This window comes from Rhinoderma darwinii, chromosome 10 (assembly GCF_050947455.1).
Source record: "Rhinoderma darwinii isolate aRhiDar2 chromosome 10, aRhiDar2.hap1, whole genome shotgun sequence".
Lineage (NCBI taxonomy): Eukaryota > Metazoa > Chordata > Amphibia > Anura > Rhinodermatidae > Rhinoderma > Rhinoderma darwinii.
The window spans coordinates 27,896,616-27,957,563 of NC_134696.1; the positions used below are offsets into that span (position 1 = coordinate 27,896,616).

Below are 60,948 nucleotides of genomic sequence, written 5' to 3' on the forward strand. Positions count from 1 at the left end.
ATTCTTCAATGCGTGATATAGATGTCAGCATCTATGACAAGCCGAGTGTTTCTACAGTTTTAGACTTTTTATTTAGGATATTTGACTCAGACATTTAATCAATTATAGTTGCCAGATCTCGAGAAGACCGTGGCCGTATTTATGAAGGTTTTTAAAAAGTTGCAATATTGTGTTAGGTAGGTACTTAACATCTTTAAAGTAAAAGCCAAGGAAAAAAATGAAAAAAAAACGGCTTTTGCGCAGTTTAGGAGCCCTGATCTGACTCCCCCACCAGCTATACCTACCTAGCCGCACTAGCCCCAAAACAATTTAGAGAATACGAGAATACATAGCAATGGCTTTCGTGGCAAAGTGATCAATTGTAGTTTATAGTAATGTGTCAGTCGGAAAGTTTAATTTTTAAAATTATTCACTTCTAGTCTTATGTACACAATTATAGTGTTTAGGAGATTCCTATACATGCAGGACTAACATTTTTATTCTATTATTTGGTCAAATCCTTGTATATTTGGCCCCCTTTTGGGTATTTGTCAGAGATGAACCAGAGAAGTCAATAGAGTCTAAAAACGAATACGTATATCAGGCTCTATCGGCTTCTCTGCGAATATATTTCCAATTGAGACAGCAACAGATTTGATACGTTGTTAGGGGGCACGTATTCACATGGGATGGTCTCCACTCACAAAAAAATATCCAAAGTAGTAGTTGAGAAAACAGCATCGTTTTTCAATTAATTTCTATTATTGTGCTTATCATCATTGTACAAAAAAAATGGAAGCTACATTTCCACTCATTACAGTGGTTGGGTCTTTTTCAATCTTGAAAAAGACCCAACCTCTATTGATTTCTCTGGTACAATATGGATCCATATTTTAGATACGTATTAGTATTCTCTCTATAAACATCAAAGTCTAAAACATGGGTCCGGATTTTTCGACTACATTGATTTCTATGGGTCTTCAGTAGGGATCTATATTCTCGGCATAGAAGTCAATTGGGTTGTATTAAGGATCCATATTTGTAGACCCCATTCAATTCCATTAGAAGATTATAGGACAGTTGGTGAGTTGTTTATTTCCTTTGAAGCATCGGCAAAGTGCATTTTCAATGATTTGCTCATTTCTAGTATTTGTTTAATGTAAAATTCTATTTAAGGACGGACATACCTCGTGTTCGCCCAGTGCATGTGCAGTAGGACCCTGAGAGCAAGGGTGAGCAATGCCATCTTCCTGTTTATTGAGAATCAAGTTTTAGTTTTGCCCATGAAATGATCCTCATGGGAGGGGGCGCACATTCCGATACCCTTCCTCATATAGTCTCACTACCATGACAAGTGGTCATATGTAAATACTTACCAGTAATTGCTTAAAGGGTAACTAAACTTTCAGAAAACTTCTGACATGTCATAGTGACCTGTCAGAAGTTTTGATCGGTGGGGGTCCAAGCACTGAGACACCCACCGTCCGCTAAAACGAAGCGGCAAAAGCGCTCGTGTGAGCGCTGAGCCGCTTAGTTTTTGATCGTCTTTTCTCAGAGGGCCGATGTAACGGTGTACGGGCCCATATACTTTATATTGCTCTTCTGCCGCTTCGTTTTAGCGATCGGTGGGGGTCTCAGTGCTCGGACTCCCCGAGACATGTCAGAAGTTTTCTAAAAGTTTAGTTACCCTTTAACATATCATAAAATGTAAATTAACATCTTTGAACATTTCTGTCCCCCCTTATACTCTACTCTTTGTGCTGAACTTTTATTTTCATCTCCTAGCAATGTTTTTCTATTTTCTAGATCTAAACAAAACCCACAAATGCATTTCTTGTGTTTAAATATCTGTCATTAGTCTCTTCGTTGCCTCATGACCCCATCCTTCAGCCCCCTGATTTATAGACTTTCCTATTTATAAAAGAACCTTAACAGAGGACAGAAGAAGTTCATAGTGTGCCAAGACGTAGCCAAAGCAACGAGTGTGAGTTGTCTAAGACAAATACCTACACAGTCTGTCTGCATGGGCGTGACTGTCACTTACTGAAATCTAGGGTTAAAAAAGCCAAGTGCTACATTGTGCCAACTGTTAGGGTGGTCCTTTGTGAAGATACCAGCTTTAAGAAGGCCAAGTACAGTAGTTATAATTCCACAAATTATACAGAACATTTAGGGTCTCTACGCAAATTGCCCACAAAATTCCAGGAAAGAAATTGTACGGTCAATGAGTTAAACATCAATCAATTCAGTCTCTAGGAAGAAACACCAATTCAGTTTACAACTAATAGAAATGACCAGCATAACAGTAAGACTTGGATAGGTTTGGGTCTGACTAAAGGGTTCCAAAAGTTATTTACTGTGTAACCATTAAGAAATTAGCGTCAGGTAGTCGATTTAAGAGACTTTTATATTGGAAACAGGTGTAACTAGTAATACAAAGATTGCAATGACATTTCACTGTAGTCTTCCAGATCAAAGTGAACGCAGTTAATATCATGAAGCCTTAATGTTGTCTCAATAAATCTTGAGGCAGGCTGAATAATGAAATCTCTATGTAATCTCCATGTAATCCCTCCATCTTGGTGTTTTGTCAGTAGACTGGTTAAGATGAAATATAAGGGCAGTCATGGTGACATGTCTATGATGTCTCAATGTAGTCTCTCAGAAGTTTTATTACAAATTTTTTTTCTGTTGAAACCTCAGCACATTCTCTATTACAACAATTTAGTAAGCGCTCAGTAATAAGTTCAATCAGCTTTGCTAATAATTTTTTATTTTGTTTGCTAAGTCTAAAATATTTATGTCAAGTCAACCTAGGCTCTCTTCCAGCATTATATAGGTGATGGGGCAGAAGGGCAGCAGCATGGCAATGATATTGAATAGTTGGCGACAGAATGCATCTACTTCCCGCCAAGCATGCCATATTATATTGCACAAATAATTCTGTATACCGGTATTCCCCTGCAGTGGCTTGTGACTATCAAGTCCTTTTCATGTGGCTCTGTAGCTGCTGAGCACCAGGGATGTCATGGCATTACTAATGCACAGAATTATGGAAACTTGGCACCATCCTGGATGGCATTTGGCTCAGAATCAAATAATAGACACTTCGATGAGCAGTGGATCTAAATGGTTAATAATGTAACATCTATTTGATTTTCCCTTTAATACTTAAAGGGGTTATCCGGCGGCCCAAGAAAATAAAAAATAATCCACAAAACACTTCTTAAAACCTCTAGCTATTGTTATGTATCATTTCCAGGCATTAAATGTTCTCGGGCTACTTACCATACCGCGATATCGCCGCACACATGGTTGTCTTCTTATGCTTCTTGGGTGGGATTTCATTTTTCAGAGTGTGCTGAAAAACTACAAATCCCAGGATCCCCCGGAAAGTCTTGAGCATGCGCATTGAGAGGAGGTGAGCCAGCGCATGCGCTCTGAGGCTGCCTGGCCGAGAGCGACAGGAATAGGAAGAGGGCTGCCTTAGAAATGGAGCAGAAGGGGTCACGTGATTGATGACACACCGACACCAAACGGAAGGGGGAGCAAGCCCTCTGTCACATGGGGCCGTGTCGGAGCGCCATCACTTGACAGAAAACTACAGGGATTCCGGTACCACGTGACGGGGTCCTCAATTCATGATTCAGAATGGAATTCAAAATTACACTATATTAGTAAGTGAGATGTATTTTCCTGATAATATTAATGGTTAACAATTTATATTCCCAGGATAACCTTTTTAATGTAGTTTCAAAAAAATTGGGCATATTTAAAGGTGGGTCACAAGTTTAAACAATGTGGGGATCTCTGCAGGAACCATTAAAAATAATTTTCTTAAAGTTAATTTGCCACAGTATCTGTGCAGCAATCAGGGAGCAAATGAGCAGGCTGAAAAGTTAAAGGGGTTGTATAGTATTAGAAAAACATGGATGCTTTCTTCCAGAAATAACCATTCGTGTCCATGGGCTGCGTCTGGTATTACAACACAGACCCATTTAAGTGAATGGGCCTGATCCGCAATACCACACACAACCCATGGACAAGAGTGGTGCTGTTTCTGGAAGACAACAGACTTTATTTTTTAATCTTATGTAACTCCTTTAAGAAACAGATTGGCCATGTTACTCGGGTGTAAATTATTACTGGAGCTTTTAGAGTACTGTCTACTCCCAGCATTTGGCTGCCCACCCTACCTCCAAATTTTAACTTACATCACTACTGCCAATTCAGAGATCCCACTTTGGCTTCTTTCAGGGCATTCCTGCAGTCTAATACATGTTAATACATACATACCCTTAAAGTTACAGTGACACTTAAAGAGGCTCTGTCACCAGATTATCAAATCCCTATCTCCTATTGCATGTGATCGGCGCTGTAATGTAGAGAACAGTAACGTTTTTTTTTGTTTTTTTTAAAACTATCATTTTTGGCCAAGTTATGAGCAATTTTATATTTATGCAAATGAGCCTTTCTAATGGACAACTGGGCGTGTTTTCTCTTATTTCCAACTGGGTGTGTTTTCTCTTATTTCCAACTGGGTGTGTTTTCTCTTATTTCCAACTGGGCGTGTTTTCTCTTATTTCCAACTGGGCGTGTTTTCTCTTATTTCCAACTGGGCGTGTTTTCTCTTATTTCCAACTGGGCGTGTATTGTGTTTGTAACATCTGGGCGTGTTTACTTGTTTTACTAGCTGAGCGTTGTGAATAGAAGTGTTTGTCAGCCTCATATGTCAGCATCATACACTTCTATTCACAACGCCCAGCTAGTAAAACAAGTAAACACGCCCAGATGTAACGAACACAAGACACGCCCAGTTGGAAAAAAGAGAAAACACGCCCAGTTGTCCATTAGAAAGGCTCATTTGCATAAATATAAAATAGCTCATAACTTGGCCAAAAATGATCGTTTTAAAACAAAACAAAACACGTTACTGTTCTCTACATTGCAGCGCCGATCACATGCAATAGGAGATAGGGATTTGATAATCTGGTGACAGAGCCTCTTTAACCTCCCCTTTCCTTCTTATCTGTCCATGTTCTGAAGTGCAAAAACTGTTCGAGGTTACTAAAAGTTTATACTTGTTCTTTGTAAATAAAAAAATACCAGTTTCGATTGCTGCTGATAATCACTGTAAAAATAAAGCCATAAGGTGTTAGATGCTGTTGTGCCGGAGTAATTCAGGTACCAATTAAGAATTATAGTCTCTGTTCTAAGTTTTGATCGGTGGGGGTCTGAGAACTGAGACCCCCGCCGATTGCTAAAACAAAGTGGCAGAAGCACTCGTGTGAGCGCTGAACCGCTCAGTTTCTGATCGACTTTTCCCGGAAAGCCGAGCAATCGGTGTACGGGCTCAATATAAAATCTATGAGCCCGTACACCAATTGCTCGGCTGTCCGAGGAAAGCCGATCAGAAACGAAGCGGCTGAGCCCTCACCCGAACACTTCTGACGCTTTGTTCTAGCAATCAGTGGAGGTCTTTGTGCTCAGACCCCCACCGATCAAAACTTCTGACATGTCACTATGGACTTGTGTTTATAGACAGCCTAAAAAAGCATAACTGCAGTGTAAAGCAATGGGGGCGGGGGACGACAACAAAGCAGCAGCCAAAGCCTCTGATGAGACTGGAGTTGTATTTCAGACTACCTTAGCAGAACAGTATACCCTAAATGGAGCAAAGCAAAAAAGCAGCTTGGCAGTCAAGACTGGTGACAATGTATAGCTGGTAAGCGTTACACAGAGGGAGTAACTTGTCATGTTTTTCCGCTAACTAGGACTAGGGGCAAACTTATCTTGCGGGTGTATATAAAAGAGCTGTTAATGTCACCTACACAGCAAATGGATATTTTAGATTTTAAGTTCTTGTCCCTTTCAAAACACGACAAAACACATGTGAGCACATAGACTCCTGTCTATTTTGCAAATGACTTAGTTACTGTTAGAAATATTTTAATATTCGGCCAGTGGATAGTGTTGTTGATTTATTATCAGAATTGGTAATGATATCACCATATAAGATATAAATGTCAGAATCTATGGCTCCCTCTTATAAGATGCAGGAGTGAGACTTATCTATATTTTGGCAAAGACAGGTTGGCACCAATCCATAGGCTCAAAAATTCCTCTGCACTTATAAAGTAACCGCAGTCTAAAGATGTCGGAAAAAAAAAGATCATGTTGATTTATAACCCGCTACTCTCAATGTCAAACAAATTTGGGAAGATATTCAAGCTGAAAATAAAATTAAAAGCCAAGCTACTTCAGCCTGTCTGTCAAAGGCTCTTACCGAAGCACCTTGAAAAATCTAGTAACGTTGGATATTGGACTTTGGAAACTCATCTTATTTGTACAGGTCACCTATTCTTGTTCTGACCCACTATAATAAGTAAGTTCAGAACCAGGCTGTGTATGGGGAGATGCTGAGCACTTCAATAGATCAGAAACACTATGTGCACCCTAAATTTTGCTGTTCTGAGTATGAGACTAGGGGTGTAGCTGGGGGCTGCGGGGAGATGTGCCCTGGGTGCCAGGGAGGACCACCAACAAGTAACTCTGCCTTGGTCAGAGTATTTCGATACAGGGCTAGGGCAGTGGCCTGAATCTTTGCCCAGGGTTTTGTAAAGTCTGTCTATAACTCTGGACTTTTTGCATACAATAAATTACACACTTTAAACCCCCATAAAACTGGGGAAGACCCATTTTATGAAATCCCTTAAATTGTTGAGAAGGATCCGGATATACTTGTAGATCTTAGACTTTATATATTTATATATTTTGATGGCCTATGTGGGACCCCCACTGACCAACACAATGAAGCGGTAGGGCGAACCTGCGAGCATTACAGACCCCTTAATTGTTCATACAGGCACAGCAGCTCATGCTTTGGGGCAGCTGTGCCTGGTACTGCTGCTCAGTTTCATTGAAGGGAATGGGACTGAGATGCAATACTAGGCACAGCCGTATGTACGGGACTGTTCCTGTGTAAATAATGAAGGTGAGACATTGCTCGCGGGAGCGCTGCTGCCCCTTTATTATGCTCACTGGTGGGTGGGTTTTCAAAGGTCGGATCCCCAACCAATAAAATATTGATGGACTACCCTAAGGATAGATCATCAATAATAAAGTCCTGGAAAACCTGTTTAATAACAGCATACAATGTCAATCAGCTGCTTCTAAGGCCAATTCAGTCTTGGGCACTGGTTCATAGAAAGAAAGCCCTGGAATTGAAAAGGGTACAAAAAAGGACCACAAAACTGATAACGGGCATCGAGGAACTTAGATATGGGCAAAGTTTTAAATAGTTACATTTATTCTACAGGGGGAAAATTATGAATTTGTAAAAAGTATATTTGTGGCCCGTCCAAAAAATATGGTGAAAAACTGTTCCATGTTAAATCCCCTCGAAAAACAAGGGGGCACTTCCTCCATCTGCAAAAAAAAGTTGACAAGTCTTGTTTTCTGTAAATCTGTGGAATAGACACCTCAGGAGCCGGTCACAGCAGAAACTGTTAATGGATTAGATTATTTCTTAGAACAGAACATCAATACTTATATAAATATATAGAATTTCTGTTTTAATGTTGATCCAGTCTGATCATCACTTGGGATCAGGAGGGAAATTTTTCTCTTTTAGATCAAATTGGCTCATGCCTTCTAGGTTGTTTCTTTTCCTTCCTCTGGATCAATAGGGGAAAACAAAGTTTTAAGACTTAACCCTCCTCATCTCCTCTCCCTTGGTTGAACGTGATGGACATCTGTCTTTTTTTTTTTTTTATCCCTACTAACCTCCAGAATACCAGTATTACACTGGCATTAATACAAATACCCAACACTGTGATTAGAGGATGTCATAGTAAAGGTCAGTCTCTAATGGCGAGTATAAGACAAACCAAGAAAAGCTATTCATTTCATGAAATGTCTTTGAAGTTGTTTTACAAAACATTCCAGAATTTTTGAAATTATAGTATGATATTTTAGCGAAATACAAAAATGCTTATATAACACTTTTCACTGCCAGGATCCAAAAATCATTTGCATAATTGAAAATGTTTACTTAGCCACAAGTAACATTAGAGGATTCTTGCCTGGAAAGTTGTTTGTAACTGGAGATGGAGGCTCTTCTCCAGCACCCGCACGTGTTCTTATCCAGAGAAGAACTTTCAAAAAGTATCTGGATAGGACTATGGAAAATTGGTAAAATTGCCCTTTCGACATACACTGCAGAAAATTTAGAACAAGATATGGTTCTACATTACTCAGCTTGTTCTAGTAAATTCTCACTTTATTAGGTTTTACAGTAATTAACTTTTATGATGTGTCATACAAAAGTATGTTTGGTGGGAATCCGTCCACTAAGGTAACCACTAATCCCAAGAGTTGTCCATTCAAGGTTCTTGGCAGAGAAGTGCTCGTATATGTGTGGACACTCTTGACTGAAACAAATAGAATAATTGTTTTTCAATGTTTAGAGTATTGGCCTACATCACATATCTATAAGTATAGAGTCAAAAACTCCCCGATTAAACCAAATCACTGGCTGAACCATAATATTGCCCTGACCCTGACGACTAGGTGCCCTTTCCGACACGAAGGCATATAGGCACAGGCCTCTTTTGCCTAATGGAAAATCCAGCCCTGGTTATGAAAACGATTGAATTTAACAGAAAACAAACATGGATGCACAGCCTACTCTTTGCCAATAGGAGAATGAGATCCCCTCATTCTTGGGATCAGAGGAGTAGGGTATCTAAGAGGCCAAAATTCACAGATCCCACCACATGCCTGACTGACATATCATAAAACCAGGATTTAAACTGAGATCTGAAGTACTTAGAATTAACCTTTGTTCACATTTGTGTGTTTTTGGGGTAAATTTTTTGTTCAATGCATGTTTTTCAACACCATTCACAATCTTACATGCAGATAAAAATAATCTCCATAAAAAGTTGAACAGCTTTGTGAATACACGGCATTACTTATCTAATACTGATCCAGAGTTAAGTGCTATATTAAAGACTGGAATTGCATTCACAATTCTGCAGGCTCCTGAGCTCACATTTTCCAGCATTCCCTGCTGGTTCCATGTTTGTACATGGTGGAAAGTGTAGTCTGTATACAAAGTACTGTACATTAGTTTCATGTACTAAAAACTAACTCTCAGAAAAAGCAGTTAGGCATTTAGGGGTGTGTCTGTCAACATGTAGTCGACTGATTCCAGCAGCAACCAGCAGATATATGAATGAAGCTCTGGTCTATAATACAACAGGGAACACAGAATAAGTACAAGTGAAGTAAAGCATTTAGTTGTACAAAATTATTCAGCCTTTTATGCAGATTATATGTATGGAGTAGAATTTATATTTTAACTTTTCCCATTTGAGTGCAGCACTGAGCAATACTTTAGCTGATCCTTTTGCTGTACATAATACAGTACAAGTAATAAGAATTTAATCATTATTTCTATAGCAATGGATTTTAAAGTTTTAATGTTAAAAGAGTGTTCTACATTAAAAACACATTTTCAGCAGGAAAGCTTATTTTACTTTTTTTTATGACTGAGACTTCAGACAAAACTTTCATGCAATAGAGAAGGATTGTGTTATAGACATGAGGAACTTGTAAGATGTGATACATTTTTTTTGTATAGTATTTTTTGGAGATGTGGGCTGCAGAAGAGATCTAAAAATACCCTTTACCAATTTTTGATTAATTTAGCTTTGTTTCTGGGGTTCTGTAATGCAGAAGGATGGCTTTGCTTGACCTGCTCCAGTCCTGATAGTCCTTGGGAGTCATGAATGAATGTTGTTGGAGACATTGTTTGATAGAAAGGAAACAAATAATATATATAAATGTATCTCTAATAACTCTTAATTGTGATCATGGAGGTGTATTTTTACATCTTATTTCTCATACCATACACAGTAGTATATGATCACTGACCTACAGTGTGGAAGATGTGGGAAAAGGTGGTGCTGGTGGCACCCAGTCCTTTAACACGACCTAATATGTGCTGTGGAAATGCACGCCGATCGATGAGACAGCTCGTTGATTGGCGCTCGTTTGGTCTTTTCACAAGGAGCAATGATCAGTTATGTATGGGGACAAGCGATTGTAACTACAATTGTTCATCCCCATGCATTTCCATCATGTCGGCAGCACATATCCCTGTTTACACTGGAAGATGTGCTGCAGAATTGCAACAATTTTATTAGCCGATCAGACAATTTACACGTTCATTGGCTGATCGTTGCCCGGTTTACACATGCCACTGATCCGGAACGAGCGCTTTCACGAACACTCGTTTGCCCGATCATTGGCTTGTGTAAAGCGGCTTTTACAGAAAAAAACTGTTTTGATTAATAACTGACAGTTGTGTGAATGATTTTTAATTGCCCCATTTGCCCCTCCATAATACGGTCCCGTGTATTGGTCCTAAGACCTGGTTTAGTATATCTAATACTAGCATTAAAAAAATATACACATTTGATATATCTTATTCCCACGTTATGTTTACAACCCATTGATGCTTCCATGTGATTGGTTTCAAAAGATTCATGCAATATATCTAAATCCACTTTAATGTTATATTCTAGTTCTATTCGATTTACCTGTGCATTAAATTTGAGGAATGTAATACCTATTCTGTCAAGAATGTTCTTGTATCTATAGACAAGTCAACAAGTGGGTATCTCAAAAACATAAGGGTTGTATCAAAACTACTGACAAATAGAAACCACTAAATGACAAGACCACCGGCAGACTGACAGAGAAGATGCACAGACCCCCAACCACGAATAACTGTCCTTTATACTTACCAATCAATTCATGATTTACCAAATATTTTGTTGTCACACAAATAAAAACGAACAAAAGAAACCCACAAAAAATAATTTTATAATATTATTACAGAATAATGTGACTGTTTTGTTTATTAAATTACAGACATTTAAGCAATACTTTATAATATAGAAATCAATACAAGTGTCATTGCTTATAATTGGAGACAAGTCTTTATCCATTCAGGTCAGTTGACACAAAGAAAGCCGTCAGTCCTGCAACGCGGCAAATCACCAGCGTTCTGCTGTAGATCCCTTTTAAATCTGTGAATATCTTTGCATAGATGTCGGTTTATCAACTAGATGAATTGTGTCCATTATATACAGATCTCCTGTTTATTTCTTCACGACCCCGTCTTCTCATAACGAATGCCGAACAACAAAAAGGACAAGTTCTCCTAAATATTACTATTTCCCTTCCCTTACCCTGCCAGGGGCCTACAATGTGTTGCATTACAGACCTATTTAAAGCAATTGCTGGCCTCTATGCCGATGTAAGGCTCAGAAGAAGTTGTAACAAGCAGTGGGGGTCAGTCAATAAGTTTCTTCCTTGCGTTACAGTTATCAAGCAGTAACACAAGAGATGGTCCCCGGTAACATATTGTGAAAGCTTCTTCCATTGCAGGTGAGTGAATGTGTACGTCTGAGGGTTAATGATAATCTGGAGTTGATGCCTCTACTGAGGTTTTTTCTACAGTCCCATAAAAATGCCCATGAAATCAGAGCCATTTTGGACGGTGATTGGTGCCCCTGCACCATTGTCGACAAATATAGATGTATATTGACCACTCTGTGAAAGCAAAAATAAATATCATAAAATTATTGGAAGAGTAAATTTCTATATACATATTATATTCCTGCTTATATTACATACTTATATTTTAGCTTTATCATTATATTTAAAAGGGTTTTCCAGGACTTTTTCATTGATAGCCTAACCTTAGGATAGTTCATCAATATAAGATTGTGGGGGTCGAATTCCCGGTACCCCCACCGTTCGTCGCCGCAACCTTTTCCCAGCGTACATACATAACGCAGTACCCTTCCGTAGCGGCTGTGCCTGGGATCGTAGTTCCGTTCCCATCCAAGTGAATAGGATTGAGCTGCAATCCCAGGCACAGCCGCTACGGAAGTGTACGGCGCTGTGCCTGGCAAACACTCAAGAGGCCGTTCAGTCAGCTGAGCGGCGGGGGTAACGGGAGTCGGACCCCCACGATCTTATATCGATGACCTATCCTAAGGTTAGGCCATCAATATAAAAGTCCTGGAAAACTACTTTAAGTCTTACCTTTTCACTAAGAGTAAAGGTGGATTCATTTGGTCATGTTTTGGTCAAATTCGGGTATCTTAGATCCAATAGACAAAATTATTCTGAAGCCCCCGAGAACAAATGTCGGCATAGTAAATTCAGGACATATTAGCAATAGGGACTAATCGGTTATATGTGGTTGGACCATGTAAGAACAAGGGTCCTCTAGAGGAACTTCGGGTTCTCTTCTGGACCAGTCGAAAACAGCATTCATATATTTCTTGCCAAAAATTGAAAAATGGGAGAGGATTGCATCACTAGCCTTTTCTTTTTGATTTTCCTACTTTCCTCCGTTTTTAGCAAGAAATATATGGATGTAATACGGATGGAAAATAGGGCCATGTAAACGAACACTAAGTATGAGCAAATTGCGGGAGATTTTCCAAAAGTTGTGCAAGGAAAAAGCGGAGAAGTCAGATTCCAGATTTATTTTTTAAGAGGCCCACTTTTGCTTCCAAGTTTAGTGCTTTATTCAGGGGTGTAGTTATAGGAGGTGCAGAAGAAGTAGTCATAACAGGGTCCTAGTGCCTAAGGGCACCAATGACCCCTCTGTCTCATAAGAAGATACCAGGTATTATAAATGGCACATGGTGGATGAGGGCCCTGTTACAGATTTTGCATTGGGGCCCAGGATCTTCATGTTTTGCCTCTGGCTTGTAACTTGTACGAGGTATTAACACTAATATCACTAATTTGCTCTGTAAATAATTGTGCAAGTGCTCAATCCCCACGGATATGGTCACCCCCCCCGTGACCATATTTTATTATACTGATAATATTTTTTATTTTCTTATAATCTTGGGTGTCAAAATTTGTGATTCTAGTAACGACTCTCCTGCAGATAAAGAGCTCGCTTCCTTGCAGTGTTTATTTAAGGTTCCCGGGCAAGTTTGTATGAGAATGAAGATGTCATATCATGAAATAAACATGTTCCTTGTGAGCGCATTTTCTATGCATTTTTCATTATATCCATCTAAATGTGTTTGGTAAAATCACTCATTGCCTCCACAGCTCCCCCCAGACTATTGACTGTAGGAGCTTGTACTGGTATTCGCATACGGCACATGTACACGGTTCATTGCTTTTATAAACTGTTGTTAAGAAAACAGTTCCCGGTCCAATTTCTTGGAACTAACGCAAAGTAGCAAGTCAAATTTTTAAAGATGCTCATCCATAAGAATAACAAATGCCACGATGAGTATCTAATGGCTCGCTGGGTGATGTCTAGGCCGTCCAAAAACAATAACTGTAAGTTTTAGCTGTCTCATGGAGACAACTACTAATGTTCCAGAAAAGTAACTGAAGAAAGGATGGCTCTACAGAATTTTATGATTCCAAGGTTTTCAATGAAACGAAAAGATTCAAATAAACACAGGCTGAAGGAATCCTCTTTATAGATCAGACTTGTGGGGCACTTGAAATAACAAAATACCAAAGTGAACGGCATCTTGGGAAAAGTAGTATAATTCCACAAAGTGCCTTAGACTTAAAGTGAAAACTGAGAAAGTTATATATTGCTACCCTCAAGCACATATTATTGAATGGACAGTTGGCGATAATAAAAGGGGTTATTCATCAACTTTTATGGCCTCGTTTACTGTCTGTTATGGCTGTGCTTCAGTCCTAAAGTCAACGGGAGCTACGGCTGATTTAGCTATAATTCATTTTAATGTACCGAGGTTTGACCTTAGGTGGAGATCGTTCTATAGCAAGCAGTAGGGGACAAATAAAGATAACTAGTCCTAGAAAGGGATAATGTGCTGCCTCTCCCCTTAATGGGTCAGACTGGGGCTAAAACGTAAAACAAGTCACATGAGCCCAGATTCAATATATATGCAAAGTATCTCTTTTAAAAAAAATAAAAATGTTATAACAGGGTATATATATCAATCCATGTGCTCAGTAGCCATATTATATATCAGCAGTATAGTGTAAATATACATATATAATAAATAACTAAATACCAGTGCCATATTCAGCATAAATAACAGGCCAAAGAGTGCACAAATAGCAAGGTCATACAATGTGAAAATAACTAGGCCATAGAATGAATAAATAATGCGGCCATACAGTGTGTATATTGTGTTATACAGTGTACAAACTGAAATATGGCAGCCACACATTGCTATTATATAGTGCCCTCAAAATAAAGCCACACCGCAAAAGTAACAGAAGCACAAAGGGAACAAATAATAGTGCAAACTTAAGTTTGTTATACAGTATGTAAATAACAGGAACATCCCATGCACAGATAATGAAAGCAAATAATGGAATGATGTAAAATTCTAATAATAATGCCAAACAATGCGAAAATAACAGGATCAAATAATGCATATATCACAGGGCCAAACAATGTATTAAGGGGGTTATGTGGGGACCGAAACTTATTATCACTGTAGTCACTGCAGCATGTGAGTACACTTGCTAATATACATTCCGGTCCCCCGTAGCACCGATTATGAGATTTTAATAGATTATCCTAGCTCTGGCGGGGACCGCAAGTCTAGTTGCACAGTCTTTCTTCATGACGACACAATTCTTAGTCATGTGACCGGCCCCGCTATACTCTATGTACAAGCAGTAAAGCGGGGCCGGTCACGTGACGAAGAGTCGTGTCTCCATGAAGGAAGACTGTGCAACTAGACACCCGGTCCCCCGCCAGGGCTATAAAAATCTATTAAAATCTCATAATTAGCACGACGGGGGACCGGAATGTATATTAGCGAGTGTACTCACATACTGCAGGGACTGCACTGCTAATATTTCAGTCCCCACATAACACCTTTAATAACAGGGCCATACATGGCGGCACAAATAACAGAACTATACAGTGCTCAACTACATTGTCATTTAAGGCTCAAGTAATAGTAAGCAGTGAACAAATAAGAGTCTGGATTCCTACCTGTAATTGTAGCAATCCCTGGACATGTACAGTAAATATTCTGCTGTTACTTTCCAATCCAGCAATGACTTCTAGTGACCTAAAAAAATAAACGTAAACTACTATGTATAGGAGAATGCATTCTGTGTACACATCATGATGAATTGTTTTCAGAAATATATATTGTGCTACTTACATTCAGAGAGTACCAGCGCCTACTATATTTTATACCATGTGTGCGAGCCATATATTACTATGCCATATATATACTACACGTGCTCTATTAGGGTATGTGCACACACAAACTCAAAAACGTCTGAAAATACGGAGCGGGTTTCAAGGGAAAACAGTTCCTAATTTTCAGACTTTTTTAATCCACTCACGATTTTCGAGGCGTTTTTTTACGGACGTTTTTGGAGCTGTTTTTCTATAGAGTCAATGAAAAACGGCTCCAAAAACGTCCCAAGAAGTGACATGCACTAACATTTACGGCCCTAATAACGGCCGAAAATAAGCCGTGTGAACATACCCTTACTGTACTGATGTTTCAGGAGAAGCCCCTTAACACCAAATGAACATGATGCATATTATATGCAGACCTGCTGCGCGTATTTTTGTGCGGCAAATTTGCAGCTTAATACTGTACCCCTTGAGAAAGCCACAGGCGAAACGCGCGTCGGGGCGCTCTTCTATACCGCTGGGTCACATTCAATCTCCCATACATGGGTAAGTGCATATATCGGATTTAAATTTGGCTCTATGCCATTCTTTCAAGGCACCAATTACTTTTCATTTACTATAGGCCTTTTTGAGTTAGGCACATTGTTCTTCTTTACACAACTTACATTTTAAAATTACTCCTATTTTGATGCACCCCATGTTGGAGCTACATTGAGTTATAGTAACTGTGCATACCATCAGTGTATTAAAAATATATATATATACTCAATGTATACATCTGTGATCCGTACAAGGATTTATTTTAGATTCTCTGTCTTTGTCATTTAATGTATTTTATGTTATCAATAAAGATGTTTCGTTTTTTCATATGTTGATATGTATGGACTCTTTTTCTCTTGTCTATTATATATTGTTAGAGTCCTTATCTCTAATTATTCATATGGGTGGTTGAGTGTTGTCTCCCCCCTTTACACGTATTTGTCCTGTGAGACATCCTGTCTAATTAATACTGTACCAGCAAAGTAAATGAGATTTAAAAAAATCTCATCTACGCGTTTTTCAAATCCGCAGCATGTCAATTTATCTTGCGTTTCCACTTGCGAATTGTATCTGACTAGTTTTTTTTTTAAAAAATGCACCTAATTCCACATCAAAATGTAAAAACCACACAAAAAAAAACACATAAAAAACCACATTATTAGGTGCGGATTTAACTGTGGAACTGCATATACCTGCGGTTTGGATTCCGATTTTCTGCACCAAATTCTGCAGTGTGTGCATTTAGCCTTAGACCTGACCAATTTCCTAAAGCCCTGCACGCTATCATTAGAACACTCCCATGGCTAAAAGTATCAACTCCAATACTAACACTATTTTAGGCAATTGAGACAAAAAAAAAACTAAATATTTTTTTAGCCCTTTAAGGACGTAGCTAATTTAAGTCCTTCAGGACTGAAATCTCATTACCGTGGCATTTTTGATGTACATAAAAGCGGAGCATAGGCTGCCACTAACGGCAGCATTTTTTCTGTGTATAGCGCAACAAATACAGGCGGTTGTAGAACAGCTCAAATGAAATAAAGAGGCTCTGTCACCAGATTATAAGTGCCCTATCTCCTACATAATGTGATCGGCGCTGGAATGTAGATCACAGCAGTGGTTTTTATTTTGAAAAACGATCATTTTTGAGCAAGTTATGAACAATTTTAGATTTATTCTAATGAGTTTCTTAATAGACAACTGGGCGTTTTTTTACTTTTTACCAACTGGGCGTTATACAGTGGAGTGTATGAGGCTGACCAATCAGTGACCAATCAGTGTCATACACTTCTCATTGTTCCAGCCCAGCTTCTATCACTGCACAATCACGCTGTAACAATGGGCTGGAACAATGAGAAGTGTATGACGCTGATTGGTCACTGATTGGTCAGCGTCATACACTCCTCTGTACAACGCCCAGTTGTCTATTAAGAAACTAATTATCATAAGCCTAAAATTGCTCATAACTTGATCAAAAATGATCGTTTTTCAAAATAAAAACCACTGCTGTTATCTACATTACAGCGCCGATCAGATAATGTAGGAGACAGGGCACTTATAATCTGGTGACAGAGCATCTTTAAATACCCTATGGCTTCCCGGCTCTATTTTCTGAATTTCACTTGTGTAGTACCGTAACATAGAAGAGCAGGTACATGCAGAACTATTGTTTGTTACGCTCATTCGTTGTCAGGGTTGAAAGAGTTAAGTTGAACAATTTCCAATTTCTGCCTGTAAGTTCCCTGAGGCTGTGTAGGATGTGAATGACTGCAGTACACACATGAGACTGACATCGCCAGCATGCTAGCAGTGTGCAGTACTTGTGCCAGGCAAGAGCTAGCCCCAACTTGCTTCTTTCTGCCTGAGATTCCTCCAGGATGATGACACAGTGTCCACTCCCCTCCACCCAATATCAACTGTGAAATGTGCAGGGGCTCAGGATACGCCACTTTCCAACAGCGACTTACAACTGCTAGGAATGTATACAGACAAAATTCCAATATTACATAATGAATTTCAGATTTGCAAAGTACAAAAGAGAAAGCAGCGTGCAATAAGATGTTCTGCAGCAGATGATGAGTGGCACTGGGTTGCTTACTGTAAGCGATGCTTGTATAGCTACAACGACATTAATGTCTGATCGGTAGAGGTCCAATGGCTGTTAATTACTATGGGCCGATCATATGACATCCAGAAAAAGCCAAGCTAAACCGACAAGAGACAAAGTGGCACGGCTGCCACTGTGTTCTAGCAATCGGCAGGGGTAAAAGTGATTGGACCCGCATAGGAGATTCATGACAGATCAAGATATCTTCTATACTGAGACAACCACTTGAGATAAAACGAGATATTCCCGAATATATATATATATATATATATATATATATATACATATACATATACCCAAAAGTCCACTATATTACAACATTTCATTTTTGGGAACAGCATCCTGTGCTTATTACTTTCTTCATATATCTTTATAGCAATTGAAGCTCTGTTTTTCTGATACAGAGCTACAAATCCCCTACATAACTAAATGATAAAATTCTGGCTACCTGCAGCCACCCCTAGGAAAACTTAGAAGCATACTGCATACAGTTTCATTATAGAGTTAAATGTCTAAACAGTATGCAGTAAGCTCATAAGCGCCCTCTAGTGGTAGCTGTAGGAAGTCAGAATGTTATCTTTTATTTTTCTGAAAAAAATTAGCTCCAACCACTATAATGATATATTAACCCCTTAGTGACCACTAATACGCCTTTTTACGTCGGTCACTAATGGGCTTTAGGCTAGGCTGACGCCTTTTCACGTCAGCCTAGTCTAAGTCCTGCACGGGTCTCCCGTGCAGGCAGGAGCCGGGGCTCTGCTGTCTGATGACAGCTGAGCTCCTGCTCCAACGCCCGCGATCAAAGTTTACTTCGATCGCGGCCGTTTAACCCGTTAAATGCCGCCGTCAATAGCGACCGCGGCATTTAACTTTGTTTACAGAGGGAGTGAGCTCCCTCGGTCACCCATCGGCGGCCCGCGAATGAAATCGCGGGTCTCCGATGGGGTGTCATGGCAGCCGGGGGCCTGATAAAAGCCCCCAGGTCTGCCCTGGACATATTCCTGTTAGGACGCGCCGGAGGCACGTCCTAACAGATTGCCTGTCAGATTTACACTGACAGGCAATAATGCTCTGGTATACGAAGTATACCAGAGCATTATAGCAGCGATCGGAATATCGCACAGTAAAGTCCCCTAGTGGGACTAATAAAATAAGTCATCAAAGTGAAATAAATATTATTAATAAAAAGTGCAGTAAAAAAAAAAATAAAACCATTTTTTTCCATAAAAAGTGGTTTTATTTAGTAAAAGTGTAAAAAAAAAAAAAAGTACACATATGTGGTATCACCGCGACCGTAATGACTCCATTAATAAAGTTAATATGTAATTTAAACCGCAAAGTGAACACCGTAAAAAAAAAACGCAAAAAAACATGGCGAAATTGCAATTTTTTTCCATTGCCCCCCAAAAAAGTCATAATAAAAATGAATCAATAAGTCCCATGTACCCCAAAACAGTACCAATCAAAACTACGTCTTGTCCCGCAGAAAACAAGCCCAAAAAATCACTACATTGATGGAAAAATAAAAAAATTACGGCTCTTGGAAAGCGACGATGCAAAAACAAACAATTTTAGTTCCAAAGTGTTTTTATTGTGCAAAAGTCGTAAAACATAAAAAAACCTCTACATATGTGGTATCGCCGTAATCGTACCGACCCATAGAATAAAGGTAACATGTTATTTATGTCGCACAGTGAACGACGTCAATTTAAAAACGCATAGAACAATGGCGGAATTTCCGTTTTTTTTTATAATCCCCCCCAAAAAGGTTAATAAAAGTTAATATAAAAATTATATGTACCCAAAAATGGTGCTATTAAAAAGCACAACTAATCCCGCAAAAAACAAGTCCTCATACAGCTATGTAGACGAAAAAATAAAAACGTTATAGCTCTTTGAATGCGACTATAGAAAAACAAATAAAATAGCTTGGTCATTAGGGCCTAAAATGGGCTGGTCACTAAGGGGTTAAAAAATTAATCAGTGCAGTGTTTTTTTTTAGGACCTCTTTAGATGAAAAAAATAAAATAGGAGTATGTTCAAGAATGAACATTTGCAACATACTATTACAATTCATGATGGTATTAGGGAGGGGCCTTTGATTTTCTCTGTGCACCGTGCATGTAATAGAGAGTGATTGTTTCTATTTATAGATGCATTCACCATGGTATAAATGGGGAGTTATTAATGCAAATATCTGTGGAAAGATTATTTTGCCATGCTGGATTTTTTGGTCATTGCCGGGTACAGTCGTTCAAAAGTCGCTCATGCCAAATGACAGATCTGCATTTTATCAATGGAAGCCCAGTCCAGGCCACAGATAAAGGCAGAGATCAATTGGAAATTTGTCGTTTTAACTTATTGCACGGTCATCCTTTACAGACCAACCATGAATGAAAAGTGGTTCAAAACGCAGCCGTCCAAAATCACTTATGCATGAGGTTACCTTTTAAATGTTTGGGTCAATGGGTCACACAATGGGTCACATAGACACATTTAAGAGATAACAATATTATGATAATGGTGTTTGAAAAAAAATTAAATAAAAATACATGCATCTTAAAAGGATTATCAATACCTATAAAGTCCAGGCCAGACAGAAAACCTGTTTCAGCAATAACATCCATATACGTCAATACTGGATAGAGAATACCTATGAAGACATATATAGAGAACAATACTAGAAGTGTAGATAACCATAGTACAAGTAAAGCACTAACCAATATCAAAAAAATATCTTTATTTGGAAAATATTTAAAAACATACATAGACCATCACATACAATATAAAACAACACATAATAAAAATGTGGTAGTGGTATCTAGGAGCAACAAATGTATCATATTATACATCCATGGAATCAAACAGTGTATTGTCAAGGTATATACGTTTCGCCGTCAGCTTTTTCAAGGGGTGAAACGTACGTCGGGGTGTCTTGGTGTGGTCTGTGGTTTACTTATTTAGGGGCAGACATGCAGAATATAGGTTGGTATTTGACATGGATCTGATCCTGATTTTATATATTTTTTATATCTTGGATCAGTCTCTCTGACACTCTCATTTGTATTTTTTGTCCAGTGTGTACATATTTAGTATACCGTTAACTGTTGAGGTATTCTTGTACAGTATTGTCAATACCTTGACAATACACTGTTTGATTCCATGGATGTATAATATGATACATTTGTTGCTCCTAGATACCACTACCACATTAATATGATTATGTGTTGTTTTATATTGTATGTGATGGTCTATGTATGTTTTTAAATATTTTCCAAATAAAGATATTTTTTTTGATATTGGTTAGTGCTTTACTTGTACTATGGTTATCTACACTTCTAGTATTGTTGTCTATATATGTCTTCATAGGTATTCTATATCTTAAAAGGATTGTCCGCTTTGGACAATTCCTACTTTTTACCTTGACAATAAGCTAATCACATAGTTTCCTCGTGCTGGAACCCCAAGTGATCAGCTGGAATCTACGGGGTAAACCTGACTGTTAAGGCCCTTTTACAAGGATCAGGGCGAACGAGGGCACTTTATAATGCTCGTTCGCGATCACCCGTGTAACATGACCAGAGATCACCTGACAAATGAGCAAATGCTGATCAGATCTTGTTCGTGTTAAAAAAATGAAAACTGCGGATGTGCTGCTGACAAGATGCAAACTGTATGGGGGAGAATAATTATATTAACCGGCAAGGAAATCTGTCTATGTAAAAGGACCTTAAGTGTTCAATTTCCCTGCAGCGCTACCACAGGAGAAATTAAGCATTACACAATGTCCATTCAAATCAATGTGTTGTCTGTGTAATGCAGGACAGGGCAGGTCCTCCAGAGCTTGATGCTCTTTGTAACTGTTCTCCACTCTGGCCAAGAGATGATAATCCTGAACTGGGGACCCCCTCTTTTACTAATTTCCTAATAGGGTATATGAAAATGGGTTTTCTGAACTAAACATCCCCTTTAATTGACCTCAATTAATATTGACCTTATTTAACCATGACTTAACACTCAGTTATGGATTGTTCTTTTGTGCATTTAGTCCTCTGTTGAATAGATCTTTCTGTTTTTGTCTTCTAAAAGTATGTTATTCCCGTCATGTTGTGTAGGTGTTTCACCAAGATACTGGAAACTGAACTCAAAGCAGTAAGACAATATCCAATGTCATAGAGATTCAATTGTTATGTTATCTGGTAGATCTCACACATTTACAATAGTATTTTCACATTCCAGAAGCATTACTATTAAATACCAGTTCTCGGGATGGTGTAAACTACTGAAGTTATTTAGGGATAATCTGTCATGGAGTCAGATCTATTTACAGTAGGGCTCAAGAGCTTCAGAAGGAAGATGCAAGGAGATTTTTACATACAGTGTGCACTTTATCAAGGTCCTCCTCGTATCCGGAGTTTGGGGTCCATTCATTCAGTGTTATTAGATGGACTTGCTAAGTATTTCTATGCACCACATTTAAAGAGATCTCTCATTAACGCAAAAAGATGGACATGAACATCGTGTTAAGACACTATGCCATAAATGTTCATCATGGTGATTACTTGAGCGCAGAAGCTGCATCTGTGCGATCAACATCGGGAGCCCGCTGTAACGGCTGGGATCAGAAGAAACCTTAGATCCTGGCAGTTTAAGCCCATAGATGCAACGATCAATAGCGACCGTGGCAGCCAAGGTGTTTGACAGAGGGAGGGGGCTAACAAAGGCCTGCAATAAACATCTGCCTATTAGGCCAATACTAAGTATTCCAAAGCATTTCATAAACGCTGAAACGATCGCTGCTTTAAGTCTCCTTGTGGGGGAAAAAAAAGAGTAAAATTAAAGGCTATGTACCCTTTTGTAAGGCTTTATATATATATATATATATATATATATATATATAAAAAGGTCAATCAGTGTAATTAGTGGAACGTTATAATTAGTTTTTATAAAAAATTACTTTTACTTATTGAGGTACGGCTGCTTTGTATTCTTTATACAGAGCAGCTGTATCATGTGCTAAGACCTGAATCCGTCAGTCCACGCAGGTTGCACCTGTAATCTATCGCATCTAAATTCATAACTTAAATGTGATAGATTACAGGTGGATCCTGCATGCCAGAGAAACACAGGACCTGCTGACACTGAACCCGCCAGTCCCGTGGACATGACGGGAACATGATTTAGCGCACAATACAGCCGCTCTGTATAGAGAATACAGAGCAGCTGTATCTCAAAAAAAAAGAAAATTTTTTTTTTAATAAAAAGTAATAATTAAGTTGCACCAATCCCACTGATTGACTTTTTATTTTAAAAAAAATGCCTTTCAGAGGTTTACATAGCCTTTAAGTTTGTAAAGTTGAATTAAAAAATAAAAATAATAATTGGAACCGCCGCAATTGTAACAACCTAAAGAATATTATTTATACCGTACGGCGCATGGCATAAAAAAAAATTATGGCGGATTTGGTTATATTTCATTACACCCCCAAAAAATTTTTAGAAAATTGGTCAATGAATTATATGTACCAAAAAAGGGTACAAATAAATAAATGAAACCCTTCCCGCAAACAAACAAGCCATCATATGGCTACATCAAAGTAAAAAAGTTATGGCTCCTGTAAACTTGAGACACAAGTGGATGACGTGGCTGGTTGTCACGGCTGATTCAGAGACCGAGAAGGGGGCTGGTTTAGCTGATCAATTGAGCCAGTCAGCCAGCCCCTTCATCCACATTATCGACACAGAGAGGAAAGGGAGCTCCTTCCCCCGAAGCCTGTGTTGGCGAGTCACCACAAGAATGGCAACTCCGAACTTCCGGGTCCATGCTACATAGACTGAAAACCGTGCAGGTTTGAAAACGAAAGTATATTAGAACGTTTCATTATTTTGCAAAAGAAAAATTAAAAATAGTTTTTACTTTCGTCTGACAACCCCTTTGATACATTTGATGACCCATCATAAGTAATACAACAAAGTTTTCTAGATCTTGGGGGATGGATGATTACATTTGTTTTTGGGTAAAGTTTAAAAAGAAGAAATTAGGTAACGACTAATGCATTTGTCCTGAGATTTACTGAAGCCTTTCGGGAGTAATCTCTTTCTCAACTGCTTCTATTAGCTAAACCTGGCACACAAACTCTAATGAGGATATGAAAGGTACAACCTACAATTATATCTGTCCTGGTTTGTAAAGCCAGCCCTTTTTATTGTTTTTCCACTATGTTACAAGTGCACCAGTTTCCAGTAGCGTTCATACATTGGTTGATGTGTATGTGCCCAATGTCAACATTCTTCTCCACTTGGATATAGTGTAAGAAAGGGGTTCCTTAGGCTCACCAAATAAAAAGGCCCACCTTCCATCTATACAGAACCTCTGCACGTCCACTTCTAGTTGCATTGTAAACTGTGCTCTGATTAAACACACAGAACATATCATCAATAAGATCTAATAGGTTATTTATGAATAAACCCAAAAGAAATAGACCCTAGTGGCAAGATGGGTTGTCTTCTGCTGGACCTTTCCATTGTTATGTCAGAACCCGGGCCTACCGGGGGATCGCCTGGTACTCTGTTAGGCCAGTTTGACTTTGCTTATATACGCCCAAAGAAGTTTTTCTTTTTTATATTATATTACATGGTTATAATACTTCTAAATCTAAGTGAAGATGCTAAGAATAGACACGAGAGAGAGAGACTGGCTCCACGGTTTGTCCGTCTTCTTCTCATAATACCATTTGTCGTCATTAGTAAGTACTGGAGCACAGTGTAGGTTGTTTTGTGAAGGTGTAAGGCACTTTTCCAGCTCCTTGACAATTCCTTTACTCCTGAGACACAATATCAGCTATACCTTTCATAACAATAAAAAGACAGTTTACTGGAAAATGATGCTGAGGAACTAACTCTGCTGGGAAATAACAAGTGCCAGGCTGGTGGGCAGAAAAGGACGCAAATGGAACATTGCTGGGGCATGAGATCACACTGACGACAGAAGGTCTCTAGCGTTACAAGTGCAAAACCTGATTCTGTCTTGGCACACCTGCCAAGGAACAGGAGGAGGGGCAGGACCTGAGGGGGTGATTTGGGGAAGGTAAATATGGTGATATGTTGAAAAGACATTTGGCACATAATCATATTTTTCATTTTTTCAGACCTTCCTGTAAATTCACTTTGCTACAATTATTCTGAACTTTTATTATAAGCTACAGTTATATGAATTAGAAGGCAAAACCTTTTCTTGCTGTAATGCGTTTTAACACTTTCTGTGCCAAGGAGAGAGGTAGAAGGCTTAAGCAGATGTCAATTCCAATCTACTATAAGATGGGATCCTTTAATTGAGTACGTTCTCATAAGAATGTCTGAAATAATGCCAAAATTTCTGTAAAAACACTTCAAGAAAAAGCAATGAATGTGATGTTCCAACGTCAGAGAAACTTCCAAAATTTCCAAATCACACTCCTTGGATCATCATAGGATGACATTTCTTGCACACAATAGACTGGCCGGCAATTTATAAATAATAATCAAGTAAATCAAATATTTTCTGCATTAACCAGAGAAAGCTTAATAATCCAGCTAGAAGAATTCCATACCTCGGAAAAAATTGAAAGATTTGGTCTTTAGAGTGTATGTCTACAGTTTGATATAAATTAATCAAAAGGTTGAGAAACGTTATAAATACGTTGCATAATGTATACTGTACTGATCCCGAGTTACAGTCTTTATTATATAGCCCAGAGCTGTATTCACTATTCTGCTGGTTGTCATTTGAAAGGAAATTGGTGGATGGTTCATGGAAGATTTTATTTTATCTTCTTCTGGATTAACATAATTTTTTAGATTAGATTGGTTTAAAAACAATAAAAATCAAATGCCCTAATAGGGTTTTATGAATTACTAGAGAGGGATACATAATTTAGGACTTCTGTCAACTAGCCAGACTGGAGAACGGCTACTCTTGCTTTGGAAGACGCAGTATATTTAGACAACCCATTGATTTGAATTGGCACAATGTAATGCTTTATTTCTCCTGTGGTGGTGCTGGAGGGGAATTGAACATATAATGCCAGGATTACAGCTGATCGCTGGGGGTTTTGAAAAAATTAATTATGTATAATCACACTATATTTTTACTGCTATTCTGATATTCAATGTGTAAAGTAAACAATATCTTTCCATATAACTGAATGTATTGGGTGACTTGAGCATGAAGTGCAAAGTGTACAATGGAAAAATTTTATGTTCTGTATACAAAACAAATAATGTTCAAAAACCCTTATTCCAAAGATAGAGCTATATGTGTTAAGCGTGTTGTGTTCTCCCAAGCACGCAGCCAGTTACACTACAGAAGCATGCAGGTGCCCTTTAATTTCCCTCAATAGTTTTTTTACAACCTAAAGGGGTTGTCTGAGATTAAAGGGGTTTTACACGGGCAGATTTGCCCATCTTTAACCTCCTTAACGAGCGGTGATGTACAATACAGCTTGTCGAATGGCGCTCATTTGCTCCATTCACAAGGAACAACGATCGTTGAGTATGGGGACGAAAGATCGTTACTACGATTGTTTATCCCCATGCATTTGCATCTTGTCGGAAGAACATCCCCTGTTTACACAGGGAGATGTGCCGACACTAGCAACCATTTTTTTGGGCACAAAAAAGATGTGATCAGCTGATGAACTGGCTGATCTTTGCCCTTTTTACACAGAGCAATGTTTGGCAATGAGCGATCTTGTGAGCGCTCATTCTCCCGATCATTGGCCTGTGTAAAAGGGCCTTTAGTAAAGTGAATTGCGCTGCAATACCAGACACAGTCATGGACAGGAGTGGCGCTATTTCTAGAAAAAAAATAAGACCTTTTTTTACTAATCATAGACATCTCCTTTAAACCAAATAGCTAAAAAAAAAAAAGAATTCACTTATTCTGGGAGTGCTACAAGAATTTCTTTCTACTATTGATGATCCTTGGATCAGGGTCATTTTCTGGAACGCTGTTCATCTATTTCATTTTTAAGAGTGCTGCTGCTTTCTCTCAACTACTATATGTACCAGTGAACAAGCAATGACAGATGTCCTAATTACACTATACTCACGTATATCCATGACAGAGGGACTCGATGCATATCAGGACACGAATACTGTCCCGTGGACGCAACTGTCCTTTGCTCTTCATCTCACTGTGATCTACAAACAATATTGAAGGACACAGCTTGGTAAAAAAAAAAAAAGTACTTTTGCACAGAGTAGAACACAGGTATTATTCTGGAAACTGTGAGAGTGACATGAGGGATGACAACTTGTGATACTGTTATCAAATAATTGTTAAAGGGGTTCTATTGTTTTTGCATAACCCTCTTATTCTTCATCAATAACAGGGCTTTCCCATTATATGTTTTAAAAAATATCTACAAAAAGGACGAAAACAATATTAAAGGGGTTATCTGGTAAAGAGAACCCATGTTTAGCTGCTCTATTAGGAAATTCTGAATTACAGGAGTATCTTATATAAGACATTTATGACATATCCACGGGATATGCTATAAATGTCTGATAGTTGCGGGTCCCAGCTCGCCCAATGTCGAGAACAGGGGTCAGTCACACTGTGTACTGTTTGAAAGCAGACAATATACGTCAATACTGTTTTAACGAATAAATTACTTTATGTGTGAGGATTTAAAGAGGACCTGCCATTAGGTCATATAAGTTGAACTGGTTAACTGACCTGAATAGCGCTGACTCCATGATATTGAAGATTTTCTTTTTTTTTCTTTGACCCCCCCTTTCCAGAGATATGGCTCACTATTGTGTTGGCTCGCTATATGCTAATTTGCTGTAGTTAGCCAACAGGGCGTGAACTACCCTCAAGCTTTCTAGTGCTGATTGGTCAGCAACAGAGGCAGGGAAGCTAGCTCCACCCCATTGGCTAACTACAGCAAATTAGCATATAGGGAGACAACACAGCAGTGGGATATATCTCTGGAACGGGGGAGGGGGTCCAGAAAAAAACATAAAAACAGCGCTGGAATCAGGAAGACATTGCTATTCATGTGAGTTAATTGATTCAACTTATATGACCTAGTGACAGGTTCTCTTTAATAGTGCTGTGGATCAAAAGAACTAATCATTAAACCATGGTGGGGCTATGTTTGGGTTATGGTAAGCCTGGCAGAGAAAATAATTAGACACGATAGCTGACATCCTCTAACTGTATCATTCGCATTTGCAAAGTGGAAATAATTGAGCTCACCTACCTATATGAATATGAGCGGAAAACTGGTAAATCCCAGGAATAGTAGCTGTAAACCGACCTGTTGGCAGGTTCATTCCAGTACCACGAAGAAAGGAGCCTTTAGCTGTTGGCTAGAGTTGAAACAAAACAACACATACCGAGGGTTACCAAAAATCCTACTCCCGTTATATCAAATTTATGAGCTTTGTACCAATGTAAGAGGGAATGTGAAGAAAAGCCTAAATGCAAAGAACTGGCAGTAAGAAACTTAGCACACAAGGAAACAAAGAAAATGCAATGAAATAACAATTCTGCAGCACTCTGTGTTGCGCCGTTCCTCTGTTATTCCTCCTGTAAATGTATGAATAAATTATCAATTGGATGTTACCATTCTCCTTGTCAATGGGGCATCTCCTAACACCCTGAGAATGTCTAAGCAGTGTTGACAATGTCAGACTGTGTAGAGACATGCCCTGTTGATAAGGGTAATGGTAAAATCCAGTTGTAATTTTATTCATACAATTCCAGGAGGAATAGCAAATAATGCAATAACCTAAGAAAAGATGTTCTAGAATTGTTATTTCATGGGGGATACAAGTAAAACAGATAAATCGGGAGGGTGGACAGGTCCTCTTCAAATATAAAGGCAAGTGAAGCTGACAATTCACGATTTGGAAGCTTCAGAAATTCAAGGGTAGAAATCGTAACATGGTCAGATGGGGCAATTATGTATCTCATAGCAGTCTTTGGTAACGGAGTAATATCAAAACACACTAAGAGCAGTGTATAAAAACTGATCAGGAAGATAACATGCTAGCATCAAACAGTATTTATATTCACAACTGATATTAACATCAATGTAACACTAAATATGCCTAAAATAAATGGGATATACAAAAAACAAAAACTTTCTCATTATCGCCCCTGCTGAGTAATGCATTTGTAAGAAGATTGTGGAAAGGATCTGGGTACTTCTCTGAGCACGTTTCTCATACCGAGTCCGTAAATACTTGTCATGTCACATTGGAATTGTTCTTTGGGTTGATCATTTTATTCCATAGCCCATATATATATATCCAAATCGGATTTATTCTAATGTACCGACCAGGAGTTGACTAACTATTCGGACATTAGGGCAGCACCTGCTGGCCCGCGTCCCTTAAGTCACTTACAAATAAGTGATAACTCCTCCACAAATGCAATTTATTAACTAAAACCAAGTTTCATCTTTACAGTGGTTGGTAAAGGGACCTGGTGCTTTAATGGCTGTGGGCCGATTTGACGCTCAGTCCACCTCTAGTACTGTATTTCTCTTCGGTCAATGTGACATCTATCAATTTCTTTCCTATTTCTTACCAGCTGAAAATTTTGAAGTTCTGCCAATGTTCTTTTGTCCACAAGCATAGAACCCTTAAGTCGACAATGAAATGCTTCATCTATTCGCCTGTATGGATAGAGGTCTTTGATTGGGAGCACAAGGGGTGGAGGTTCACTGGTGTGATCAGCACTATCTCCAGATGTCCAGCGACGCTCTGTGGCCTCTATGGAAATATAAAAAGCAATTTATTAAAAGGATGTCATAAAAAACAGTTAATACATAGTATCTGTATTTAGGAACTAAAACTTACATTGCTTTTTCCCTTTCAATCCTTTTAGGGAATGAAATAATGGATTGGTCTCCATTCAAACAAAAGTGGATCAATCATTATCGTGATAAATTTTTGTGAAGAGTAAAACATTAGAAGGGGTCTAAGCAAATCACAAGGTGCTACTAGGATCAGCTGTAATCTGTGGGGGAACCTTTCTGTAATGCTAACCATACATTTTAGAGAGCGTTCAGCTGACAGCTGTTCCTCCCGACTCCTCCATACATAGGTACACTTGGCTGGGCCAGTCAGGCATGTGTTCTCAGGGAGAAAGCTGTAGCCAGACTTTTCTGTCTGTGGCTTATCTAATAACGAACAAAAGGATCAGGCATGTTGAAATCCAACTTGCCCGACCCTTTGTCCCATGACATCTGCCAACAGGCGTGAGTCGGGACACCCCCCACACACAGACGGTTAGCCGGTCCCACCGAAATGGTCGGTTTCAGCAGGCATACATCTAATGTGTATGGCCAGCGTAAGTGTTTAATTCCCGTACATTGTTTCTACAGGGCAAATGAAGCATTACATGGTGCCCATTGAAATCAATTGGATTTCCATGCAGTGAATGAATTTTCTGGGTCCTCAAATGCAGGAGACGCTCTTTGTAGCTACTCTCCGCTCTGTTTATAGATGAGGTACTGAACGTTTGGAAGTCATCTATATTTATTGCACTGGATGCAGTTATTCCTTAGTTTTTAGCTCCCTCTGTGATCTAGATTTTGAAGACCTGACTTACACAAATCCCCTCCTGTAATAATAGTACAATAACATCACAGAGATTGGCGGCTATAGCAGTGATGGTCAACCTATAGATCTGCCTCTTGTGTTATTCTTCACAATTTAGTACATAAAGATGTATATGAGACTTGGGATCACCCTACCTTTAAGCATCTGTTTGAACTCCTGCAACAATACTTCATGTGTGACCTCAGCTCCTGGCACTCCTGGAGGTCCAGGAGGTCCTTGTGGTCCTGGTGGGCCTGGTGGCCCCGAAAGTCTCTGAAGAAAAAACAGAGGAAAAAATCATGCTGGATCCTGAAAAGGGCAGCATTGGAGTAAACTTTTTCTGAATAATACATCAATCCAAGAGTATAACTTGAAGCAGGGTCCCCAATTACTAAGCGTAATTTGTAGTACTTGTCTCAGATGGAGCAGAGGAACATTTTGGAGAACCTCAGGCTCCAGGGCAACTTCTACACTCCGTAGAGTAATATCCCTTTATCCCTTAAAGCCTAATATTAACTGTAAGGTAAAAGAAAATGGGGAAATAAATATAATAAATTAATATTAGATTGGAGGTTAAAGGTTCTCTCGATCAAAAATTTATTTAAAAAAAAAAAAGTTTCTTGGGTGTAGTAGCCCAAGCCCAGTGATATATCTAATTAAACATATTAATCAGTTATAATAATAAAATCTTCACATTATTAAAATACCAACAAGTAATGTTACTTTTGCACTATTGTTGGAGGGATCCATTCTCAATAATGGATCCTAGAGGAGGATTCTTTTCCCTGGGAAAGTTTTCCCTTGTTCCGTCTGGGAAATGGATCTGTCCAATAATGGTGAAAAACTGAGCAATTCAGATACTCACAGAATTCTTGTTAGGTTTATTACATTTCTTTTTTGGGTATGTCCCATCATCAATTCGGTCTCTGAATTTGACCCATGTTATTGCAGGATCTGGTTTTTCAAGACCGGGAGATTCAGGAAGCTAAACAAAAAAGAAAAAGGAAACTTATATCCAAATAAAAAAAAAATCTCCGAAGTAAAATATTTTCAATAAATACATTTTCTACATTTTTTCAGATTTTGTTCAAGTAATATAAAGCAAAAAACAAATGCATACAATTTTATAGACAACTAGTAGATCTAGATTGAAGAAACATACATAATTTACCAAAGCAAAAAAAATATACACAGATGGAGTAGAGCTTAGTGTATTCGTGTGACATTCCAAAGAATGTCCAGTATATAACGGACTGGATGCTTGGGATACACTGCCTAGCAAATGCAGCCTGTAAAATGGGGTTGTCAGGAAGAGTAACACTAGCAACCAGCTCAAACCCTAATTGGCGCAGATCTGAGGGCAGAGAATGGACAAGAACACAGCAATATTCAAATTTACTCTGCTAATTTCCTAATATTAATCCGATTTTTCTGAAAATAAATTTTGGTGCAGGACCTATTTCAATATTTAGTTTCGCTGAGATGATTGGAACAAGTTTTTGCAACATACATAATATGGCCAACTGGTACAGTAAAAAGTCTAGCTTATGCTCTGTCCACACTATGCTCAGGCACAACCTCTGCATGCACGTCTGACATGTGCCGCTGAACGTATACCCCAGACATATGCAACTATTATCCTTTTGTGCCGGATCCCCGTGTTCGGAAAAGTGTAGTCAACTACTAATGTATACAGCCCCAACATTTGCCTAAGGACACTATATTGGCCTATGAAATATATGGACACATTGACGTATATATTACAAGTAGTGCTCCCAAGATATGTGGCAAACGCATATCAGAGACATGATGTGAACAGAGCCTAAGTACAGTTGAGTTACATCCCTGACATTAGCTGGAGCTACCTGGCATTGGTACAGCCCAAACTCCAATGACAGGCCAGATCAAAAAGATTAACATGCGGATCTGTGTTTGGCATCTTGCAACTTTTAATGAATTTTTCGTAAGGATCCAGTGACAAGCTGATCACAGGAGGTCCCCCTACTTAGACCCACAGCGATCATCTATAATCTGTAAGGGAACCCAGCAGCAAGTGCTCAATCACCCTGCAGCGCCACCACAGGGGAAATTAAGCATTACACAGCTCCTATTGAAATCAATGGGGCAGTCCACGTAAGGCACAGACATATTTGGTTCTCAAGAGACACTCTTTCTAAACTTTTATGGTCCTTTGAAAAATTAAAGCAGTGTCCTGATTGTTCACTTTTCCCTTGCACCAGTTTTGTGAAATCTCCCCCATTGTATTTATTATATTTTATACTTAAATTGTGTTACAACAAATTATAATTTGCAATTTGTGTTGGTATGTTACAGGCAACTAAAATACTATTCATCTTAGCTACAATTTTTTTTGCTTCATAGGTGAAATCAATGGGGTTTGATTCCAGTTAACTTCAGCACAGCCACCAACATGAGCTGCCTGCCGAGCCTTTTGTGCATCCTGTAACACTTTAAACTCGCCAAGGAGGTAAAAGAAAGGCTTATGTCTAAGAAGAAATGAAGTGTCTGTGGCATCTACTAGTATAATAACTACTGGACTCAGTAAAGGTGTTAATGAAAACATCCACAGAGGGAAAATATCGGAGGAAAGGTACGTCAGGGAAGCATTACATACCCAGCTCTTTGCAATCGCGGTCTTGAATTCCTATATAAACACAATACTTAAGTCCAATTCACAAAGAAAAGTCCTGAGACAGTAAAATATCAGCCCAAGTACTTAAATATTCCAAATCTTCTCTGTAATGGAGAAAACAATCAAGAACCTTAGGTCATATGATCTGTAAATCTGGTAAGGGTACGCTTATATGTGCGTTCACTTGTGAAAATGCGCTATTTTGTGCGTCATTTAGATTTGCAATGGAGGTTCCTAATGGAGATGTGAACAGAGCCTTATTAAATGTAATGTATAAGCAGTATGCAATAAGCTCTCTCTCGTAGCAGCTGCAGGTAGTCAGAGTCTTAAGAGTTAACTCTACGGCAAAGCAGTGGATTTGGAGCTCTGTATCAGAAAAGGGAAGCTCCAATTGCAGTAAAAATATATCAAGAAATGAATCAGAACAGAATTTTGGACTATTTAGATACAAAAAAAACAGAATGGTGTTTAAGGGCGGATATTCAGTTTAAAGCTTTGTGTCGGTTCATAATCAGACGGGAGAATACGGCAATTATTTTATTTCGGATTCCATATAAAATATTTGAGAAAACCTCTGCATGAAATCAAAAGCATATGGAGGTATAGTATGGACTAGAATGGAGGTTGTATGGAGCCATAATACACTTGTGTGCATGAGCCCTCAATATGTCAGTTTTGTTAATGCAAGATTAAGATTACCATAAGGAGAAGGTCAAATTCTTGTATTTGAAGAATCATGGGTTTATATACCACGAGCTCAAGAAGCTCTCTCATCTAGAAGGTTTTAGGGACAGTACTGTGGTAATTCCAGTCTGAATATTTCCTATGTGTTTAGATCCGTATTCTTGTCTACACTAGGCAGTAATATAGTAGTTAGAATGTAAACTCGATGGAAACTTTCCCTGGGTCAGATTAAAGGAGTTTTCCCATAATCAATATGTTTCACCTATCCATAAAATAGGTGATAAATATCTTATTGGTGGGGGACCAACCACTGGGACCCCCACCAATCCCAAGAATGCGCTTACCATGCCGTTCCTGGTAGCCCATAGGAATGGAGCAGTAGTGCGCATGCTTTGCCACCGCTCCATTCATTTCTATGGGGCTGCCGAAGATAGTGCTCAGCAGCCCCATAGAAATGAATGGAGCGGTGGTTGAACATGGGCAATACCGCTCCATTCCTATGGGGCTCCCGTGAATAGCACAGTAAGCCAGTTCTTGGGATCGTGGGGAACCCCGTGTTCGGACCCCCACCAATCACATATTTATCACTTATCCTGTGGATAGGTGATATATAATGATTATGGGGAAACCCCTTTAAGGCCCAGGACTGCAAGGCTTCAAGGCTACCGTGCTAACAAAAAAGTCACCAAGCCGCCCTTTATCACATCTGCTGAACTATGTTTAGACATTTCCCCTTTCCCCGCACACATACCTTTTCTTACATAGTGAACACATAAAGTACACGATTGGTCATAAGATCTAATTTCAACAATTTGCCACCAGTTTTTTAAATAAACCCAAGCTGGAGTCGTATCAACCTTTCTGGCAACCATACTTTACATGCCACCTTAATTAAATGAGCATCTCTGCTGCCCCTAGAAACCAGGCTACCAACTCTTTTGTTATTGAACAACTACATTTCCTGAAAATCCCACCCTTTAAGGGCACAGTTTCTTGCGTCACAGGTGCCTTGCCCAAGGGTGCCTAAAATACTATTCACACCCTAACAATTTGGCATTGAGATTGAAAATAAACAGTCAATAGAGACGCCTGGCTTGTTAGCGATGACATCACATGAGGCCACGTCCTTCAGCTGATGATGGGTGCAGTGTAACAGAAGATATTCTATATCATATGGCTGCTAAACTTTCATATAAACAAAAATATAAGATATGTATAAAGTGTATGGCCCCAAACATGTTGGGCCTGATTTTCTGCACCCAGAATGGCATCTGCTGAAAGACTCAATGTCGATGCCTGGCCAAGAACAGGTTAAAGAAGTCAGTGTAAGCTGGTTTCGGCAGAAGTGTGCTTTCCCCATTAGTGAAATGAGGGTGTGGAATGTGCCAGCTACACTTCAAACAGGATGTAATAAAACACAGCAATGAGAATAATAGCCATTGGGCAAGACCAGTGTGCTTGTAAAAATGTCAATTTTATTTCTAATAATAAAAAAATGAACAATGATTTCTTCTGGTGAGACAACAGAAGATGGTGAGAGCAATAAACGTCTAGTTAAGAAATAGGCATATATACAAATTGAAAAACTGCTAATAATAACTGGTTTATTAGAAATGCATAAGGCTACGCGTTTCGACACTGTACCAGCGTTTTCCTCAGGCAAGACGCTGGCTGGTACAGTGTCGAAACGCGTAGCCTTATGCATTTCTAATAAACCAGTTATTATTATTTACATCTTTCTCGTGAATTTGCCCTTGATGTTAGCAGCGCTGTATATAGTTCAGTTTTTCAATTTTTATATATGCCTAATCGAGCGGTTGTCGTGTGTGTTACCGATTTGGACCTAGCTGCAGCTTCATCATAACTTATTATTCTGTCTACAGTAGAGTTGCGCCTACCTTTGCACAACCTCAATAGGTGAGCACAATTACTACCACAGTTTACCTTTCAATACCATCCTTTGTGATCTGCACCATGTGGCGCCGTGTTTTTTTCTTTCCTTTTTTTTAGTTAAGAAAAAGTCATTGTCTCTGTAGTACTTTGGAGGTTCTCGAGGTGCTCATTTTACTACTTGTTTCAATCTTATCAAATATGCAAAATATTTTTTCCCAGGTAGCATTGCCCTAAAGACTCCCTACCAACTGGATCTCTGCAAGGTAAATCCGTACCCTCTGAGAACCTGTAAAGTATAAACATTTTTTATTGGAAATTAATAATCTGTTAATGTTAATTCCCCAAGACTGCGATCGATGGGTGTGTAAGCCTCGTGTATGTGCAGAGGAAATCGTCCGATGTATAGCTCAGACATATGCAACTGTATGTCATCTGTATGATAAGTAATTGTGGATGAACTGGGGGAAGGGAAGTGACAACTATTCTGAGCTCATTTTTGGCTCAGAAACAATCCTACAGAGCTGATGACAGTAATATAGAATTTGCAGAAATTCTGCTGGTTCTTTCTTTCAGATTCTACTCTAACTGTGTAACTCTTAATTGAACTCCCAGAATGCACTGCTTTTTGGTGACTTGAATCCAGCAACAGGACAACAAAGTGGAGATTTCCTTTAAAGTATATTCAGTGCCTTCACATTGTGTAAAGATGGTCATACACACTACCATGGGACCTGATTTGCTCAAGCTTGATTATTATATCACCAATGATGGCCAATTCTGAGCAATTTCTTTCATTTCATACCCAATATGGGATGGTGGCCGCCCCCAGCATCATCCATATCATGCAGTATATGATAGAAAGTGGTTTGAGGCATATAAGGATGACTTAGGATTTTTTCCGGGCTGCCCATGCACCAGGAAAGAAAGTTGTACTGGCCCACCAGAGTGTGAGAGGATCCTCTGGTGGACCCAGGATCTTATACAATAATGGTCCACAACTGCTACAGTCCACTAAACTTTCAGCAGAAGACTATTTCCAAAAGGGCAATCAGCTAAGTTTTGAAAATAACATGAAAAAAGTAAAAACTGTCAAAACAGTATTTGCAAAGTTTCTAAAATTGTATCTATAGGTTTAAATTGTGAAATAATAAAAGCAATTACACTTTAAACAATTTTTATAAAGGATGGTAACAATTATATACAGCCTTAAGCCACATTTTTACAGCCGTATTAGGCTGCTTTTTAGCGTCCTTATTTTGACTACAAGACCTGGACTCAAAGAGACGGAATTTATCTCACCATAGAGTTCCATCTGAATGTGGACTTACATTAAATATAAAAAGACACTTTAAAGGGATTGTCTAGTTTAGAAAACCCATTTTCATTTACACTATTCAGTAATTCTGAGACAATAGAGGGGGGTCACATGTTCAGGATCCTCATCTATTGGCCAGATTGAAGAGCGGTTACAAAAAGTGTATCTTATTCTGGAGGACCTGTCCTATCCTGCTTTACACACACAACCCATTAATTTCAATGGGCACCGTGTAATACTTAATTTCCCCTGTGGTGGCGCTGCAGAGATAGTGAATACTTACTGACAATTGTACCCACAGTTTACAGCTGATCCCTGAGGGTCCCAGCATGGGGACACTTTGTGATTCGCTTAATGTCCAGAGACCCTTTTAACAAGTAGGGATTTGAAGAGGCTCTGTCACCACATTATAAGTGGCCTATCTTGTACATAATGTGATCGGCGCTGTAATGTAGATTACAGCAGTGTTTTTTATTTAGAAAAACGATAATTTTTGACTGAGTTATGACCTATTTTAGCTTTATGCTAATGAGTTTCTTAATGGACAACTGGGCATGTTTTACTTTTTGACCAAGTGGGCGTTGTGGAATGAAGTGTATGACGCTGACCAATCAGTGACCAATCAGCGTCATACACTTCTCCCCATTCATTTACACAGCATATAGTGATCTTATTACAGAACTATGTGCAGCCACAGAAACACACTATAACGTTACTCAAGTGTCCTGACAGTGAATATACATTACCTCCGGCCAGGACGTGATGCCTATTCAGAATCCTGACACTTCTGTAGCGTTTGTTTGAGAATTACAGCAAGGCAAACGTAATCTCATTTTAAATGACAGGTTACATCGTAATCTCGCGAGATTACGTTTGCCTTGCTGTAAATCTCAAACAAACGCTACAGGAGTGTCAGGATTCTGAATAGACATCACGTCCTGGCTGGAGGTAATGTATATTCACTGTCAGGACACGTGAGTAATGTTATAGTGTGTTTCTGTGGCTGCACATAGTGATGTAATAAGATCACTATGTGCTGTGTAAATGAATGGGGAGAAGTGTATGACGCTGATTGGTCACTGATTGGTCACTGATTGGTCAGCGTCATACACTTCTCTCACAACGCCTACTTGGTCAAAAAGTAAAACACGCCCAGTTGTCCATTAAGAAACTCATTAGAATAAAGCTAAAATAGGTCATAACTCCGTCAAAAACGATTGTTTTTCTAAATAAAAAACACTGCTGTAATCTACATTACAGCACCGATCACATTATGTACAAGATAGGGCATTTATAATGTGGTGACAGAGCCTCTTTAAGCAAAGCGAACAACGCCTTTAAGTGAGACATATCAAAAAATTACAGCTTTAACTTCTATGTTCAATAAACTATAAAAAATAAATCCTACAAAACTCCAAAATTCCTCCACTGTTTTTCACTACCTAAATTCTTGAAACATTGATTACGTTTTAAGATATATAGCATGACAGTCCGAAAATAATAATAAAAAAAAATGTTCAGTCCATTTTTAAAGGTAGACAAACAGTAATTCACTCTCCACTCCAGTACTGTTGTGAAGTCTGAATGGCTTCTGGAAGGAGCCCCATTGCACAGTGATTATTTAATTACTATGGCATGCAGAAGCAGTCCCAGCACTCGCTGGCTGGGATCTTCTTTGTTTTGGCAGCTTTAGGTTGAGGCACTGAGGCAAGGCTGCCAATTCAGGTGCTGCCAGGCTCTGTCCTACTGGACATGAAGCTTAATACACAGCAGCTTAGGAGAGGTGGCATGGTGAGTGCACACAGTCACAGTTACTTGCGCCACTGCAGCTTATTCATAAATCTTTCCGGCTAGCAAAGCTTGGCTGGTGACAGTGACATCTACTGGAGCTGGACAATATGATGTAGATTATGTACAGCAGTAAACGGAAAGGATTTGTACGCTACGTGTACACTACACTGATATAATCCTGGTCTAAATGAATGCCACGATGGTTCCACCGTCATCAATGAATGAATACACTAGTCCGTATTCCATTGCCATTAATGTATGCCATTCCTTTCCTATCTATTACCCACAATTCCATTACGTTTTGGGTTTGCTATTCCCTTTAGAGAGAGACGTGATCGAAAATAGATTGATTGATTGATAATGTCTAGCAGATAGCACCATCCATTTTTTCAGTCACCCCCAGAGACTAAAATGTGAAATAAAAGGTTATGAACAATCAAATGGAAGTAAGTATAATGAAACTTTAAAAAATAGCTGAAAGGATAAACTTAAAAATATACATAAAAGAGGGCGCCCTCATAGCAAACATAAAAAATCTGACTTTTTCCTGGGGCTAGTAAGGCTCTGTTCACACTTGTATGATGTGCTTTCCATCAGGATTCCTGGTATTTTTGATGGCAAAAGTCAATGGTGTCCGTCAAGATTTCTTAGTATCCGTTTGTACAGTATATGGATCCAGCATAGCTGTCAGAAATGCAAGTGTGAACAAAATTTTAAGCTTCTTCTCCCAGTGCTTATTTGCCTATCTTGCCATAACTTGTGGGATAGAAGGGTGGCTTGAATCTAGTGTGTTGGTTGGTTGGTTGGTTGATTGTGTAGTGATGTTGAGGTTTATAGCACTACTTGAAGCGGGTCCACCCGCTCCATGGGGCCTAAACTAACTGCAGGGGCTGCTTCTATGGTGGGCAATACCAAAGAAATGTACTGTGCATAATTTGGGGGATCCAAAACAGACTGTAACCACCTTTAGCAAAATACTTAACACACTTACACAAATATGGACACACTGGGTTCGATATTTCTCACCATCTAGTGATGAAACAAAACATAAAAATTGTCTAACTAGGCCAAATGCTTTAGGTTACCCTAAACCTTAACACAGCTAATCATAGCTTTGATACTTACTGGACACAATGGAGATCTAGTTTTGGCCAATAATCTTATTAAGCCTTCAGAATTTAAACATATCTTCAACGCAATTGTTGTATTGGGCCAAAAATGAGTGCTCGTAAAAGGTCATAATGGGCTCTTCTGACAATTTTCATATTGAACAAGAAATCTTGTTGCAAAATCTTCCTTTAATGAATTGTATCTTCCCTGTGTGTTAGATTTTTAGATGGTGTTCCTTGCTCAGAATCTCCACGAGGACAGAACTGGGTCACCAACCATCAGTAATATCTGTCTGCCGATGGTTATCTTAATTCCTGTAGGGCCCTTGGCACCTCCTTCTACATAACTTTTGGAGAACCTATACTAAAAAAATTGAACTAATATATTTAAACAAAATATTTGCAATAGGCGGAAGCTATCGTCTCTGGACTCACCTCATTGGTCACCTCATTAGGACCTGGTCTGCTTACTTACTGTACAGTGTGGCAGCTCAAACAGAGAAGACTGGGCCTTGCACTTGTAGGGCATCTCACAAATGCCTAACTGCAGGGTTCTGGCTGGCAGATGCCCTTTCATATAAATCTGTCACTAGACAGAACTCTTTAAATTAGACCATCTATCAGCATACCTATCCAAGAGTCTCTCCTGAAAACTTTGAGATCTTCTGAACTCTCCAGAAGGGCAGGCGAGTATAATGCCGAGTCAAACTCATTTGCTGAAGAGATACGAACAGCAACTTTTTTTGTTTCTAATTTTGGGGTAAATTTTTTGTCTGTGATTCTTTAATGGGGGAACTTTGTGTGACACTGTTTAAGAGGGCACTCTCTGGGTGACACTGTATATGGGGGAATTATCTGGTGAGCAAAGTTCATGGGAGCACCTCTTGGCTGGCACTGTTTATGGGGAAACTTTTGATGGTTCTGTTAATCTGGACACTCTCTGCATGGCTATATTTATAGGGGCAATCTCTATCTGGCACTGTTTAATTGGGGCACTTTCAGGTGGATGCTATTTATGAGGGCACTCTCTGGGTGACATTGTATATAGGGGAATTATCTGGTATATGGGAGCACTCTCTGGCTGGCACTGTTTATTAGGGCACTCTTTAGATGATTATGTTTGGGCACTATCCAGTTAGTACGGTTTGTGAGGGCACTTTCTGTTTGACACTGTCTATAAGTACTCCTTGAATGACACGGTCTATGAGGGCACACTTTGGTTGGCATTATCTATAGGGCATTCTCAGGCTGAGCGTATGTATGTATGGGCAGGATCTGAATATCATAATTGAGACATGGCCAGTATTTAAAAATATATCAAATCCTCATTAGGCATTTGTCAGAGGGTGTACTCTGACTGTAACCCAGCATGTCCTGCTTGGCTAATTGGCCGAAAGCGATCACATGACCAGCGCCAGAGCTCTATTACAAAAACAGTGGTCATGTAGATGTGATCCCATGATTCTGTTTTACGTACAGCATTTTCTGTTACAGTAACACTTTTTCCGTGGATGCAATAGCATTGACAAGCTTACTGGTATTTATTACATAGGTAGAACTAGCTTTTATACCCGGCGTTGCTCGGGAGGTTGACTTACGATATAGATGCCGTCCGTCAGAGCGCCATGCACATGCGTCAGATACTGGCGCCATGTTGCATGACGCGGGACTCCGCGCATGCCTAGTGCAGCACGAGAACAGCCCCCCGCCCGTGTACAACACGCACGCGCCAGGACCGCCCCACATCGCGGCCCTCCGCGCATGCCCAATGCGACGGCCAGGGGCAGGACCAAGCACCACACCTCCCGTACCCAGTGTGCATGCGCCGGGGCCGACACCAGGAGAAACACTGCGCGGCTCCCTGCGTATGCGCAGTACGACGTGCGCCGGACGCCTCAACTCCAATAACAGAGGAACAATGCAGTTCCAGGGAAAGTGAATCTGTGTAGTGGTGTATGCGATAACCGCAATGTGTGCCCCGCTTATAATAATAATAAATGGTACATAAGAAGTGTGTGTTATTAGAGGTTGGAGATGATAGAAAGAATCCATAACCATCAATATTATGTAGGAATAAAGACAACTTCCCCCTTGGCACATCCGGTTAGTATGGTGGCCTCGATGACGTGATCCATTTTAAACCAATGAAAAATCGGGCTTCAAACAAACTTTCGAAAATATATATAAGATGGCTAGACACATAATTGAACGCAGGAAAAATTACAATATATTACAGTTGTATATAACTTCTCAAACTTCTCGTCTTGTGTCCATTCTAGTCTCATAATGTAAAAGCCAGTAAAGCTATTTTTATCCTAACAACCAGGGAATATTAAGGCTTGTTTTACTAGTGCAGTCTTTTATACTAACCGAATTTGTGTTTGTACTGCAGCCAAGCTACAAATATCATCTCACACCAGGGAATTGAGAATTTGTAGCTGAGCTCTGTGACTTATACAAATCTCCTATCAGCAAATCAACCTCTGAAATTAGTTGTTTGATTGTGGAATACAAGAGTATCAAAAGTCCTACTGTACTTTGAAATTGACACTTGAAGTCTAGCCCGAGCATCTTGTGGCCTTTTCAAGCATGAAAGGAAATGCAAGCAGGTAATTTCACCCCCGTGCTGAAATATTCCTTTGATTCCTGACATCACTGAAGATATGGCACGTGCTGTTAAAGGGAAATCACCTTATTTTTGTAATATTGCACTCAAGTTAACAAGCATAAAGGAGGTTTCCACATGTTTTCTACACGTCATTCAGACATGTAAAAAAAAAGTGTGATTGGTGGTGGTGCCTCCTCCTCCGATCTAAAGAATGAGTGACGCTTATTCTCTCCTCTTAGTGGAGAACTGATTGCACTTGATTATAACGGACAGAAATTGACGTAACCCTCATTTATTTCAATTAATTGTGACAGAGCATGTACTATATTGTGCTGAAGACACTGATACAGAAATACATGTACATAAACATGTAGATGATAGATGGATAGATGATAGATAGATAGATAGATAGATAGATAGATAGATAGATAGATAGATAGATAGATAGATAGATAGATAGATAGATAGATAGATAGATAGATAGATAGATAGATAGATAGATAGATAGATAGATAGAAGACAAAAAATAGGCAGCACTCCGTTCAGGTAGAGGTGAAAAAAGAGGGTACTTTTATTGTCCCATAAACAGTGGCAACGTTTCAGCTCCTTCCAGTGGAAGGAGCTAAAACGTTGCCACTGTTTATGGGACAATAAAAGTACCCTCTTTTTTCACCTCTACCTGAACGGAGTGCTGCCTATTTTTTGTCTTATATACCATTGGGATTGTGGTCTTATCCCGTTGGCTTGCACCCACAGCATACCGGTGCGGCTGGATCCATTTGTTTTTCTAGATAGATAGATAGATAGATAGATAGATAGATAGATAGATAGATAGATAGATAGATAGATAGATAGATAGATAGATAGATAGATAGATAGATAGATAGACATATGCATTTATCACTTATGGATGGATGAATGGATGGTTAGATGGATGGATAGATAGACAGACGCATTTATCACCTATCCAGCAGGAGTTTGGATGGAGCAGCAGTCGAGCATGCACCTTGCGCTCCATTCAAAGTCTATGGCACTGACGGAAAAAAACAATATTATGTTTATCACCTCTCAAGTGACTAGGTAATAAATGCTTTTGGCTGGAAAAATCCTTTAAATGGTGCAGTCACATGTGGCAGATTTTGTTGCAGATTGCTAGAATGAAGTGTCAGTAGTGCTAGGAGAGAGCCCTGCCCTTCTGGATCATGCTGGACCCCCATCGATCAGACATCGATGGCATATGCTAGCAAAATTCAATCAATGACTTAAATAGGAAAAAAAACTTTTGGAGACTTACCCAATCTGAATCCCAAATCTATTCAACCAATTATATCTGATCCAACCTGACATATCCCCATTCCTAATTAGACTTTACCCTGTATTAGGAAGCTGCTGCCCTCCAAGAATTAAGACTGTGCTTCAGAAATTAGGACAGGTATGAGAGCTTAGATGCTCCAACAAGATCCCCGATACAAAGGAAAAGTGGAACAGGTGAACATAGAATTCCCTTGCCACTGATAACCATGGAACCATTCCGAATGCAGAATGAGAACAGTTCAGGTTGCGCCGGGCAAATGTTGCCCACAATGCAATTTATAACCATATGAAATATATGAACTTTAGATGAGATGCTTTTCAGCTACCACTACACTTTTTTTATTGCATCTTTTTTTAAATATATGAATCTGCACTACTGTACACTGTCTTTACCATTAGACTTCATACACATCTGTGTTTGGGTTTGCCATTGTTCTGCTCCATCATAGGAGCAGAACAATAAAAAAAACCTGAACTGACGGAAATCAAAGGCGCCCGATGAAACCTATTGACTTATATGGGACCCATCGGGATTCCATCATGGTGTCCATCGTTTTGCCAGACAAAATACCGCAGCATGCTGCGCTTTTTTGTTCTGCAAAAGCAACTAAATCTGCGACAGAGGCCCCTAACGGATCCTCCGAGGCAGATGTGAACAGAGCCGTAGTTGCATGTAAAATTATACAGTACTCACTTTCCTCTCCAAACATGTACTTGTATTCTTCATGAAGTAACAATTCTGGAGCACCTTTTCTTTGAACTCTGCATTGTGACGTTCCTCTGTTATTCCTTCTGGAACTGTATGAATCAATTGGGTGTTACCATTTCCTTGTTAATGGGCCATGTCCCTGCACAGTCTGACATTGTTCAATCAGTGCTCACAGGGTCAGACTGTGTGGGGACACACCTTATTGACAAGGACGATGGTAACGCCCAGTCATTCATACATTTCCAGGAGGAATAGCACAATGAAGAGGTTTAAGAAAAGATAACACGTTAACTCATGCAAACAATAGTCCAAGATCATGGAAACTGTAATATCAGCCGTATCTTTATTATTAATATCATGAATAATTCCATACATAAAGACACTTCACAGACACTATTCTAAGAAAACCAAAGAGGCTCCTCATCCGTAACCAATTATTGAACTCTGGTCTTTGGGTACTGTTAGACTCTCGCTTGGTTACCTCAATGGCTTGCAGTCCATTGTAGCCCCCTGTCTATCACACACTGCCACGCCACACCCCTGGGGTTCAGATCAAAGCCCTTCTTACCCCGTGGTCACTTAATATGTCAAACACGCAAGGTTCTGTCTTCATTGTTGTAATTGCTAAGATTCACACATCACTTAGAAGAGTATTTCGACTTGATGAAGATCTTATTTTCTTAACACACTTCACAATCACTTCTCTCACTCCGGACTCTTTCATCTTGCAACTTCTTAATCCTACTTATTGTTTTGCCCACACTCCTCACTCACTGACTTCCACTCAGCAGATTTTCTTTTTTTTTTTTCCTTTATACTTTATGAACCAGAATAATCCCCAATGACACCTGTCCAGAAAATAAAAATATACATTATTTGCGCAACGTTTCAATCCCCCGGACAATGTTTCTGGGTAAACAATGGCTCAGATGAGCTTTTCTTCTCCAAAAATTCTTTTACGGAATAATATTTATACAATGCATTAGCCCAACACTCATATTTGTTATGGTTTTTATTCCCAATCTGAGGCTCAGGATCGCTACGCATATAATTTACCAATAGGAGTAAATACTATCAAGTTAATTTAAATATTTTGTCTGCCATGACTTGTCTCCGAGCCCTCGTGTATACAGACACTTTATGTGTGCCAGTGGATCGCAGAGCTCTAAATATTCCAAATCATGGAGAGCACGGTTTGTACTCACATCATAATAGGGATCGTTGAGGGATCTTGATGAACAATAGGTCTCCTTAAGGCTAGGGTTACACGGCGACTTTGGTCACGTCATGAAGATCGCGATGTTACAATAGGACATTGAAAGTAAATGTTTTCAATGTGGTCGCCTTACGGCACGCAACTTCACGAGACCGCACACCAATTTTCTTGCATAGCCTTTAATATAAGTCGCATTCGACTGCATCTCATTTGCCTAAATAGCATGCGAATGTCAACCAAATCACACCCTAAAATATTCGTGCATCAGCAAGTTGTAGACTAATTGCAACTTCCATACTCAGTCCTACATGATTATTTATGGCCCAAGATTGGGTCCTCATCTAGGACCATTATACAGGTCAACAAAGCACTCAATTCAAACATCTAGCTCGGCTACGTCTTCCACTTGAGATAGTAGAGTTCCATTCACCTCTTTCGTCTGTGAGAAGTTTGCAAATGATATCCTCTTTGGGCTTCAGAAGAAGGCGAATAGAGTAGTTGTCACTTTTTTAGTCTCCCAGAAAATGGCATACATAGAATAGAGTGGACACCATTGCAAAAATTAAAATGGGCCCCCATATGGTGCCCAGTTTTGCTAACCAGAATAGAAGGGCTTGGTGTTTGTTTTCTTCCCTACACCCGTTTCCATGACCCTTTGACCAATTCCCCAGCTCTCTGTTTGCTAGCAATGCAGGTCCTACACTGGTTCTGGATAGCTGATGGCAAAAAGTATGGAACAACCAAGGCTGGCTCCCCCATCTTCAAGGGCCCCAATGCTACATACACCTTTTGCCCTGGAAAAATACAAATGAGAGACCTGCATTCCGGTTAAGAAATTGCACTGTGGGCAGAATTTAAAGTAATGCAGAATTTACACCGACTGACATTGCAGACTGAAGATACAAGAGAAGAGTTGAAAAGTTGATTCTATGGTTCCTTCAAAACAAAGGAAGTTCTACTTCAATATGTTCCAGTTTTCATTTTTATCAGTGATCCCTTTTTTAGGAACATCCAAGATCTTTTATGCACTGACCAAAGAGAAAATATTATCATATCTTCTACATATGCCTATTTCTGCAATACAGTCCTTATTCGTGGAGGATGGGGCTTCCTAAAACAGGGATGAGGTCCAAATATGCATGTAATAATGTCAGTTTGGATCAGCCATGGTTGGGATGGATTCAGGGTGCGGTTTGGCTTAACTGATGTTCTTTACTACTACTTGCTTTGATCCCTCTAATCTCCTGGGTTGATCATTCGGAATATAACTCTACTATGATTCTTACATTTTTTATTTTGTTTAAACTTTGTCTTAACAACGAAATAATGATCACATGTACTGAAAACCTATGAATAATAATATGCATGTTTATCATATAATTCAAAAGAAGGTTCTTCCTGGAACTCACCATGAATGACCTCATAGCCCCCTATACTAGTGATCTTTTTGAAGATCAATAAAAATAACTGGGAGCATAAATCCTTACTTTCTAAATGATCTCCAAAGGTATCTGCTTCCAGCTAAAAAAGTCGCAACATAAACCTTGCGTGGCATAAAAGTCTTACCTGTGGGGTGCAAAAGGCTGGTACTCCCACTGGTCCCAAAAACCAGCTTGTCCTGTTGCCAACTATCCATAGAGAAGTGGCCCCACATGTAATTCTTAAATGTCCTTTTTGGGACAACCCTTTAAGACTGGATTAGTAGTTTATGAGGTCTAGACCACACAACACCCATGTACTTGCAACAACATTTTTTACTTTAGTAGCCATAGCTGAATTGTTGACTGTAAGATGAATATTTAGGCTCTTTTCACACAGGCAGTATGGCTTCCGTTATTACCAGAGCCTTGACGGATCCATTGTGTACCAGATCCTAACAGATCCCATTGACATAAGGTAGCGATACTGGCCACTAGCATTTCACAGAGGAATATAGTCACTGGTCCCTCTTATTGGAGTGCGGCAGTATTTAACAGTGATCTTGTATAGCTGGATCTTCGTGTTCATAATTGCTTCATTGAGTTATTATATTCACTCAATTAAAACATTTTTGTATAGTAAAAGTGCCCAAAAAAATGGCACCACTAGCTTCTATATTTCCTATGATGTGAAGAGATAATTTTCATTGTTTTGATGTTGTATTAGATTAGGTGTTTTAGGGCGGGAGGACTGGTGTTGGCGAGAAAGTAAGACTCCGTTCTAGATGCTATCAGCTGATGGCAGCGGTATCCACTCCACCCAGTTTAGTGTTCAGTTTGTGATGGGCAGGTTGTGCTGGAAGTTGTTGTTCAGCAGCATAGTACCACAAGTCATCTGGACCACTTTACGATTCTTTGTCCTGTTTTTGCTATATCTATAGAGTGGGCATAAGTCTTGATGTGACCCAAAAGCATAGCACCAGTCAGGACTAGCAAAAAAAACATATTTTAAGATGTGTACATTTAATTAAATAGGTCACAGCTGGTTGTGGCTCATGGTCATTTAACCATTTAAAACCCTCAAGTATATATTGGGAAATTGTTTAAAGGGGTTGTCCAGTTTAGAAACCCCATTTCATACACCCGATTAGGGAACTCTGAGTTAATAGAGGTGGACAATCTGTTCAGGATCCTCACCCCTTGGCCAGAGGTGAGAGCGGTTACAAACATAGTCTATCACTCTGGAAGACCTGTCCTGTCCTACATTACACAGACAACCCATTGATTTGAATGGACACTCTGTAATGCTTAATTTCCTCTGTGGTGGTGCTGCAAAGAAATGATACACTTACTGCAAGGTTTCCCACAGATTACAGCTGATAGCCGGGGGTCCCAGCAGGGAGATACTTCTAACAATCACCTTATTGTCAAGGACCCTTCTAACAAGTTGGGATAGTCCAAAGCAGAGTACCACTTTAAACAACAATTTCCCAATATAGCGATATTATTGAAATGGCTCCCTTTAGCCACATGTCTGCAAATTAATTAATCAATTAAGTCCACCTTTGCAACTTTTTTTTCTCTAAAATAAAGAATGATGCAACTTTGCAGATAGTCTTGATAAACAACACCACTTGTATATACAGATCCTTTGCAGACCTATATGCACCAGGATAAACCAGCTGCTGATCCATGGTTACAGACTACAAACAACCCCTGTGTGTAGTCTGATCCTGCAGTTTCGTCTTAGGCTATGTTCACACGGGGTATTTTGCCGAGTTTTTTGACGCGGAAACCGCGTCGCAAAACTCGGCAAAAACGGCCCGAGAACGCCTCCCATTGATTTCAATGGGAGGCGTCGGCGTCTTTTTCCCGCGAGCAGTAAAACTGCCTCGCGGGAAAAAGAAGCGACATGCCCTATCTTCGGGCGCTTCCGCCTCTGACCTCCCATTGACTTCAATGGGAGGCAGGAGAAAGCGTATTTCTCGCTGTTTTATGCCCGCGGCGCTCAATGGCCGCGGGCGAAAAACGGTGCGATAATTGCCGTGAAAATCGGCGTGCAGGGAGAGGAATATCTGCCTCAAAGTTCCAAACGGAATTTTGAGGCAGATATTCCTCCCCCAAAATACTCTGTGTGAACATAGCCTAACTCTCCTGTCTCTTGTTAACCCACTCATGAGGACTGTAGAGGTATCTGTGGTCAGAGCTGGTTACTGGCACTCACACATAGCATGTTATATATCCCAGAGGAGCCTTGTGAGCTGCATCTTGTCACAGAAAGAATAGAATGGTGTGAGAGAGGGGGATGTGCTTTGAGAGAAGAGAAGGAGAAAGAGAGCATGTTTCAGAGGGAACACCAACTGAGCTCTGAATTTGCAGCTCCACAATCACAATCCTCAATGTCAGAAAAAGAAGGTCTTGAAAATAAAAGAAGCAGTACAGAAATCAGCCAATAGCATAGCGTAACTTGAACCTCTCAAGGTGCACAGAACCAATCTTAAAATCATATTTCCTATTACAAAAGTACACTTATACCTTAGACAAAATTCACTTTTTTTTGGCCACCACCCCCACGACTTTTGTAATAAAGCCTCACATTTCCTGCAGCATTTAAATTGTGGGTTCCACAGTCATAAAAACTGATTGCAATTGGACTCAACAGTGGACCCTCCATGTTTTAGCTTTACATCGGGGGACTCTCAAGTCTGAAATGGCATTGTTTGTTTTTGTTCTTTATAAAAATGTGCATCAGTGTGATTGGTGTAACTTTGTAATGATATTTTTTTAAGAATTATTTTTACTTTTTGAGATACAGCTGCTTTATATCCTGTATACAGAGCAGCTGCATCTTTTGCGCTGGGACCTGATTCCGTCAGATCTGTGGGACTCACGGGTTCAGTGACAGCAAGTCCTGCTGGTATCTGTTAAACGGATAGACTATTATGGGATTTGTTTAATAGATACATCATCAAAAGGTCATAAGAGTTCATGACATGTCTATAGATGAAGGTTTGGCATCCCTTACAGCCTTCGTTTAATGTCGGGAGCTTTTCCTGGTGTCTAAGTCAAATGGCGACTATAAAATTCAGTGTGAAAGGGGCCTTACCTGTATGTGAAAAACCACTTCCACATTATCCCAAGGAAAACTATTAATAAGCTATATGTTAAATGGATGCCTGTGATGAATGCCATACAGTGGCATGCCTCATCCATAGACTCCCATGTAAAAAAAATAAAAAAATAGGAATACCGCATGGTATACGTTTTTTTCAGGATGCCTCTGGATACACTAGCGTAGTGGACTACACTATTCTATCCAGCAAAAAAACTGTATCCCCGATGTATACCGCCTGACGTAGGCAAAAAGGACACTCTTTTGGACTATGTCGGTAAAATGGGAGCTATTGGGTGCGATTGACGTATGCATCGGGAGCTTTCCCGACACATACATCAAACATGCAGGGTGAAAGCAGTGTGAAAGTATTCTTCAGTGGCACCCAGCATTTGCTTTTAATAGATGGAAATCCTGTACTTGCATTAATATCCCATGACTACACTCAGTGATACATTTACCTCTCTCCAGTTCCTGATTCTATCAATGTACTGTTTCGGTCTGACATCTTTCTACGGTTAATATTCACATATATACATGCACATTATTATTATTACGATATCTGCTATCCCTATCCTTCACTATATCACCCTCCCCCTCTCTGTAGTAACTGTTCTATATTCTGTGTTATCACTCCATACACCAGGTATTTGATGACATCACTGACCTGTATATCTTCATCCCTTATGTGTATGCCTATGGGTTATTTCTACATAGAATTTTCATCTAACTGCCTCCCAGTTATTTCTGTCTATATCGATTTCCATCTTATGCTCAGTTCTTCTCAGTCCTAGGATCTGTCTCTTGTGTAAAAAAAATTTACCACTTCAGGCTGGCAACAAATTTCTCTGGTTCGAATGCGACCGACATGCCTCAGTCGGATATTTCCACTACATTCCTGTGTCTCCCACAACATAAACACCTCTCTATTCCTGACATACATCCCTTTCATTCCCCACGCTCACTCTCATTATCTCAACAACTTTACACTACATTGCTCATCTCTCCCTCTTCACAGCCAGGCCAAGACTTTCTCGAGAACCCTCCTCCTTCTGACAGTGTCTCCCATTCATTCTGAGAAGATATGGCTAAAATATATCAAGAGTCAACTCATCCACCTTTGTAGTACCATGACCCTACACAGAAGATCTTGTGTTCTAAAATGTAAAGATCAAGGGCCAATCTTAATCCCCTATTCAGAATATTCCAGCGGGTATTTCGAATTGAATCACTGCATTTCAGATAGTTTTAAAGCCACAGGGAAACACTTTCCCTGCTAGATTGAGGTTTAGGAGCCACAACTTACTTGTTCCTTCTGATATAGATAATTTAGCCAAATAATCAATATTTTTAGACTTTAGTTACTATATCGTGTTCTTATGTCACACTAACTAATGATATGTAACATAAACACCTATTACGGCATTTCTTCCATTTAAAGGGATTTTGCAGTTTCAGCAAATTAATGTTATTTTTTTGTCTAACCAAAAAGCTATACAATTTTCCAATATACTTTCCGTATTAATTCCTCACGGTTTTCAAGATTTCTGCTTGCTGTTATTTAGTAGGAACATTCATTGTTTACTTCCAGAGGATATAATTCTGTCCATGGTCATGTGATGGACACAGGTGCTGGGATGATTAGAAGACACAGCTGTAATACACATACTGAAATGAGCCCTGCACCTGTGTGCCCATCACATGAACAAGTAACGAGCCGTGCACCTGTGTGTCCATCTCATGACCATGGACAGAATTTTAACCACTGGCAGTAAACAATAAAGGTTCCTACTGAATAACAACAAGCAGAGATCTTGAACACCATGAGGAATTAATACAGATATATATTGGAAAATTGCATAACTTTTCATAATACAAAAAAATAACATTAATTTGCTAAAATTGGACAACTCCTTTAACTTTTTAGAATTCCCTGCCGCCAGTTGTTTCAGTATAAAAATACAATATAATACAAATGTACTGATTACGGTTATCATATTTCTGATAGTAACACAATATACTCTCAAAATAAAAGCAGATTAAAATGCATTCATTCCATTCTATCAACCTACACGTAACGCCTTTGCCACTTGCCCCCAGGTGTATCCTTAGCATAACATATATTAAAATGTATTTACTACAGGTTACCCATTATATATAAATACATAACCACACACACTGAGTTTCTGCAATAAATGACATGGAAATTTTTTCAGCCTTTCTATAATGGAGGTTTTATAATAAGGTCTGACAGAAGAACACAAAACTTTTGCTAAAGAGGGCTAAAGAGGGCATCTTACCATATTATAGTTAAATAGGACATTGTCTTCAACTGGGCAAATCTACTGATGCATTTTTCACACAATCTCATTATACTGGTAATTTCTCTTTAAAATCTACATAAAAAATGAGGTAGCTAACTTCTCTGCCACCCATTGCTTCCTTTGTGATTGTGTAGTCACCCCTGAATTTTCTCCTACCAGTTTTCTATGACAGTCTCAATTTCAAATAAAACTATTTCTGAACCTCCCCATTGCTTGAGGTCCTTTTGGTACCATAGAAGCCTACGGCACTAAAGCAGTTAAATTAATCATATGGACACATGTGATTTTGTAAAGCTGATGTGAGTTGACTTGTGTCGAAGGTAAGAGGCAGTGGAGGCGTCTATGCGTGGCTCACATACCTTGTCAAGTTCATGTACCTCCTCACTGTTGGATAGTGTAACATTAAAAGGATCAGTGAACTGATGTGGATCTTTTCCCCTTTTACGTTCTTTTTTAGCTGCCAGAACCGGGAAAATTGCAAGTTGCTGGCACAGTACCGTGGCCACCAGGAGCCATACCCAACACCTCATTATGCCCGGTGAATATATCCTTCAAAGTTTACAAAGTTGAACTGTGGAAAGCTCCAAGTACCTTCAAGAAGATGCTGAGAGGAATAAAACAAGTGGAAAGTGATCCTTCTGTGTAGATAAGCACTTGCCAAGACACAAGAGGTCAAGATAAAGCATCAATCTACTTAACTCCACCAGGTCTTTTTACACATGACAAGTAGGAGGGAGGTTGAAAGCAAATGTTCTCCCATCAATTTCTTCAATAGTCCAAACAGTATAATTAAAACTCACTCGACTATGAAGCCTGTAACATTAAAGGGATCAGGATGACATCTCAGCCCACATCTGCCAGCATAGAACCCCATTAGTATAGACCTTCCTTGGTAATGATGATCAATGACTGGACCCATTAGGTGGACAATGGGAAAAGGAAACTCTGTTGATCAATGGTCATCCTCATCTGTTACTGTATCTGGACACATTCACAACGTGATGTCTTCTCCTTGACTTGAAGCCACTAAGATCTGATGAAGTGTCCCCACAATCCACTCCTCATTGGCAACCGACCCGCTCTTCTGTTGAGTATTAATTCTTCAAACAAATAAGCCGTGTCCCTTCACGGATAAAACATTGTTACACACAGTATTTAATGTCTCATCTTGGCTCTTTGTCAATAGCTGTGTTATAAAGGTTAAAAAGTGCTAAAAAAAAAAAAGGTATAAAAAAAATATTCTGCACAAAAATAGTAAAAAAAAGTCTTCTGTTTACGAGCTGATTTCTTAGATAATGTTTCTTTTATAATGATTGTTCAGGACGAGGGCTATTCCTTCTTTCTGTGTCCCAGTCTTCTCTCAATTTCTCTCTGACTCTGTCTCTCCCCAACTGCAAATTGGCAGTTGTTCTCCGGGCTGCTCATTTCACCAAATATATCCTTCTTTCCTGTAGCTGCTACTTGAAGGAGAGGGAGGGGACTCACCCTGCTCATCTGTCAATCCTAGTTTTTTTTAACAGCCCTATTAAAGTAGAGCTGATAAGCAGTTCAGCCCTTCTCCGCAGAGATGCTAATCACATTTTAATGACCCATAAAAACTTTTTCTGCACCCCAGGGGAAAAGACTGCTTACGGAAATGACGAAAAAAACGGAATTAGGGAAAAAAATGTTTCATATTAACCCTTAATAACCTCATGTTGCAAACACATACATGCAAACTTGCAAGCAAAGAAGTGCGCATATAACATGGTAGGGCAAAGCGTTAAGCAACAAATGTATTAGTTCAAAACATGCAAGAAAAATGCAGTACAAAAATGTTCCAAAAACTGCATAAGGGTCAGTTCACACTGAGTTTTTTTACACGTTTTTTTGACGGGGAAACCGCATCGGAAAATGCGCCCAAAAACTGCCGAAAATGCCTCCCATTGATTTCAATGGGAGGCGGAGGCATTTTTTTCCCGCGAGCGGAAAAAAACGATTCGCAGGGAAAAGAGGGGACATGCCCTATTTTCGGGCGTTTACGTTTCTGACCTCCCATTGACATCAATGGGAGGCAGAAAAAGCGTATTTTGTGGTGTTTTTTGCCCGCATCGCTTAATGGCCGCGGGCGAAAAACGCCCCTGAAAAACTCAGCGAAAATCTGTGTGCAGGCAGAGCAAAATCTGCCTCAAAATTCCAAACAGAATTTTGATGCAGATTTTCTGCCTCCAAAAAACTCAGCCTAAGGCCCCATGCACACGACCGTATTTTTTCCTTCCCGTAAATACGGGTCCTTTGTCACACGTTTTTAACCCGTATTTAACTCGTATTTACGGACCCGTGCCAGTAAATATGGGTCCGTTGTCATCTGTATTCCACCCATAAAAAAAGGGGCCTGGAAATTATGTCACAATCATGTCCAAACCCCTTAAAAGGGTCACATGATCGCTCAGACGCCATTTTCTTTGCTTCTCTTTATTCTTTATTGCTTCTCTTTATTTAGCAACGCTCCCGTAATTACGGGCGCAAACACGTAGCCACCCGTAATTACGGGAACCCCATAGACTTCTATGGGCCTGCCCGTGCCATAATTACGGCCTGAAATAGGACATGTTCTATATTTTTCAACGGCCCGGGCTCCTTTCCGTACACAAACGGGAAGGTAACCGTGGCCAATAGAAGTCTTTAGGCCCATAATTATGGGCGTTTTTACCGTCGTGTGCATGGGGCCTAACAGTGAACACAGGCAGTTGCACTTTGATACAGTTTTTGTTAAAATTGAGGTTAATGGTTCGGAAAACACAAGGACTGAAAATGAAAAGAAAATAACAAAAGCCACCACAAATAAAGGGCTTTGGGGAAAATGTCTTAATTCTGTCCTAAATGTAGACAAGATAAAAACTAAACCAGACAGGCAAAAAACGTGCTGAATTTATGACAGTGGTGCACACGCTATGATAAATATGGCACATCTTGCGACATGTTAGAGACTTCTCCCTTCCTAACGCCACCTCTTGGCCGGCATACTTAACACTAATGTTTTGAACCAAAAAAAAGTGTACATCTTTAATAATTCTGCCACATTTTACAGATCCTCTTAGCCAAGACCCTTTTTCTAGACACTTTTCAAAACAGGTAGAGGTGCAAAAAGTATGTAAAACACATAATAAATTTGGCGCATGCCATGTATACAATTTTTTTGCCGCAATCTGTGCCAGAATTCTGGCGCATTTTGTTAAGTAAATCTACCCTATTGTGTATAGAGAAATAACATTTTTCCTACTGGCGATCAGCAAAAATCTGGTCGCTGCATTTTAGCAAAAAACACTATGAAAACCTGATCTAAATGTCTATGACTGGCTGAAATGGGCAATCTGGTTAAGAAAACCCATTAGTAGGGGACCTTCATTAATAGTCAGAGCAGGGACCAGCTGCAAAATAATTTCTTGTTCCGGAGGACCCGGCAGTCTTTGCATTACATGGACAGCCCATTGATTTAAATAGGAACTATGTAAAGCTTAATTTTCCCCTGTGGTGGCGCTGCAGGGGAATTGAACACTGACTGCTGAGTTCCATCACAGATCACAGCTAAACGCTACAGGTCACAGTGGGACAACCTGTGATTAGTTTACCTGCAGGGGAATCTACTAACAATTGGAATTGTAAAAAGCGGACAACCCCTTTAATCTTGGTCTGGTGATTGGCCCATATAGGAGGGATGACAATGCGTGCTTTCAGTGAATGGAAACTTCCCTATACGTTGGAAAATCTCTGTGAGATGAACACAATCCTTCCATTTTCTCGGGGTCCATGAAAGGGCAGGTGTCTCACTGACAGATTGTTTGTAAGACATCTGCTTGTCTATAGTCTCCTCAGATGTAGGGAAGAAAAAATAAACATAGGGGGCCAGGAAGTTCATTACTGTAGTCAAGGTGTAAAAGAATGGGGGTGGGAATTTTTCTGATTGCTTTAGAAGACAATGGATTTTGGCATTATGACAAAGAAAACACAAGGCCAGGTTGGTTGCTGTATCATTAATTAGATTATGGATAAATAATGCCTTTGTCTGTGCTGGAGTCGGAATCAACTATATGTACAAATATGTATCAGGTCGAAACTGGAAAATATGTTTGTAAATTAAGTTTTTAATGAAGAAAATATTTTATCTTGTGTCATAGAACAAGCACCTCTGCACACAGGAGACCTCTTGGCTGGATGAAACATCAAGGAAGTTATCATACACTTTTCTAACGCTACCCCGATTCCCAGCAAGCCGTATGATCGGTTCAAGAAAGCAGAATCAGTAGAGGGTGAATATTAGAGCAGCCGTTTGTTCTCCAGACCTTTTCTACTGGGTAACTGAAGACAGGCAGTTTCAACCAAAGTCAGACATTTTGGAGGCCATGGAGAGCTGTATTTGGTCATCCAGTCACCCACTTGCATACAGTTTACACATACTGTTCCAGGATATTGCCTTCCCCTCTCCTCTGTCCATGTCTGTCAACCTTGTGTGTATGTCAACGAGACAGCTCTTTGAACAAGAATTTGCTCATTCATCGGCAGATCATTGCCCTGTTTACACGGGCCAATGATTGGGCAAACAAGTCTCCATATGAGCGCTCGTTCCCGATCATTGCCCTGTGTAAACAGGGCAATGATCTGCCGATGAATGAGCAAATTCTTGTTCAAAGAGCTGTCTCGTTGATCGGTGCTCGTTTTCATCCCCTTTAATGATCGCTCATACAGAATAGCAGGTGCCTATAAGTACTTCGATTGGTAGTCTGACCTTCTTAAGTTTTTCTTTTATAAAAGTTTTCTAAACAAACTATTCAAATACAGTAAATTCATAGTACTTTTAGGCCCTGTTCAAACAGAGTCTTTTGGCGCACTTTTTGATGCAAAAACCCACGAGAGGAAAAAATGTTTGCGGGAAAAAGAAGCGTAATGCCCTTTCTTCAGGCGTTTCTGTCTCTGACCTGTCATTGACATCAATGGGAGGCCGTGGCCGAAAACACCACAAAAACGCTGTGAAAAACACGTCAAAGAAAGTGCAGGCAGGTCAAAATCTGCCTCAGAATATTTTTCCGCCTGCAAAAAAACTCTGTGTGAACAGGGCCTTAGGTAATGATGTATTAAGTGTTCTCTATATTATAAGATGATTCAAGGATAACAATACACTAATGTATCACAAGGATTCCAAAAACAATTCTGTGGTATCTTATAATAACTATCCACAACCACAAACATTAAAGTGTCACTTTTACACTCATAATTAAACGTATGATGATTGATTTATACATCAATTCAGAGTCGTCAAAGGACAATTATGCTGTAGAAATGCGCTTTACACGCAAATTATATATAATAATCTCTACTGTCTGTTTGGCTGCTTACAATATAAAGGATTTTACCATATATGAGTAAATCAGAAGTCAGAGCAGCAGCCAAAGTGAAATAATTACATTTTTCTTCCTTACAGAGATATTGGAATTTTTCTATTAGGTTACGGCGGCCATTTTTGTAAAAGTGACAACAGAAAGTGCAGCCATATGGGTTGTCACTTTTGAATTAGCTTCTCAGCAAGTGAAGATGAAGAAACATTACTAACAAACTTTAAATATTGCTCTAACTTATTTAAGGTTTGGGTGGGGAATCATGAAAATAACATGCCCATTTGGGTTAGCATCTATGGTAAAGTTAGGGTAGATAGCTGTTGGCCAAAGATTGTTTGGTTGGTAGATTAGGCCACATTAAGGAAGGTTGAGGTTGACAATGTTATTGAAATAATGAGTGTCCTTTCAACGGCTATGTACATTCAATTCTGTTGACCATTTAATGGACCGTGATCATTGGTCTTTTCCATTATGTTTCCAGATCAACTCCTAAACATCTATGATGAGGCTTCCAACATATGCCGGAAATGACCTGATCTTTACCTGCGCTACCGTTCAATTTTTAGTCCCTACTAATATGCCGCACCATCTAGTTACTATGTGAATTACGCATTAAAGTTGTTATACCTTGCTGGATTTTAAGGAATTTGTGAGCTAAAGGTAGTAGATTCGAATTGAATTGTGGATAAACCATAAAAAGGTTATCAACTGGATATAGCATAAAAATATTATTTGTGATCTCCAATCCCGATAACAAGAATATCCGGTCCCTGACCCTGGCTGTCACTGTCCATTAAAGTCAGTGGGAGATATGGAGACAGCGGAGTTACCACACTCAAGTGGTCAACGGAGCTCCCATTGGCTTTAATAGGCAGCAACCACAGGAATGAGAATTGGGCACATTTGTTCTGGCAATAGACCATAGATTTTCAAGGCAAGTCAACTAGATATTCCATAAAAGTATGATCAGTAGGGGTCTAACTACTCGTACACCACCCATAACACTTTTATGGCATATTCTGTCGATATGTCCTAAAAATCTATGGTAGGAAAACAGCAAAAAAAAATTATAAAAATTAATCGAATACACTAAAGGGTAACTATTGATAATCAGTTAAATAAATATATATATATATATATATATATATATATATATATATATATATATATATATATATACATACACACACACACACACATATATTACTGCATGGCTTTAATCTGTACAAATATGTATGATATTTAATTTAATCATAAGAATGAGAAGTGTCTTTAGTATAATTTAACATGTCACATTCACATGATGAAAACTTCATGTCAAGCATCATAGCCAAGGGCACAAAGGATTTCTAACATTTGATGTTATCAGTCAGCGCGGTTCTGTGCTAGGAGTTCACCAAAAACACATTGATGTTAATTTAACCTCATAAACATGTATGTGCAGAGCTGTGGATAATCAGACTCCACAAGCGTGAAAAAGTGTGCCTTAGGACGCAATGTAGGAGTGTTGGGTTTCAAACTATATGCACACACTTCAAAATACAACGAATAAGCGGCAACATGCAAAGTGAACACTGGGCTGTGATTGAAGTACTCTGGCCTGGACGGTGGCGTACTGGAAGCTGGGCCAGGCTCAAGTTATTCACCCTCAAGCTGCTTGTCAAGGTCATCATAGAAGTGCCACTTGCAGCTCCACTAATTTACTTTTTATGGATGGCTATGCCCAGGGCCGGCCCTGGTTTTGTCTTGCTCTGCTTGAAGGTATAGTCAACTTCTGGGGTGCGGATTTTCAACAAAGCGTCCAAAAAATGAAGTCATGTAGATACATCTATTCCTTTGAGTTCAACCATTCCAGCCTCGCTTGGTATATACTCTTTGGCTCCAGCCCTATTAAAGCATTTCCATATGCTGCGCGGTATATATTTTTTAACATGGGAGCGTATGAGTCACGGAACCTACTGTATGGCACCCGTTTAACGTATACGTCATGGGCTTTTCATGACGTATACGTTAAATGGATCCCATAATAGCCTATAGGTGATGGATGCCACTGTTAGGTATTCGTCACAGCCTATGTTTAATATATACATCGAAAGCATTTCCGGGCTTACACTCTAAACGTGAGCTAAAAACCTGCTGTGAATAGGGCCTCAGTTGTAAGGTCTCCTGAGTTGGGCTTTAAGACTTACCCGCTGGTTGTCTTGCGCATTTGCATGTTCTGCAAAGAAATTTGTAAAAACTTTCGGTGTATATTTTAATTTTTCTATGATGTCCATTGAAAAAATAATTTAAAAAAAAGAACATTTCCTATGAAGTAGGATACGTGCAGCAGACACTTTTAGTGTATGGCCAGGTACCAACCTAACTGCAGAGCTTATCCAAAGCTACCATTAGATACAAGAAATTTCCCAACGCCAAAATTCACGCCAATAAATTTTTATCCCATTGTCACAAGAGGTATCTAAGAAATAGCAGGAGCTTTTTCCTTAAAACAAATATGCTTTTCGCTAATACAGAAGTCAACAGTAAAATATACAAAGTCTTAGAAAATCTTAGGGGGTTTCCACTTACAAAAATGATGGAATTCTTTGTGGACTAAGAGGAAAAATGAGGGTGCCTACCATGTGCTTTCCACGATTAAGAAATTCCACTGCAAAAAATTAAAGGTATGGAAAACCCAATTTTCAAATGCGCTATTAGGGACTTCTGAGCTAATAGAAGGGGTCTCCGGTTTAGGACCCTCATCTATTAACTAAATTGGAAAGCAGCTACTAAGAGTGTCTTCCTCTGTTCACATCACATATTTTGCCTACGTTTGATATATATGCAGGGAAAAGCTCCCGACGTATACAGTAAGAATAGGCTGTGACAGATACCTAACAGTGGCATAAGTCACCCAAATACTATTATGTCACCCATTGAAGCTCAACGTATACGTCACTAAATGGATACGTCGTGAACTGGGTTCATGAGATTTCATGACTTATCAATTAAGTGGATAC

The 60,948-nt window shown here is 39.4% G+C and overlaps 1 protein-coding gene across 1 annotated transcript; it reads right to left on the reverse strand.

Moving 5' to 3' along the window:
• Window positions 1-10,902: 10,902 nt before the first annotated feature.
• C1QTNF12 (C1q and TNF related 12) lies at window positions 10,903-53,957 on the reverse strand. Its single transcript, XM_075840944.1, has 8 exons — window positions 52,934-53,957; window positions 31,294-31,413; window positions 30,584-30,701; window positions 29,413-29,597; window positions 28,079-28,187; window positions 26,921-27,011; window positions 15,026-15,104; window positions 10,903-11,604 (listed from the first exon to the last, which is right to left on the reverse strand). The coding sequence occupies exons 1-8, from the start codon at window positions 53,102-53,104 to the stop codon at window positions 11,506-11,508; spliced, it is 972 nt and encodes a 323-aa protein (XP_075697059.1). The 5' UTR covers window positions 53,105-53,957; the 3' UTR covers window positions 10,903-11,505.
• Window positions 53,958-60,948: the final 6,991 nt, after the last annotated feature.

Bases quoted from the DNA above. Each gene is read 5' to 3' on its own strand.
- C1QTNF12 (XM_075840944.1), bottom strand. From the start codon at position 53,104: ATGAGGTGTTGGGTATGGCTCCTGGTGGCCACGGTACTGTGCCAGCAA. The intron at 27,012-28,078 runs GTAGGTGAGCTC...TATTGTTTGTAG, and splicing joins TTCCGCTCATATTCATATAG to ATCACAGTGAGATGAAGAGC. The intron at 15,105-26,920 runs GTGAGTATAGTG...TTATTTTTTTAG, and splicing joins TCCCTCTGTCATGGATATAC to GTCACTAGAAGTCATTGCTG.